Genomic DNA, 60,358 nt, shown 5'->3' on the forward strand with positions numbered 1-60,358 from the left:
AGCGGGCATTTTTATGGCAGGAACAGATTGGGACTAGGCTGTTATTAATAAAGGGTCAGGAGGTCACACACTTCCCATCCTTGGAGCAAAGAAGACACTAGACATGGGCGAAACCTTCATGGGGTCAGAAAGGTAGGGGACGCCAGCCCATAATGAGTAGTTTGTTGTTCAGTCGCTAAGTCGTGTCCAACTCTTTGCAACCCCATGCAACCCCATGCAGCACACCAGGCTTCCCGTTCTTTACTGTCTTCTGGAGTGCTCAAGTTCATGTCCATTGAGTCGGTGATGCTATCTAACCATCTCATCCTCTGCTGTCCTGTACTCCTTTTGCCCTCAATCTTTCCCAGCTTCAGGGTCTTTTCCAATTGGTCATCTCTTCTCATCAGGTGGCCAAAGTATTGGAGTCCTGTTACCCCCTCCCATGAGCCTCTGCTATGAGATCCATCTTAACTGAGGGGTGCCTGTGCACCCAGGGGAGGGTCCAGAGGCAAATTAGCCAGGGGGTCAAAACAATACAATTGGCCAAAAAGAAGACAAAGATCTGGAAAACTGCACCCTTCCCTGACTCAGTCAGTAAAGAATCTGCCTGCAATGCAGGAGACCCAGGTTCAATCCCTGGGTCAGGAAGATTCCGTGGAGGAGGAAATAGCAACCCACTCCAGTATTCTTCCCAGGGAAATCCCACGGATAGAGGAGCCTGGTGGGCTACATTCTTTAGGGTCTCAAAGAGTTGGACATGACTGAGAGATTAACACTACTCATAAAGGAATTAAATACTTCCCAAAGGAATGACTCTCTCTCTGAATTTGCCCCTGCATCTTTCCACAGGGACTTTTATTTTCAATAAACTTTGGACTTTACTCTTTACCTTTTGCATCCTGGTCAGGCAGGCAAGGACTCAGAACCCAGCCCCGCACTGCTGGCCCCTGTGGTCCAGCGGTTAGGTCTCCAGCTACTGCTCTCTGCCCTTACAGCTTCCGAGGTCCGGCATCACAAAGGGCCCATGGAATACAGGGCTGCAGTGAAATCTGAACTTCTGACAGACAACAGATCATTTTTAATATAAGTATAAACCAGACAGTGCGTGGGATATACTTATACTGAATAATTCGTGATTTTTGGAAGATCTGAAATTCCAGTGTAACTCGGAGTCCTCTGTTTTTATTTGCTAAATCTGGCCACCTTTTCCGGGGTGATCCTGAAAAAACTCTTCTTGGAAGCAAAAGGGGACAGGGACCACCATCCTGAACTGGCAAAGAGGGGGTCCGGTGGGTGCAGGACAGCCAGGTCTGCAGGGAGCCGCTGCTTTGTTCGATTAACACAGAGCCTTCCTGGCAGCCCGGAGATCTCCTCAGCCCCACTCCGGGTGGGCAGGGGGCCCAGAGTTCTGTAGGGGCCTGGAGGTGCTTTGAGGCCAGCTGGCAGCCTGCCTCCTTCATCCAGCACGTCCATCTCCATACTGCTCCCTGCGGGCTCGCTGAGCCTGCCAGTCCCAGGCCCCAGCCCTGCTGGCCGCAGGAAGGGTCCTCGGCTCCCCTCCCTCACCGCCTCCATATCAGCAAGTCCAGGCTCCTCTACCACGCCCTTCCAGCCCAGGCTCTGTCAGCTGACCACCCCGACCTCCTTCGGCCCCAGCCAGCTACCCACCATCACTCCCCCGCACAAGGCTGCCCCGAGACTCACAGCTCAGTCCTTCCCTGGCTGCTGCCCCCTCCTCATTCATGGGTCACCTCCAACATCATCACCTCCAAGAGGCCTCCTGATCCACATCACCCCATTTTTTAATTGAGATGATTCACTTACCATACAATTCACCCATTCGAGCATAAAGGGTTTTGGTACATTCAGAGTTGAGCACACTTTACCGCAATTAATTCCAGAACTATCCATCACTCCACAAGGAAGCCCCGTCCCCTCCAGCAGTCACTTCCCATCTCCTCCCCTAGCCCCTGACAACCAGGAACCTGCTCCCTGTCTGTGGATCGGCCTGTTCTGGACGTTTCCCTTCAGTGGTATCACACCCTGTGTGTCCTTCTGTGTCTGCTTCTCTTACTGAGCATCGTGTTCTCAGGGTCCCTCCACGTGGTAGCGAGTTTTCAGTTCTCCTGGGCACACACCTAGGACTGGCATTGCTGGGTTAAGTTATCACTTCATCTCCTTTTGAGGAATGGAAGCACAGTTCGTTCCACCTCCTCATCAGCCCTGCACAGGGCTCCACTTTCCCTATCTCATTATTTCCTGACCTTATAGTGGCTGTGAAGTGGTGTCTCACTGTGGTTTCCACTTGCCCGCCCCTGAGCACCTTCTCATGTGTTTATGTTGTCTATTTAGGTGTCTTTTTTTGAAAGCTGTGTTTTCAGATCCTCTATTTTGTAATTGGGTTATCTGTCTTCATTTAAACTTTTTAAAAAGTTGAGTTAAAAAAAAGTTGAGTTGTAAGTGTTCTTTATATATTCTAGGTACAAATCCCTTATCACATATATGCTTTACCAGTATTTCCTTCCATCAGGTGGATTGTCTTTTCACTTTCTACTTTGAAACAGAAAAGTTTTTAAGGGCTTTCCTGATGTGGCTCAGTGGTAAAGAATCTACCTACGGGTGCAGGAGAAATGGGTTTGACCCCTGATCCCTTATCCAGGAAAATCCCACATGTCTCAGGGCAACAAAACCCATGCACCACAACCACTGAGCCTGTGCTCTAGAGCCCAAGAGCTGCAAATACTGAAGCCAGCGTGCCCTAGAGCCCACGCACGGAGTCTTAACCACTGGACCACCAGGAAAGTCCCCCAAAGTTTTTAATTTTGATGAATTCCAATATATCTAATTTTTTGTTGTTTTTGCTCGTGCTTTTGGTGACATTCATAAGAAATTACCTAATCCAAGGCCACAAAGACTATATACTATATACCCTGTTTTTTGTGTGTGTCATTTTGCAAAGTATTTGTTGTAAAACACGGGCATCTCAGGGTATGCAGTCCAGCCAAATACAGGACGACTAGTTACGTTCAATTCGGACAAATGATGATACTTTCCTTGCAAAGCAGTGTGCATACACTGCACTGAACACCTACACTACGAAATTACTCATCCTTCACCTGGAATTTAAATGTAACTGCTGTCGGGCTATTTGTATTTGCTAAATCTGGCAATCTCACCCCAGGGGACATAGCCTACCTGTTCACAGTGATCCTCATCGCCTCCGTCGCTGCTTTTTTTAGTTTTTTGCACTGGGGCAAAGTACACAGAAATTGAGCATTTTAACTACTTGGAGCGTAAATCAAGCCAGAAAGAGGTGAGACTCCCGGCCCAGCCTGCCAGGCCCCGCCCCGTTTCTTAGCAACGTAACCACGCCCCTGGACACAGGGCGTAGCTCACCCGGGTGATTACACGGCTCCGCCTACTCGGCTTCCGTAGAACGAATGAGTCGGCCGGGCTGGAGTGTGCGTACATGCGTCCGTGCGCGTGCGCAGGTGGTAGGCGACTCACCGTGCACGCGCCCCGCCCGCAACGCTGCCTGCGTGCGCGCGCCCGGCGACTGTCGGGTTCTTATAGTGCCGCGGGCAGCGGTTGCGCGGGGACGGCTGGACGGCGGGATATGGCGGCCGGTCAGATCGCGGTGTTGGGGCTCGTGCTGCTGAGTGCCCAGGGTGGCTTCGGGGCAGGTCAGGACCTTGGGGTGGGGGCGCGAAGCCTGTCGGTGGTCCGAGCTGGCAGGGAGCAGCTCGCCTTCAGCTCAAGGGGAGATCCTGGCCTCTGCGAGAGGGGGATCCACGGCCTGGCGAGGGAGACCCCGGCCCGGGCGGGAGAGGAACCTCGGACCCGGGAGGGAGACCCCGCTTGGGGGAGGGTGGGAGACCCCAGGGGAGTAGAACCCGGCTTGTGGAGGGAGACCCAGGCCCGGGGAGGGGGGGTGGGGAGGGAGACTCCGGGCTGAAGCAGATCTGAGCGAGGCATCTTATGAAGAGCCTTTCCAGCTCGGAGAGCTGGAGCGTAGGGCGCAGGGGAACCCCTGGCGCCCAGACACTGGCTGTCATCCGGGAGGTGGGTGGGCTTTTGTCCCCAAGGGGACCCGCGGCTCCCCGGCACGTGACGGCCCCTGAGGCGGGCCGGCTTTTCGGCCGGAGGGATTGTCGCATTCTTGCCAGGATTTAGGTCCCATGTCTCACTCTGATCGTGCGCTCAACCCCTGGGGTCGCCGAAACACTTAAACCTTTGTGAGGAGGCCGACACTCCACCTCCTCCAGTTTTGTCCGATTTCAGGGCCCAGGAGGAGGTGGCGATGGTCCACCCTCCTATTTTTACCGGGATAGGAGTGGAGGCACCGGCCGGGAGGGGAGGTGTTCCAAGGTCACCGTGAGCCACCCGACTCAGAGCAGGAAGTGTGGGGGGCCCAGACGTCTGTTTTTTACAGACTCTTCAACACGAGGCTCTGTTTGCCAAGCTTCCTTAAGGTAGAGGCAGCCTGTTTGGTGGGCAGGTCGGATTTAGAGAATGCTCGCCTGAAAATACATTAAGGCATGCCTTTCCTGGAGAAAGCCCCACAGACTCTTTGCCTGAAAGACAGATTTTTTTTTTTTTTCTTGTGTGGATCGAGGCTTCACAGTTGGTTCTGGGTTAACGATTTATACTGACCGGCACACGGAGAACAAAGTGCAAACCAACAGGGTCTGGGTCTCTTCCCCAGGGGAGGCGGGAACAGGTGGGCTCTGAGCAGGGCGCCAGCTGCCTTAGGGTGTGGAAGGGCCTGCGTTTTGGGGAAGCTTCCCCTGGTTGCTCCTGACCCACTTTAAGATCCAAGATCTCAGTCCACCTCTTTCCTCTTCCTTATAATCAAAGTGGCCCTTTATTGACCACCTCTGGGTGAGGCCCTGGCAGCTAGCGCCCTCCAGGTGTAGGCCTCACTGGCCAGTGGGGCAGGAGGCCCTTTGTGGCCCTCTGTAGAGGGCCATTCCTCCGGCGGTCCATCACCCTTCCCTGTGGACTGCTCGCGCACACACACACACACACACACACACACGCGCGCGCACACACACACACACGTACTGGGTGAGGGGTGGGGTGGTCAGGACTGGTCAGTCCTGGGGCAGTGTCTGCCTCATCCTCCGTTTTCACTTTCCACCTTTTCCAGGGACTCTGGCAGAGACCGAAAAGTCTGGGTCCCATGTCCTTTTTCTGCCCGGGGTGAGGGCGTTCGTGGAAGTCTTTGCCTCTCCTGGCCAGGTCAGCCAGAAACTTGCCTCAGGGGCCTCTTCGGCCCTTCTGTCACCTGAGGCCCCAGGACAGTGTTCCTGCTGGGAGGGACCTGCCGTCCAGATGTGCAGGGTCCCCTGGTCCTGGCACAGCTGGTGGGCAGGCAGGGGCTTGCTCGCTGGTCCCTGTCTGGGTCTTGAGCGAAGGACTGGCCCCTCGCCAGCACAGTGGAGGGGTGAGCAGCCCGGGCTGGCCTTCCAGAGGTGGTCTCCTGTCTGCCTCGTCCCAGGAGCTCCCTCTGGGCTGTGTCCCAAGGCCTGCCTGGCCCTGCGCCCGGCCCGGCTGCTGAGTGGGCACGGAGGAGGGGTGGCTGTTTTTAGATGAAGGTGACTTTACTTGAGAACGTGGGTTGCAGTCACATGGCCAGGAAAGGAGGAGGGTCAGGCGCCCTCCCTTCCTGGGCTCTGCTGCTTCTTGCCGGGGTCCCTGTGAGTCCTGGGGGTGCTGCCCGGGCCTCCTGGTGCTGGGCTGGCTGGGGGTCAGGCTTGCTTTTCCCGTCAGTGCTTCCTGAGGGGCACTGGGAGGCGTCCTTCCTTGTGGCCCTGTCCTGGTGACTGTCAGTGTCGCAGGTGTCACATCCTTCGTGGTGGCCTTGGGTGGCTGCATCCACTGCACCCCACACACACACGCACAGGAGGGACCCAGCCCTGCTGATGGGCAACCGGGATGGGGCAGATCACTCGGGGTAGGATGACTCCCTTGCTGTGTGCAGCCCTCTGACCAAGCTTGGGGTGTTGGCCTGCAGGGCCTCAGCTGGGGAGACCCTCCTGGTTGATTCTGGCCCCACTGGCTCCTGTAGACGCCCTGGGTGAGGCTGGGGCCCTGCCTCTGCCCCTCTGAAAGCTGAGGCCTCACCTTGCTGCCACCTGGAGGTGGCCTAGGGCACTTCTTTTCTCACTCAGGAGGCAGGGTGGGGCCTGTATAATACCTGCCTGAGCTCCTTCCTAGCACCCTTGAGTCCGAGGGCCTTCTCTGGGAGAATGGGGACTGCCAGCCTCACTTCCTGCCTTGACTCACCTCCCAGCTCTGCACAGAGCTGCTGGTTTTGCAATCTTGGGAAATCTTGACAGAGAAACGGGTGACTGGAGGCAAGCCTTCGAAAGTGGCGCAGAGGTGGTATCCAGCCTCACACCCCTGTTCCTGTCACCACCTAGCCTGGGGGCTGAGTTGCCTGTGGGCTGCCCTGGGTGGTTAGACTTGAAGGTGGGCCTGTCCCTGGGCCTTGTGGCCTTCCAGGCACATTCTCCTACACAACCTGTGTGCGCACATGTGCAGGTGCTGCTGTGGGAGAGTCCCGGGGCAAGGGCACCCAGAGCTGCCAAGGGGCCTCCTTTGCTTCAAGCCCTGCTGGCCTGTGTTCTGAAACACCCTGTCCTCTTTTAAAGAAAGCCAGCAGGTGGTTGGAGGTGGGGCAGTGAGGACTGGCGCTCAGAAAGAGACCCCACCGGGCCGTCCAGTGTCTTGTCCACGGGCTCCCTTGGGTCTCCCTCCTCCACCTGAAGGAAGCTGGTGTCCCCCGAACCAGAACTAGAGCTGGGGTCTGGATCAGCCTGCAGCCAGCCCACCCAGGACCTAAAGCCGAAGGCAGCCCAGCTGTGAAGTCTGTCCTGGGATTCAAGCCTCAAGCCTGGACACTGGGGCGATGCCCAGCAGCCATTCCACTTCGTTCCACCCAGTCTCCTGGGTGGCTGGGAGTCAGTGTTGACAGAAGTGGGGAGTGGGGGGCTGAGCAGGTTGTGCTCTTAGGATGGCCCCTGGTTGGGGTATTGGGCATCAGTTGGAGTTTTCACCATCTCCAATCACTCCACCAGCTTCTAATGCTTTGTCTGCGCTGTCAGATGGCACTGTGACCCCATTGAGGAAGCAGGAGTCCGGATGGCGGCCTGGGCTGCTTTCTGGCTGGCTGAGCTGTCCCAGTGCAGCCCTGGGCTGTGCTTTATGCCAGAGACCCCTGGGCTGGCTTATTCTGCGCATCCACCCTAGGAGTATGGCCTTCCCCAAGGGACACCTCGGGGGTGTGTGTGTGGGTGATGGTTCCAGAGAAACAGACCTCCTGGTGGATGACCTGGCAGCCAGCTTTATTACAAAGTCCACTGTCCCCAGGCACAGTGAGAGCCCTGTTCAGCCACGGATCCCAGGGGGCTGACGGGAGTGTCCCCGGGACGCCTGCTCCCAGTGCTGGGAAAGGGCTGTGGTGTGGACATGGCTGAAGGTCAGCACCTGGAGGCACAGCCCGACCCCCAAGAGGGGTTCTCTTCTGGTCTGCCTCCTGGCTCCTCCCTGAATGCCTGGAGGTCTGGAGTGTCCTGCCTTGGTCACTGCAGAGGGACCTTCCCTAGCTCAAGCCCAGTTCCCCTCTCCAGAACCATCCACCTGCTTCTGACCATCTGGTTCTAAGTGGCTTCGCATTTTGGTTCCTAAAGAGAAGGTCGTAACAAATGGGGAGGTTTGCCTGGCTGGAAACGAAGTGGAATGGCTGCTGGGCATCGCCCCAGTGTCCAGGCAGGACACTCTGCATGGAGGCTTGGTGGCAGGTGTGGCCTCCTGGAAGGCAGGCACATCCAGCTGGGCTGCTGCAGCACCATGGCCTGAGCACACCTGACCCTCATGGTGGCCTTGCCTTGGTTGGGGGAGGGGGGAGTATACCAGGCCGCCCAGAGGGGGCAGACCCAGCACTCACTGTCCTGGTCCTTATTCTGGCATGAGGTGGGTGCTGCTGCTCCCCCCAGACCTGCGGCCCGGCCAGTGAAGACCATTCTCCCAGAGTCCCGCCCCAGATCCCAGGGGAGGACCTTCCAAAGCCCTTGTGCTTCTGGACTCTGGGGACTAGCCCTGGCCTCCCTTCCCCTGTGGAGGGGGCTGGGGCCCATGGCAGACTGACACCATGGGTTCTCCTGACGGATGGATTTTCCTGATGCCTTTCACATCTCTCCTTGGCTCCCTAGGGAGCAGGATCTGGACGAACATAGACAATGATGGCTCCAAAACACGACTCACCTGTGCCTTGAATCACAGTGCCACTGAGATTGTGGGCCACCGCTGGGTGAAGGGGGGCAAGGTGCTGAAGGAGGACGCCCTGCCTGACCTGAAGACGGAGTATGAGTAAGTGGGGCCACCATACAGATGGGTGTGGAGATGGCTGAGGCCCAGGATCCAGGGAAGTTCCCGGGCTGCCAGACTCCACCACCTTCAAGAACCTTCCTGCTTCCTGTGGATTGGGTTACCCCACTCCTGGCTCGCTGGGCCCTGCGACCCACAGGGAGCAGCTCCAGAAGCTGCCATGGGCTTGGACTGCAGCCAGGCCGGGGCTCCTGGGTGTGGTCCCTCCTCCCCGGGAACCTGCCCACTTCACCCTGCTCCCTGCATCCGCTTGCAGGGTGGACTCAGAAGACCGCTCAGGCCAGTACTCCTGCATCTTCCTTCCGGAGCACGCGGGCCGCACCGATCTGGAAGTGAAGGGTAGGCTCCAAGGGGAGTGGGGGCAGGCGCAGATCCCACCTTGGGGGCTGGGGCAGGGCAGCCCCACCACCATCTCTGGCTGGGGGTCAGGCTCCAGACTGCCCTCTTCCCCGCAGGACCCCCCAGCATCAAGGCCGTGAAGAAGTCGGAGCACGCCACGGAGGGGGAGACTGTGATCCTGGTCTGCAAATCGGACTCCTTCCCGCCAGTCACCAACTGGCTGTGGTACAAGGAAAGCGAATCTGGGGACCAGGTCATCACCAACAGCACCCAGAGCAAGTTCTTCGTGGTCTCCTCAGAGAGCCGCACAGAGCTGCACATCCCCAACGTGGACCTGAAGGAGGACCCCGGCAAGTACGTGTGCAACGGCACCAACTTGGAGGGCACCAGCCAGGCAGCCATCACGTTGCGCGTGCGCAACCGCTTTGCTGCCCTCTGGCCCTTCCTGGGCATCGTGGCCGAGGTGCTTGTGCTGGTCACCATCATCTTCATCTACGAGAAGAGGCGGAAGCCAGACGAGGTCCTGGATGGTGAGCCGGTGCCACAGTCTTCCACTCCCTCCTGGGTGGGGGACCCTGGGCCTCTCGGCGGGGATGCGCTCCCTTCCCTGGCAGGGAGTCTTCCAGCCCATGAGACCTGACCTCTCCTCTCCTCCTCACTGGGCTGCCTGGTGGGGCATCCGGGGCCAGGCACCTGCCTTGCAGGGGTGCTCCAGGGTACCAGACCCACCAAGACCCTAGACAGCCCATGTGAGGGTGCCTGTCCCAGGGGCGGCTGAGGGCAGAGTGCTGTAGGTCAGGGCCACCCAGTGAGGGGTCTGGTGTGGGGAACCCCTGACGCCTGCCCCTTCTCTTGCATGTGGCTGCCTCTGCTCTGCTCAGATGAAGACATAGGCTCTGCTCCATTGTAAGTCCCCTGCTGGGGAGTGGGTGGGTGGGGGAGGGGCTGGGACCCCGATCCACCGGGAGGGGGTGCAGGGGTGAAGGAGTGGGGACTCCCAGTCTCGTCTTCCTGAGGACTCCTCTGCCCCTAGGAAAAGCAGTGGGAACCCCTTGAATGACAAAGACAAAGACAAGAATGTTCGCCAGAGGAACTCCAGCTGAGAGGTGAAGGGGAGGGGAGGGCATGGCAGGGGGCGGCGGGGGGCTGCTCCCGGGCTTGTCTGAGTCCCCACTTCCCGGGCTGGTCTGAGTCCCCTCTTCCCGCAGGACCAGGATGAGTCTACAGGCAGCGCAGAGAACAGCCCCACGCTCTTCCCTCTCTGAAAACCCCCCAGCAAAAGCAGACCGTGTTGTACATTCAGACTACACATTTTGTCTCCTTTTTTAAAAACTGAAGTAGGATTTTCTCTGTGTAGAATTCTGTTCCTTAGGAGCTTTGCTTTTCTTGTTTAAACATCTCGTGAGCACCCCAGGCCTCATGAGGTTTGTGTAAGGCTCCTGCTGCACCTCCTACCCCACTGGTCCCCTGGGCTGTTGGTGTCCTGATGTATTCACAGGGCAGGGGTGAAGGCTCCTGCCCCAGGTCCATCTCTGAGGCTGCTGGGCTGGGCTGGGCTGGAGCCAGGTCCCTGCCCTTTGTGGAAGGTCACAGGAAGGTCCCAGGCTGTGTGCCGTGCCAAGCGTCCTGCCGTGTGGAGCCAGTGTTGTCAGGTCACTGCAGGTCTGACCACATGGAGGCCTTAAGCACATCCCCCTCACCAATGCCCCATCTGCACACACAGGAGGAAGGTAGTCTGGCCGACAGTCTCAGAGCCGCTGTGCTGGGCCTGAGCCCCACTCCCTACCATCCTGCTCACAATAAAGTCTGACCCTCATCCTCTGTCCTCTGTTGTGTGTCTTTGCTGGGCCTGGGACTCACCAGGAGAGCTCGGGAGATGGGGAGGTTTAGCTGGTGAGGCTGAGACTAGAGCATGGCAGGAATGCTGGGGGCCAGGTGAGGGGGAAAGGTGGGAAGGGATAGGAGGAGCCCTGCAGCAGAACTGAAGACACCCGCTGGCTCTTCAGGCAGCAGCCCTTCTAATAAGCCTGTTTATGTCCTTCGAAGGGAACCTGGGCAAAACCAAGGCATCCTTCCCATAGGGCCCCCAGGTCGGGCAGCTCTCACACCAGCTGCCAGGTACCCCCCTCCTGGGCAAAGCAGTTCCTGTGTCTTGGGTGGGCCTCACTCAAGCTGGAAGTCTGTCCAGGAGGCATAGCGGGTAGGGGTGGGGGACTCAAGGAAGGGCAGGGCCAATGCCCTGAGACCCTCCAAGGGAGAAGAGAGTTGCCTGCTTGCCCATCCTGTACCCCAATAGCTGGACCAAATGGGGATGGGGCCAAACCCTGGTCTTGGGGAGCCTAAGCCCCAGGGTTGTGTGGTCCCCTAGGTGCCCTCTGGAGGCCTGCAGACCCAGGTCTGGATGAGGGGCCTGGACCCCTGCTTTTCCGGAGAGGCAGGGGTCTCAGTGTTGGGCTGGCTTTTCCCATATTTCCAGAGAAGCCAGAGATCTGGTGGTAGTGGTTTAGTCGCTAAGTCGTGTCCAACTCTTGCGACCCCACAGACTAGCCTGCCAGGCTCATCTGTCAATGGGATTCTCCAGGCAAGAATACTGGAGTGGGTTGCCATTTCCTCCAGGGGATCTTCCTGACCCAGGGATTGAACCCAGGTCTCCTGCATTGCAGGTAGACTGTTTACCAACTGAGCTACAAGGGAAGCATTTTTCAACACTGGCAAAAATTCCCTACATACCATGTGGATAAATTAGGCCCGCTGGCCACCAGTTTGAGGCTTGGTAGGTTCTGAGGTAGAATGGACATGCCTCTGCTCAGCAGATCCCACTGCACCAGGCTGCTGACCAGGTGTGTCACAAAGTCACCTGCTGCTCTGGTTCCTCTGAGCGCCCATGGGGTGAGTAGGGGCACTTTACAGGTACTTTGCACCCCACAGCCTAGAGAAGATGCCCTCATTCACAGCAACTGAGGCCACTGGTTCCAGAAAACCAAGGGGCTGGGGCAGAAGGGCTGCTGCTGGCCAACCATTCCCTCCAGCCACCACCAGAGGGCACCTAGTGCACACCCCTGAGGGTACTGGTTCCCGGGAAGTCAGAGAATCGTGTCTAGAGGCTTTCGGTTGCCCTACCTGGTCCCAAGTGCCCCCTTGCTGGACACACTGGGCTCTGGGCCCCGAGCACCCACCACTTCAACTTCTCTGGACATCCCTACTGGGCAGTGTGGTCAGCACTGATGCACCTGAGGCTGGGTGTTCCTCCAGCACAGAGGAAGTGATGACAAGGCTGGACCTTCTGGGGGTGCTGCCGAGGCTGGGGCTCAATATTGGTATGGAGGGGGCATGGGTAGAGGTTCCCTTGCTTGGGGCCTGTAACCCCAGACCCCTGGGGCTCCACCCATTCTGCCAAACCCCTTTTTTGTTGTGCCTCGGGCACCCGCACAGCAGCTTGGGGTTCAGGAGGCAGTGCTGGTTTCTTCATCCAAAGTGTGCATCTTTCCCCAGGCAGCACCTTGGGGGACAGAGTGGTGGTCCATGTGGTGTGGGGAGGGGACCAGCTCCAAGATAGGCCACTGCTCGCAGGGCCGGGCCGTGGGGCACAGACACACGGCTCCGCGTGTCTCCTTCACCAAGTGTTCCTGGCTGTTCCTGGAGCACGTGTTTGGTGAGTGTGGCAGTCTGCGGCTCCTGTGCCACAGGGGCTTCCTCAGTTCCCCCCAAGGGGATGTCACAACCGTGTCCCAAGATAAAGGGAGACTGTCTGCGGCAAACGCCTGGAGGCTCACGACCTGGGTCTGTCTTGAGGTCCAGTGGCTGAGGCAGGGGCAGGACTGGGTGTGCCTTCCCTCTGGGCCACAGCCCCAGCTGCCCACCCCGTCCCTGGGCCCACCGCCCCTGGAGGCACCCCAATGTACCACGGCAGTGGGCAGTAAAAGACGGACTGAGGGGTCTCTCCCAGCAGCAAAGGGAAGAGCTGAGAAGGAACAGCCCAAGGTGTGGGGGTCCTCAGACCCCGGTCCCCCTGTGTCCTTGTGCCCTCACCAGGCAGTTCTGGGGCTCTGTAGGGAAAGGAAATTCCAGGCCAACAGAGGACCCGCCCTCGCTGTGCAGGTGCCAGGACTCAGACCTGGGCAAGGGGCATTCTGCTTAACTAAGGCCATGGGCCAGGCAGGGCCTGACAATGGCATTCATGCGGGCACCCCCGACCAAGAGTCTTCCTCCTCCTCCAAAGTCAGCGGTGCATGTGGGCGCTAGGCCGCCATGCAAGGCTGAGGAGTTGTTTGGTATTTCCCTTGAACTTAAACTCTGGGCCCCTCTCTCGCTGGTCCCCGGCCTGCCAAGACCCTGGCCTAGTCTCAGCTCCTTGGCCTAAAGCTGTTTTTCACTCAGAGGGTCCCCAGACTGTAGGCTCCATGACTTCAAACCTGGCTCTGGCCCGACTGAGCAGGAAGTGTGGGTGGTGTGCTGAGGAGGTGCTGAGAATCTGTGGCAGGGGGCTGGACAGCCAGATTTCAGGACAAAGGCTCCAGGCCCCGCCTGCTGGAGGCCCCCGGGCCCAGAACGCGATGCCAGTGAGGAAGAGGCAGAGACACAGGGTGGCAAGAACTGGGCTTTCCTTCCACACAGTGGGGGTCCAGCAGTTAGGACAACAGACTATTAAGAGTTTTATTCCATCTGCACTGTCTGGTCTCCACCCCCACCATCTCTGTGTGCTCATCTACACCTCCCACCCCCTGGGGCCTCAGTGTCCCTTCTCCTCCACCAGCCAGGCATCACGTTGCCCAAGGACCTTTGCATAGGCGGTGCTGTCTGCTGGACCCTCTTCCCACAGACATCCACAAGGCCCCATCCCTTCTGTCGGGTCCTGGCTTGGCTTCGGACACCACCCCTAACATCTCCTCATCCCCTGTCCTGGCTCAGGCTGAGCTCTGAAGGATACAACCATGTCTGCTAACATCACACCTGCCATGCTGACTGTAGCCTCCGCTCGACTGTCACCTACCAGGGTAGGGATGGCCTGTTAGGTTCACTTCTGAATCCCAGCCCCTGATCAAGTGCCTAATAAGTATTCATTGAATGAAGGAATGAATGATGCTAAGAACACTCTGGCTTGGGCAAGTGGTAAGAGTGGGAGGGAGGGACAGGGAGCCGGATGGTGGCCTGGCTCAGGGTGGAGCCCGTGGGTTGGGGAGGGGTCTGTAGGAGAGGGGTTGGGACCCTGTTCCTCTGTGACTCACAGGTCCCTGGTGGCAGGGTGCCGTTGTGCCCCTCCAATGTCCAGTGGGTCCTTGGGCTGAGCTGTGGGCCTGCCTCCTCCCTGCTCTCAGCCCAGAGCCCCAGGGCTCTGGCGGTCTGCCCAGACTGACATCTTCCCAGGGTGAGCATGAAAGATCCCCCTTCAGCCAGAACACACATCTGCCCAGGGCGGGCGGCAGCCTGGCACTGCAACTCCATGGCTGCCCAGCCCCTCTCTCACAGACTCAGGACAACGGCAGCCCAGCCCCTCTCTCACAGACTCAGGACAGACGGCAGCCCAGCCTTTCCGCCCATCTAGCTGCAGGTCTGGCTGAGGGCACAGCAGAGATGGCCCCCTGGGAGGCCCCTTGGGGCCCAGAACAGTCTAGAGGGTGCCTGAGATGGCCCAGTTCAGCCCACCCACTGTCCACATGGGCCCATCCCTCAATCAATGTTGAGTACCACCTACTGTGTGCACTGTCAGGGCCCTCTCCAACCTCACCATCCTGGTCCTGACATCCAGGTGGATGGAGGCTCCCAATATGATATCAAGTCTGAAAGCACTCAGAAGGCCCGATGGTCTTTGGAAGCCGAGGTCCCCCACCCTCCCCCACTTCTCCAGGCCCTTCCTAATCTCTGCTCTCTGTCCATCAGAAAGCTCTGGTTGAGCTGGGGTGTGGACTGGAGGCCAGGAGGAGCCCCAGGGTTGTGGCCTATGTTACCTAATGCCAGGAGTCACCCCCACCCCCAGCCTGGCTACAGCCCCCAAAGCAGAGCCTCAGGTGTTTTCCCAGATCTGGGGACCCAGAGTTGAGGGGCCGGCTGGGGCCTGAGCCCAAGAGGCAGAGAAAGGAGGCAGCCCAGTGGGGATCACATGCGACCATCTGGTGAGAAAGGGTGGCAGACCCTGGGTTCCCCTGTGATTCTGGGTAACTTCCCACTTTAAAGTCCACCTGCCTTTTGGGAGATCCCACTTCTCACTGTTTGAAAGTGGGATCCACAGCATCCTTGGGTGGTTCTTCCTCTTGGCCTCATCCTGCCCAGTTCAGCCTCAGTTTCCTCATATGCGGGAGGTGGTGGTGAGGCAGGGCGGCCACCGTGGAACCCGGAGACTCCTGGCCTGACCGCTCTTTGCCCCTCCCCCTCCACAGATTCTTAAGGGTCCTTGTGGAGGGGCTCAAGTGACAAGGCAAGGAAGGGCTCTTGTGGCCTTTTATTACGGAAATTCTCAAACCTACAGAAAGGAGGGAGGCTGTCGCGGGGGCGGGTGGGGGGGCGGCTCCATTTCTCCGAGCCCCAGCGTCAGTGGTTCCCGCCCCGCTCTGCCCTCTGGAGAGAGGAGAACCGAAGCGCCAGGAGAAGGCCCCTCGCCAAGGTCGCGCGCCAAGGCCCCAGCTCCGCGGCTGGGCTCGGTGACCTTGGACGCGTCCTTCCGTTTCGCGGGCCTCAGTTTCCCCTTCTGGGACTCAGCTTGATCGGGTCTCCGAGGTCTTGAGCCACGTGACCTTGGACTGTCCCCGACCCGGCGGCCTCAGTTTCCCGGGCGCAGGACGGGGCGGGGCGCGCCGGGAGTGGGCGCGGGCAGAGGAGGGGCTCCCACCCCCGCCCCTCCCCCGCGACCGCGGCTCCGCCCCCCGCGGCTCCGCCCCGCCCTACCCCCGCCTTCCCCCCTCCCTTGGGCTCCGGCCGGCGGCGGCGGCGGCGGCTCCGCTCCGCACTGCCCGGCGCCGCCTCGCCATGGACGCGCGCGGGGGCGGCGGGCGGCCCGGGGAGAGCCCGGGCGCGACCCCCGCGCCGGGGCCGCCGCCGCCGCCGCCGCCGCCCGCGGCCCCCCAGCAGCAGCCGCCGCCGCCGCCACCACCCGCGCCCCCTCCGGGGCTCGGACCGGCGCCCCCTCAGCAGGCGCCCCGGACCGAGGCGGCGCCCCCGGAGGCAGCAGATGAGAGCGGCCCGCGGGCCCGGCTCCGCAGCCGAGACAGCTCTTGCGGCCGCCCGGGCACCCCGGGCGCCGCGAGCACGGCCAAGGGCAGCCCGAACGGCGAGTGCGGGCGCGGCGAGCCGCAGTGCAGCCCCGCGGGGTCCGAGGGCCCGGCGCGGGGTCCCAAGGTGTCGTTCTCGTGCCGCGGGGCAGCCCCGGGGCCCGGGCCGGGCTCGGGCGCCGGGCCCGGGCCGGCGGACGAGGCGGGCAGCGAGGAGGCGGGCCCGGCGGGGGAGTCGCGCGGCAGCCAGGCCAGCTTCATGCAGCGCCAGTTCGGCGCGCTCCTGCAGCCGGGCGTCAACAAGTTCTCGTTGCGGATGTTCGGCAGTCAGAAGGCCGTGGAGCGCGAGCAGGAGCGCGTTAAGTCAGCGGGGGCCTGGATCATCCACCCTTACAGCGACTTCAGGTACTGTCGCTCGGAGGGCCAGCTGGCCTGCGCGGAGGGGCACAACGAGCGGACGCGCGCGGAGGCCGTCCTGGGAGCGCTTTGGAAGGGCGGGGCGGTGCGCCCCACGGGTGACCTCGGGCCCCCCTCAGTGACCTCGGGAGAGTCCGGGACCCGCCCCAGAAGGACCTGGGCGTCAAAGGCGCCGCCCTTGGAGGGGCGCTGGGAGTTGCACGCAGGCTCGTGCCATGACCCTGGCGCGCCCCCTCCCACGCAACCTGACATTCTCCGCCCTTCGAGTGGGCGCACGTCACGGGCCGCAGGACCAGGGTCTGAGCGCAGAGGGGCGGAGAGGACGAATAGAGGGGAACGTGGGCGCCAGGGAGGCGGAGGAGCGGAAGGAAGGAGGAAGGAAGGGCGCCCAGGAAGGACGCGCCCCATAGAGGCTGGCGGAGAAAGGGTTAAGCGGACACGCCGGATCCCACGGTCTCCACCTGCGCCCCACGCCGCAGAGAGGCGCGCCCCGGGTCCCTGGGCCTGGGTGTTGCGCGAGGAGTAGATGCTGAGCGTGCTGGTATCCCACGGCCGTGTCTTCTCAGCCTTATCAGCTCTGGAGGCCGGGTGGCGTGCCCAGGTGTCGGTGGTTGGGTTGTCGATGTGGAGCCGGCTGGTGCGTGGAAAGGCTCAGAGCGAGGCTGGAGCAGGGTCATGCCGCGTTTGTTTGCAGTTCCGTTCCTGGGCGTGCGCTGTGTGGCCTGCGAGTGAGAACGATGCCTGTCACTGCAGTCCGTGTGTGTGATCAAGAGCATGTGACTGCGGGGGACGGGGGTCCTGGGGGCGCGGGCCGAGCGCTCTGGGGGGTGTGTCTGCACGGCAGATCGCGGCTGTATGTTGGGGAGAGATGGTGTGTGTGTGTGTGTGTGTGTGTGTGTGTGTGTGTGTGTGAGATGATGTGTCCCTTACTGGAGTGTGTGAGCTAGGGTGCACAGGGTCTGTGTGCCCCACTCCGCTCGCCTACTGGCTGTGGCTCCCAGGGAGGATGCGGTTTCAGCACCACGGACAGCAGTCCGGAGGCCTGCGGGTCCTCTCCTTCCGCGGGTCTCGGGTCTCCCCTCTTCTGGAGTCGGAGGTCTTTTGCTCCTGGACCCCCAGAGCTGGGAAAGGGGGCTGCGGGACTCTCCCTTTCTCTGGACGGCTGGGGAAACGGAGGCCCAGGGACACAAGTCAGGGGTAGAGACTGGAGGAAAGTCCATGATTCCAGCTCCTCACCCTTCAGACCCTCCTGGGAGGTGAGTGCAGCCTTGACTAGAGGTTTGGGTTTGGGGAGAGGCCAGGGGCAGAGGTCTCAGGGTCACGTCCTGATGGGGTGGCGGGGGGCGGCGGGGGGGCCTCTGGATGGTCCTGACCTGCCTGGGGGCTTTGCATCCTTCTGTAGATGGTTCTGGTCTGTGAAATGGGGATGGACTTGACTTCCAGGGCTCTCTGGCCCACCTGGTCCCCCTGTGAACCGGGGGCTAACACCAGCTGGCTGGAAAGCGATATGGGGGACATGTGGGCACCGGGAGGTAGCTGCAGAAAGTAGTCATTCCCCTGTCCCCTCCAGCACGTCTGTTTGCAGCTTCCCCAGGGCAGTGGGTAGCCCAAGCTTCCTCTCAGCTGCAGAAGGGATGGTGGTGCTGGGAGAAGGAGCTGGATGTCCCCATCCTTCTGCCTGTCCCACACAGTCATTCGTGTGTCCCTGGGCAGATACATTGTAAACTGGGGGTGATCAATGGGGTGGGGGCGAGGGAAGGGGCATATGTGGCCTGTAGCTGGGACAAGGTAAGCCAGTCAAGGTAAAAACCCTAAGATCCTGCCAAGTTGGAGTGCAGCTACCCCAAATTTACACACCAGGAGAGGGGCACAAAGAGGTAAATTCACTTGCCCAAAGCCACGCAGCTAGTCCCAAGCCAGGTAGAATGGGGATTCACGCCTAGGGAGGCTAGCCTCTGAATCCACACTTTGGATTGTCAGGCACGCTGGTTTCTGGCCATGTCCCGTCCAGGCCAAGAAGAAACAAGAGGAACAAAGGCATCCTGTGTTCATGGGTGTGTGTTAGTTTTAAGAACCATTCATAGAGCAGCAGGGAGGGTCCTTGGATCTGCTTGTCCACACTTGGCTCTGTCTGTGCTGATGACCTGATGGTGCAGACACTGTCCACGCTGGTGCCCAGGTGAGCCCTGGACACGACTGAGAAGGGAAATGAGGCCAAGAGGCCAAGGCTCCCACACCAGCCCCAGGACCACTTCCTTGAGCAACAACTTTGTTCAGGTTGACCTGGCACCTGTCTGGCACGGACGACAGGACAATTCACGTTTGATGAGCTGGAACAGCTGCAGCCATGCCTCACTCCAAGGACCACGAGGGCTTCCAGGGAGAGGGAGTGTCTGCAGAGGCCTCGGGGAGGAGGGCTCTTGAGGCAGGTGACCAGACCAAGGCTTGGAGAGAGGAGTACAAAGTCTGGAACAGGCTGCGGAGGGGCTGGGGAAGTCTGCAGTGAGGCCTGAAGTCCCTGTGTATAGCCTGCAGCCCTTCCCAGGCTTCCCTGCCTCAGTTTCCCCAAATTCAAGGTGTACCCCACTTCTCTTGATCTGATTTGTGTCTGCACCACCTGTGCACTTGGAAGTGGCCTTTTCCCCCTTGATACGCTTACCGGCCTTTCACACACTCCCCCACCATGGTTTCCTGGGGCCTGGCATGCAGGGGGGCCCAGGATGATTTGGGGAGCCCATTGAGGGGCCCATGTGGGTGCCAGGTGAGGCCGAGAGTCAGGTCATGAGCCCCATTTCCTGGCAGCTTAGGACCAGCCCCAACCCTTTCTGGCATGTCTTCACTTTTTCATGGGGCTGTGGGTAACCCTAGAGCTGGCGCCTGGATACAGTCTACGAGCGTCTGTGGGGTTGGGGAGGGGAAAAGCATGTTCCAGGAACAACAGGAAGCTCTCCCACTCTGGACCATCCACTCCTTCTGCCACTTTCTTCACCTCCTCGGATGGTGATCACTTGGGGATCAAGGCAGCTGTGGTTGAGTGGGGGCCTGGGCATGTCTGGGATGGGGGGCCAGTGGCCTTATCTCCCCAGAAAGAGTATGGGCGGTGGCTTCCCAGGGCCTTTCATCCTGTTTCCAAGTCTGTAAGCTCCTCTGAGTTCTGACCTGAGTCTCTCCTGCTGCTCAATGTTCCCAAATTGTGTGCCACCAGAAGGCCTGATTTTGCAGGGAAAAGAGAAGTGGGTCCCTTTCCTGGCCCTCAGCAGAGTTCAGACAAAGCCAGGTCCTGTGGATGCTGGCCTGTATCTGTGACACCCTAGGGGACCCCAAGAGCCTGGGGTGGTAGAGGACTGGCCTGAAGATCCAATAGGACTAGAGGCCTTCTCCTGCCCCAGATGGCCCTATGGATCAGCGGGAGATCAGGATGCGTCAGCTCATGAGAATAAGCCCTGAATTATCCCAGGGGTGGTGGGGGTGGGGTGGGGTGGGGAGGGGAGGCAAGACAGGAACGGGGCTCAGAGCTTCCCTGGTTCTGAATCCAGCACTCAGAGTTGGGGGCAGTGGACATACCCATTTCCCAGGTGGAAGACCTGTGGCCCAGGCCCACCCAGCAGGGAGGAAGGGAGCTTCACTGTCCCTATAGGGGGTCGGGGCCCCTTGTCACTCTACGGGGTTCCTGCCTGAAGTTGGAGCTTCTGGTCCTTGAATTCCCTGCTTTAGATTGTCACACACCTATGCCCTGTGTCCACATCCAGGGCCTGGGCATGACCTGGGGGCTCAGGGGGAATGCTGGGAGAGTTCACTTTATATAAGCTAGCTTCCTCTGCTACTCACTTGCTCAGGAAAAACCCTGCTTCACTTCCCCCAAACACAGTGAGCACAGGCCACCCCACCTCTGCCTGAACACTACCCTCCACCCCTTCCTGGCAGGGATGTTTGTCCTTCTTACTTTAAACTCACTCTGGCCATGGCCCCCACAGCCCCACAGAGCCCGGCTCCCACACCTCTCATCGCTTTTCACCTCCCTTTATGCCCCTGCTCCAGCCCCAGACCTTCCAGCTGCCCAAAAGGCAAACTCTTTGCTGGCTGTTCCCTGGGCCCAGGGTGCAGTGCCCTGTACTTTGCCTAGCGGCCCTTCTCCATCTTCTGCCCACATGCCACTTCCTCTGAGAAGCCCTCCTGATTCATCCTGGCTAAAGCAGCCCCCCTGAAGCATCCCAGTCATTTTTCTGTCTGTGTGGAACATCCAGCTCCCCACCTGGGCTGGGGCCCCGAGGGACTGACAGGTTTGTCTGGTCACCACGTGTCCCCCTGGCCTGGCACCCAGTTGGCCCCACAGTCTGCCCTGTCTTGGGATCACCCAGGAATCCTCCCCCGGGGAGTCTCCCTTTCCAGATCACTGACACCTGCCTGGGATCTGTAACTCATGTCCAAAGGCTCAGGCCCTAATCCTCCACCACCCCACCCTCCACCCCTCCAGGCTCATCCTTAATTGCAGACCTCCAGCCCCTAATCCCCTGGGATTTGCCTGATCTGATCCATAATTCCTAGACTGCCTCCTGCCCAGTTCTTGGTTCTCCAACCTGGAACGGAGGGAGCTGCTGCCCTTGTTCACCGTGTCCATGGCCAGCAGCTTCAGGCTCCTGGGATGCCCCTACCGGCCCCTCTCCTGGTCCTGCCTGCCCGGTCCTGGAAGCACAGGCTGCTTGTCCAGTTTCCAGAGTTGAAGGGAGGGGCCTGGAGCACTGGAGATAGGAGGGTGATCACGTGGTCCCCAGCTCTGGTCCTGAGGTCTGACTGCCTGGCTTCTGTCACTTAACCGTTTCCAGCCTCGGTTTCTCCATCTGCACAAAGAAAGGCCGGAGAGCTGCTGGAGCAGGTGCTGGGCTCCCGGTGGGCCCCACTGACATCAGAACCACCTGGGAGAGGGTTCTGAGTGCTCCTGTTCACAGAGTGTTGGGGTCATTGTGCTGAGCCCCCCACTTCCTGCCCAGGAGCCCTGGCCTTGCTGTCTTTCAGGGCCCAGTTCCTATCTGGGCACAGGTGGGAACCAGGGTCTGAGTGTTTTCTCATGGGGTCTGTTTGTTCGGGAGGACTTCTCCGTACAGGGTTTAATTACCATCCCCAAAGACCCTGGGTAACTGAGGTAGCTGTGACCCCAGACCCTGAAGCCCTGACCTTGTCCTGGAAGCTCTTGGGGTCCTGGGGGGTTCCCTGGGTCCTGGTGGGAGGGGTCTCTGGGTCCCAAGGGTCCCTGGGTCCCGGGGAGTCTCTAGGTCCTGGGGGATGTCTCTGGGTCTCAGGGGTCTCTGAGTCCTGGGGATACTGGGAGGTATCTGGGTCCTGGGGGAGGTCTCTGAGTCCTGAGGAGTCTCTGGGTCCCAGGGGGGTCCATGAGTTCTGGGGAGGACACCTCTGGGTCATGGGAGGGCATCTCTGGGTCTTTGGAGGTCTCTGAGATGGCCTACTGTAGGAGGGGCTGCTGGGATTGGGCAGATAAGGCATGGAGGCTCAGAAGAGAGTGATCAGCCCTGGGGCTGCACAGCCCAAGGGGGCAGGCAGGCCCAGGAGACGTGGAGGTACAGGGGAGGGGGGCCTGGAACCTATACCCCAGGCCTCAGTCCCCTCCTCCTGCCCACCTCCAGGAGGACCGCGTTGGCTGAAAGGGATGAGGCTGAGACCCTGGGCAGCCAGGGATAGTTCTCAGTGACCAAGGGGCACTGGCCAGGGCTCAGGCCTGAAGGTGGAGTTCCTGGCAGTGTGGGCAGTAGACAGGACAGGCCCAGGGGTGGCAGGCTGGCTCTCAGGTCTCTGGCCCCGCATCCCAAGCCTGGGCCACCTCTCTGGTCTGTCAGTAGGGAAGTGTGGTGTCTGCCCACACCTGCCCCCCTACCCACACCCTGACCGCAGAACAAAAGGAGAGAATGTCTGTGATGTGTCACCTGGGGAGGAGAAGCACTTCTGCTTCTGGCCATTTAGACTTTCTGCCCCACCCTGGGGATTTCTAGGCCCCCCAATTTAGACTGTTTCTAACCCCCTCTCATGAGTTTCTGGGCTCTCTGGAGGTTTCTTCTTCACTGGCCTTTAGTTACTCTTTCCTACTTGCTTTGTCCTCAGGCATAAGCCCTTCAACCCCAAAACTGGGGCTGGGGGAGAAGGTCTCAATTCAGAAAGCGGGGGGGTTAGGAGCTTTGCTGTGGACATGCTGGGGGTGGAGGTAGGGAGCAGGCAGGTGAGGCCCCTCGGTCAGGTTGGGTCTTGGGTCCTGGGGGTCTCAAGGCTGAGTAGATGATGCAGATCAGAGGTCTGAGCCCTACATCTGCTCTAGATTTATGTAAAGAAGGCTTTGAACTTGGAGCAGTCCTTTGTTCTGCCCTTATCACTCACCCCAGATCATGTTGACACTTTCATCTCTAAAGGTCTCCATCTATCTCCACCCCAAGGTGGGTTTCCCAGCTGGAGTCCCCATGGCCACTGGGAGAAGCCCTCAGCATGTGTGGGTGGACAGGGCCAGGGGACCCTCAAAGCCTGCCTTTCCCTGGGCTCCTCCCAAACAGATAGAAGAAGAGACTGAGGTTCCCAGGGGCTGGAGGGACTTGCCAAGGTCACACTTGCCAGTGGGCAGAAGCCCAGACCTGGCTGTTGTCACCACCGTCTTGGACTTTGAGTCCTTTCCAGGCTTGGCTCTCACAGACCAGGCTGCTGTGAACATCTTGTTACAAATCACTTTTTAATTTTTTTCTCTTCCTCTTGGATGATTTCCTTGGGATCAGTTCCCCGAAGTGGAAGGCCTGGGTTACTGGGCAGGTGAGGTGCTATGCTGCTGCTGCTGCTGCTAAGTCGCTTCAGTCGTGTCCAACTCTGTGCGACCCCATAGACAGCAGCCCACCAGGCTTCCTCTTCCCTAACAGGGCTGCTCCCAAGAGAACCAACCCACAGTGTCTCCCAAATCAGGGTGCTCACTGTAGTCAGGTCAGCACTGCTGTTTATACCTTTCTGTTAGTTTTTGCTAATTTGGGGGAGTCCCTCCAGCCCCTGGGAACCTCAGTCTCTTTCTGTCTGAGGGAGGTCCAGGAAGTGGCAGGCTTTGAGGGTTCCCTAGCCCTGTCCTGCCTGCATACACTAGAATCTTCTCCAAGAGGACTTGGGGACTCTGGCCATCATGGGGAGGGCGCCTGGCCTACCAGATGGCCCAGGACACCCACCTCAGGGTGGGCGTCTCTCCCTGCACTGTGAGAGGCAAAATCAAACAAAGGACTCTGTTCTGAATTTTAGACCATCCTTTGTCTGAATCTTGACAGGGAATGTGGCCTCAGACCCCGATCTGGGGCATCCCTTCATCGCTAAGATCCTGGTCCTCGGTGTTCTCTTGTATACATGTGTTAACATAAATACAACATAGCATTTGGCCTTTAACCATTTAAAAGCATACAGTCAAGTGACATTAAGTACATTCACAATGTTGCTCAATCACCACCTTTCATCCTTGCCAGAACATTTTCATCTTCCCAAACAGAAACTCCCTAGCCTCTGACAACCAGGAACCCACTCTCTGTGTCTGTGTATCTGCCTGTTCTGGACGTTTCCCATCAGTGGAATCACACCCCACGTGTCCTCCTGTGTCTGCTTCTCTCACTGAGTACCATGTTCTCAGGGTCCATCCACGTGGTAGCGAGTATCAGGGCTTCTCCCCTTTTTGTGGCTGAGTGATGCTCCCATGTGTGGAGGGAACACATTATGTTTATGTGTTCATCCACTGATGGATGCATGGATTGTTTCCAATTCTGGCCACTGTAAGTCGTGCCATGGTGGACACTGGTGTACAACAGTCTGTTTGAATACCTGCTTTCCATCCTTGGGTGTAGGTCCAGGACCCATGTGGAATTGCCAGGCCACATGGTAACTTTAACTTTCTGCAGCGCCGGACAGTTTTGCCTTGAGTAGTTTTGATTCCTGTTTGTTGCAGGGCTGGGCATCTTTCCATGTGGCCTTTGCTGCGTCCATCTGTCCTCACGGGTGAATGTTGAACTCAGGACACGGTGCCCGGCTGTTGATAGATTTATTCCTCAAATGACAGGCCGTTTCGAAAGAGCATAGCATTCCCAGGTGGAATTCTGGAATTGACCTCAGGCACACATTATCAGTCCTGGGTGTGTGGGTCTGGCAGCAGAAGCAACCAGTCATCCCACTTTTAGGCATATTTATCACATGAAACATCCAAGCCTGGCCAAGTTGGGTCACTCAGGTTCCTCTGTCGCCTGGCCCTATGCTCTGCCTGCCAGGCCTTCCTCTTCCTTTCTCCCTGCCCCTGGGGCACCCCAGCCTCTTCCCTGTCTCCAGCGCCTCCCCCCCCCGCCCCCCACCCTGTACCCTGAGCGCTTTCAGAAATGGAGGGATAGCCAGTGACCCCTGCTCAACCTTCCGGTGCCCTACAGGGAAACCCAGTGGGGGTGGGGGTCCTGCACTCTGTCTGGCACCCATCCCATACCTGCAGCCACCACCCAGCCACCCAACACTCCTGGAGCCAATCCCCACCCCACCCCTCCAGCTTCTCCCTTGTCTCCTCCCTCCCTGCTCAGCCTTACTTCCTTTGGCATGCCAACCTTATGCCAGGCACATCGGACCTTTTTGGTCCCAGGAAACATTTAGTCAATTTTTGAGTGGCTATTCTAGGTCTCTGACTTCTTCAAAGAAAGACGGTCAGGCTGGGCCTGTGAGAGGAACTGGGCTGGAGGAGTCCAGGCAGCAGTAGAGTGCAATCTGGGACGTGGGAGGGCTTCCTGGAGGCAAGGTCCACACTAGCCCTGCGTGCTAAGTCACTTTAGCCATTTCCGACTCTTTGCAACCCCACGGACTATAACCCTCCAGGCTCCTCGGTCCATGAGATTCTCCAGGCAAGAATACTGCCCTCCTCCAGGGGATCTTCCCAATCTAGGGATCGAACCTGTGTCTCTTACATCCCCTGCATTGGCAGGAAGGTTCTTTACCACTAGCGCCATCTGGGAAGCCCTCACCAACTATGACCCGGGGTGGGGGCAAATTGTCAGCTTCGCTGGAGTATGCGAGTTCTGGGCTGGTCTTCAATGGTACCTGCGTGCACAATGGGGCAGGCAGAAGCGCTCAGAGGAGGGCCCCACACAAAGGCAGAGTCGTGACCCACTGCACCTCGCCCCCAGGTTCTACTGGGACTTCACCATGCTGCTCTTCATGGTGGGAAACCTCATCATCATCCCCGTGGGCATCACCTTCTTCAAGGACGAGACCACGGCCCCATGGATTGTGTTCAATGTTGTCTCGGACACATTCTTCCTCATGGACCTGGTGCTGAACTTCCGCACGGGCATTGTGATCGAGGACAACACGGAGATCATCCTGGACCCCGAGAAGATCAAGAAGAAGTACCTGCGCACGTGGTTCGTGGTGGACTTCGTATCCTCCATCCCCGTGGACTACATCTTCCTCATCGTGGAGAAAGGCATCGACTCTGAGGTCTACAAGACGGCCCGCGCCCTGCGCATCGTGCGCTTCACCAAGATCCTCAGCCTGCTGCGCCTGCTCCGCTTGTCGCGCCTCATCCGCTACATCCATCAGTGGGAGGAGGTGAGTGGCTCTGCGTGGGCTCAGGGGTGGGGCCAAGGCCATGGGCGGGGTTTTGCGGGGCTGGTGGGCAGGGGCTGTGGGGCTGGGGCACAGAGGCAAGGGTGGGGTCAGTGGGGTCGTAATGGGCTGGAACTGGGCTGGGATGTAGGGGCAGGGTTGTGATGGGCGAGGGGGTGGTGATGGGTGAGGATGCCGTTGTGATGGGACCAGGCGATGGCTACAGGAGGCACCGGCAACAAAAAGGCCGGGCCATGATGGGAGACCCTTGGCGGGGGGTGCTGCAGGGTCCAGGGGCGTACTACAATGAGAAGACAGGCGGGATTAGACACACAAGAGTAGCGGTGTCATTGAGTACACCGAGCGGAGTTACAGGAGCTGCCGAGACGGGCCTGGGAAACACGGGTGGAACCTGGGCGGATTGGGGGCGGGGAGCTAGGGGCGTGGTCACAGGAGCCCCTACCTGCTGGGGAGTGGGTTCACAGAAAGCACTGCATGAATCCTTGACACATCTGCAGCCCTTCCTTCGTTCTGCCCTGTGAGAGGCAGACTTCACAGCCCTGTTGGCAATGGGGAAACTGAGGCCCCAAGAAGTGAAGTCATGACCCTCTCTCCCAAGTTCAGACCCACTTCTGGACTTAGTGTGACCTGACTTCTGCAACCCTCGGCCACCATACGGGCTCAGTCACCAGCACTTGCCAGGACGGCGACAGGCTGCCGGGGGGGTGTGGGTGGGGACTGGGTCACTGGAAGAGGCAGTGGTCCTCAGAGAGGACACTGGGTGGCTGGCCAGGCAGAGATTTGGTGCCTGGGTGGCAGGCTGGTAAGGGGCCATGTTCTCTAGTCTAGGGCACTTCATTACCTTGAGAGGCCTATGGGGAGTGGGGGCTACAAGGAGGCAAGGGCTGCCCCTCGTTGGGGACTGCGTCTTCCCACTGCTGGAGCATGAGTAACCATGGGTCTGCCGGACACTCACGTGAGCTGCCCTGCCTCGCCCCTAGATCTTCCACATGACCTACGACCTGGCGAGCGCCGTCATGCGCATCTGCAACCTCATCAGCATGATGCTGCTCCTCTGCCACTGGGATGGCTGCCTGCAGTTCCTGGTGCCCATGCTTCAGGACTTCCCACGCAACTGCTGGGTCTCCATCAACGGCATGGTGGTGAGCCCGGCGCTCGTGTCCCTCCTGCGTGCCTGGAGCACAGGGCACCTGAAACCCCCTCTGGTGGTGAGCGCTCCTCTGGGCTGCTGTCCCAGTTGGAGCCTTGCAGGTCCGGAACTATGGAGATCCTTCGCCGTTTGAGGGCAGTAGAGCTGCTTTTGTCCCCCTCTCCCCTCTAGAAATCACGTCATCTGCTTATTGTTTTGTGATCCATTCCACTCTTTTATTTGCACGCATGTGTGTGCATGCTGTTGCTTAGTCATGTCTCTTTTCGACCCCCTGGAGTGCAGCCCACCAGGCTTCTCTGTCTGTGAGATTCTCCAGGCAAGAATACTGGAATGGGTTGCCATTTCCTCAAGGGGATTTTCCAAACCCAAGGATCGAACCCGCATCTCCTGCATTGGCAGGCGGACTCTTTCCCACTGAACCACCTGGGAAGCCCATTTTATTTGCACCCATGTGTTTAAATGACAATTTTATCATAGTCCTCAAATGGGAAAGTGGTATCATCGGTCTTGAGAAGTAATAAATTGGGAGATTCAGGAGCACCTATTGCTTTCTGGCTGAGACTGTTAACAAGCCTTTCTCCCGCTGGGGTGCATTTGGGGCACAGGGCAGGTGGGCATTGATGGGCGGGAGCAGTGGAGGGAAAACCCTTGGGCGCCCAGCCCAGCGCCTGGCACAGCTGCCTGGCTGAGGCAGCTCATTGTCTGGCCGGACACCCGGGCATGTGGTCCTATTTCCTGAACGGGGCCTGCTGCCCCTCCCCTAGCTGGTTCAACTGAGGACTGGCAGGGGGTGGTGGGTTTCTTCCTGGTCCTGTCTGATGCCTCTTCCTCCCTGCCCCTCTGATCAGTTCAGTGTCCTCAGCTCACTGTCCCCAGGACTTCCCCATTCTTTGGCCTCAAAGACACTCATCAGAAGTTGTAAAGTGGTGAGGGCTCTTGAACACCCAGAGCTGGACTCTAGCTGCTCGGAGCCTGTTTCCCCAGGAATGAAGTGGGGAGGTGGCTTCATGCCGGCCCTCTGCTGAGTTGCTGTAACATGTGTACACATCACGTTGGCTGCCTGAATCTAGTTTCCCTTGGTTGACTCTGGACACAGGGAGCTGGATGCCTGGGGAAGGGTGGGCAGGCAGGGCCCTGCGGGGGGTGGTTGTCGAGAGGCTCCCTGGGGACTTCGAGCCCCTGCCCACCACCCACCCTTGGACTTGCAGAACCACTCATGGAGCGAGCTCTACTCCTTCGCGCTGTTCAAGGCCATGAGCCACATGCTGTGCATCGGGTACGGGCGGCAGGCGCCAGAAAGCATGACGGACATCTGGCTGACCATGCTGAGCATGATCGTGGGTGCCACCTGCTACGCCATGTTCATTGGCCACGCCACCGCCCTCATCCAGTCGCTGGACTCCTCAAGGCGCCAGTACCAGGAGAAGGTCTGAGGGGGGAGGAACCCCCGAGGGTCTGGGGTCCACCCCATGTCCCTCCAGCTCCATGCATTGTGCTCAGGATGGAGGCCAGAGGGGTAGAGGGGATGGGGACCTAAAAAGGGTCTGTGGCTGTGATCAGGACTGAACATCCCCCCCAACTCCTTGGTGGGGGGAGCAGCTCACAGAAGGACAGTGAGAAAGCTCAGAGCCCTGAGGAAGAAGTCTAGAGGGGACACAGGGGCCAATGACGGGGAAAGGACAGGGCCAGGAGACCCCTTGGTGAGGGGTGTCTCTGGGCTGTCCCAGGAAGGGTGGGGGTGGTAGGGTTGCTCAAGGACACAAGGGAGGCCTCTGGGAAGCAAGGATGTCCTGGAACTTGGCCTCCCTGGGGCGAGGCCAATGTGGCCCCATAGACCAGCACTTCCTGGAGGTCAGCATCAGTCTTCTGCCTCAGTTTCCCCTCCCTCGGGCCAAGGATGGCCCAGTTCCCCAAACCCTGCCCCACCTGTCCCTGTACTGCTACCCCAGGGCTGGCCTTGGCCCAGCAGCTGCCGCACCCCCAGCAGTGGCCCAGCAGTCAGGTCGGCTGGGTCAGCTGGGCCTGGTGCCAGGCGCCCCGGCTGTCCGGAAGCCACCAGCCTCCCACCCAAACACGAGCTGGTGCCGCCACCCGCCCGCCGTCACGGGTTCCGCTGAGCTCAGGACAGCTGTGGCTGGGCGGGGCTAGGGCGGAAGCGGGGCCCGAGCTCCCCTAGGGGTGCCACCCTGGGGACAGTAGGGCCTGGCACCCCTGACTGGTGCCCTTGCCCCCAGCCCTGTTCAGGAGGGGCTGGGCTGGCGATTTCTAAAAAGATCATCGAGGAGGGGACCACCAAAGGGTCAGGGGTGGTGGGAGGGGTTGCCAGAAGATATTCAGGACACAGGAGTTAACTTTTACTGCCAGGGTTAAAATTATCAGGGGCATTTTAGCCATTCATCTGAAATTCAGATTCCCTGAGTGTCCCATGTTGTCGTGGTCATAAGCTGAGGCCCGCTCAGGCTGGGGCTCTGGAGCAGACACTGCTGACCCAGGCCCCCCCATCCTGTTACAGTACAAGCAAGTGGAGCAGTACATGTCCTTCCACAAGCTGCCAGCCGACTTCCGCCAGAAGATCCACGACTACTACGAGCACCGCTACCAGGGCAAGATGTTCGACGAGGACAGCATCCTCGGCGAGCTCAACGGGCCCCTGCGGGAGGTAGGGGGTTCTGAGAGAAGTGAGCTCCTGGTGATCTGTATTTGATCTTTACTTAGACATTTACATCAAGTTAAACTGGCAAAACTGGATATTGGCAGAAGATAGCCATCTTCTGTCCTGTCCCTCCACCGGGTTCCTCCGGCTCTCCATCCGTTTTCTTACAAAACCATGGACGCCTGTGGGCCTCCAGGTGTCGGCACTCCCAGCGCCCCCTCTCTGAGCCCATCCTTCGCATTGAGGGAGGAGCTCGTGGCGCCCAGAGAGGCGAGGGAGGGGCACACCCTTCAATCCCTGAGGGTGACACAAGGGATGCCCTGGGAGCTGGTTCCCAAATGCTCAGTGAGAGGTGAGCCCCAAGGAGCTACACTCAGGTGCATTCTCTTCTTTTGGGAGAGTTTCCCTGTGATCAAGGGCTTGTGTTTCTGTGAATTGTCCGTAACTTTTGTTTTCCTTTGGAACTTTTGGCCTTTTTTAGAAAATTTTATTTTTAATTGAAGTATAGTTGATCCTCTGGGAAGATCCCCTGGAGGAGGTCACAGCAACCCACTCCAGTATACCTGCCTAGAGAATCCACAGAGGAGCCTGGTGGGCTACAGTCCATGGGGCTGCAAAGAGTCAGACACTACTGAAGCAACTTAGCACAGCACACAGTTGATTTATAATGCTGTGTCAGTTTCTGGTGTACAGCAATGACTCATCTATCTATACACACTCTTATAGATTCTTTTCCATTATGGTTTATTACAGGTTAAGAGCTTTCTGTGCTACATAGTAGGACCTTATCTATTTTACATATAATATCTGCTAATCCCAAACTCTGCAATTACCTACCCCTTTCCCCTCTGGTAACTGTTTTGTTTTTGGCCAAACCATGAGGCTGCCAGATGGTTCCTCAACTAAGAATCAACCCAAATCTGGGCCCTTGGCAGTGACAGCATCGAGTCCTAGTCACTGGACCTGCCAGGGAATTCCCTAAAAACCTGGAGGACTTTACCTCTTGGTGATGTAGATTTCCACCCCGTGACCATTTGTCTTTTTTGAGATTTTTTTCTGACATGGACCATTTTTAGTCATCCTTGAATTTATTACACTATTGCTTCTGTGTTACGTTTTGGTTTTCTGGCCAAAAGGTGTGTGGGATCTTGGCTTCCTAACCAGGGATTGAATCTGCTGCAGCCCTGCATCAGAAGGTGAAATCTTAACCACTGGACTGCCAGGGAAGTCCCACCATTTGTCTTTAAACCTTGCTGATTGTGGTTTCTCCCCCATGTGGAATTTTTATGCTGTATACATCAGGTGCTTTGTGTATGCTTGCTGTGTACAGCAGGTATTCCATGTACGCTTGCTGCATACTGCAGGTGCTCAAACCTGACTGCTGCACACAAGTCTTCAATATCTCCTCTCTGTGTATAGCAGGCATGCAGTACATGCTCACTCTACAAAGCAGGTACCTACCACCTGCCTGCTCTACACCTAGGTTTTAGAGAAATTCTCCTGTGTCTTCTTCCGATATGTGTGGTCCCGTTTTGCATGTGGACCCGATGCCTTTGGAACCTGTCCTGGAACTGGTGTGAGGAAGGGTCCAGGCTCTCCTGCTGTGGGGCTGCACCCTCAGGCTCTGGGTGAACCGCCCTCGTGCCTGGTCTGTTTCTGGACTTTTCATCTGGCCCACAGGCCTGTCTGCTTTGTGTGCACCAAACCCACACTGTTTGTGTCGCAAGTTTTCAGTGTGTTTTGGTGCCTTGGAGGCTGAGTCCTCTGCTCTTTCTTATTTTGGGCTAAGCTGGGTCTTTGTTGCTACACAGGCTTTTCTCTAGTTGCGGTGTGCAGGCTTCTCATTGTGGTAGCTTCTCTTGTTTCAGAGCACAGGCTCTACGGTGTGTAGGCTTCTCATTGCAGTGTCTTGTTTCCTGGACACAGGATCTAGAGTGTGCGGGCTTCAGTAGTTGCGGCACACAGGCTCAGTAGCTGCGGTTCCCGAGCTCTAGAGCACAGGCTCAGCAGTTGCGGTGCACTGGCTTAGCTGCTCCATGGCATGTGGGATCTTCCCCATCAGGGATCCAAGCTGTGGCTCCTGCATTGGCAGGCGGATTCTTTACCAACTGAGTCACCAGGAAAGCCCCCTCCTCTTCTTTGTCATGGGTTTCCTGATGTTTCTGCTTGTGTATTCTGAGTGAACAGCCCCGGTTGTTAAGAAGCGAGCCAGGCAGCATTTCCACAGGCTGTGCACTGTGGCCCTACCCAGGGAGAAAGGGTGTCTCCTGTGTCAAAGATGGTAAGTGGCACGTGTTCATGGCTCTTCTGTGCCTTTGGGGGGTTTCAGTGCATCTTCATGTAGGGTTGGACGTGTCTTGTTAAACTCATGCCACGCCACCTCATATAGCTCTTTATCTGGGTGGATACAGGGTCTTCTCACGCATTGCATCTTCTTTGGAGTGGCTTTGTTTGTACATAAAGCTGGGTTTTTCTCTTTATGCTAAGCACTCCTTCTTACTGAAATGTACCTTAGAGAAAAGTACCCCTCCTGTCATCAGGGCTCACCTGATGGACATTCTATCAAGTAAAATCTGCACGTAATCCCTACACAGATCAAACATGGAATCTTCCCATCCCCTGAAGCTTCTCCACCAAAGATAAATGGTACCCTGTCTTCTACACCATGCGTTTACTTTAAGGCTCTTGGTTTTCATGTTGTTTTTTAAAAATCACTTGCTATTTTGACTAACTTCCCTTGTTATAGTTTTCCATTGACTCTTTTGGGTTTTTCAGGCAGTCCTATTAATAGAAAGAGTAAAGAGATAATTTTACTTTTTCCTTTCCAGTTCTTATAATGCTGGAATGCTTTCCCATGTCTAACAGCATCGACCAGTGTTGCCAACACAGAGTTAAACAGTAGGGAATCTTTCCCTGATCCTGTCCTTGGCAAAACCTCCAGTGACTGCCTATTAAGACGCTGGTCTTTGGGCTGAAGTGTACAACTGCTTTCACAGACCTAGGAGAGTTTGAGGTGCAACCTCCAAAAGGAGGATAAGATGGGGAAGCCTGACACTGTCCCCCTCCCACCCCCACAGGAGATCGTCAACTTCAACTGCCGGAAGCTGGTGGCCTCCATGCCACTGTTCGCCAATGCTGACCCCAACTTCGTCACGGCCATGCTGACCAAGCTCAAGTTTGAGGTCTTCCAGCCAGGCGACTACATCATCCGTGAGGGCACCATTGGCAAGAAGATGTACTTCATCCAACACGGCGTGGTCAGTGTGCTTACCAAGGGCAACAAGGAGATGAAGTTGTCTGATGGCTCCTACTTTGGGGGTGAGTGTTGGTGGGGAGCCAGAGGCCAGGGTGGCGAGCTTAGGGGCACAGGTGCAGCAGGAAGGACCCCAGATTGGGTGAGGGGAGCTGGGGTGCTCCGCTGGCTGGAAGGGCCCTGGGGGATGGCCCAGCAGTGAGGCCGCCGCCCCTGGCCACACGCAGAGATCTGCCTGCTGACGCGGGGCCGGCGCACGGCGAGCGTGCGGGCCGACACCTACTGCCGCCTCTACTCGCTGAGTGTGGACAACTTCAATGAGGTGCTGGAGGAGTACCCCATGATGAGGCGGGCCTTTGAGACAGTCGCCATTGACCGCCTGGATCGCATTGGTGAGTCAACACAGCGGTCAGCCTTAGTGGCCGCCCAGCAGGGACAGTCTGGGGGGTGGTGGTGCTATGGCCTAGCTGACCCTCAGGGCCTCTTCTCTGGTCTTGGGACCAGATTCCCCAACCCATTTTCTCCCTTGACTAAATACAGCCTGGGTTTCCCAAGGAAGAGGAAATTTCTGCTCAGCAGGCAAGTATTTGAGAACCTGCTGTGTGCCAGGAGGTGACAATGTGGCCCCTGAGGAGGATGTGGCAGCCACCCTCAGGCTTGTCACGGAGGAGAGGTGTGGGGGCAGGGAGCTTCCATGTGATTCCAAGCAGAGACCCAGATGAGTAGGTGTTACCAGTAGAAAGACAGAGGGCATGACCTGGAAGTGGACACAGCATGTGCCAAGGCCCTGAGGTGGGAAAGGGGCCTGGATTACCGGGAGTCAGGGAAGCTGGGAGGAGGGAGGCTTGAGAGGGGTGGGCAGGCACAAGAGCCCTAGCTAGTGGTAGAAGGCATTTGGACTCAGAAGCAATAGGGAGCTATGGATGATTCCAGGCAGGGGAGGACCTGATCAGATGTGTATCCTATGAGGCTGTGTATATACAGGAGGACTCTGGGAGCCTGCCTGTGTGTGTGTTGGGGGGTGTCCTGGGGAACCGGGGAGAGGCAGTGGAAGGGGTAATCTCAGAAATGGCTGAGCACTAGCTGAAGACTAGATGCAGGAGTCAGGGAGGCCCTTGATACCGTGTTTGGGAACAGACACAATGAATGGCTGCAGGACCGAGAGAGGGTGTGGGGGGAGGAGAGCCAACAGAAAGAGGACTTCCCAGGATACAGAAAAAACACTCAGTATGTTTATAGACAACAAGCACATACAATGTAGCTCTATACAATAGGTGCTTAACATATGTACTATGTACAGTAAGTGCTCAACAGCAGCTTGCTACATATACCATAGACCTTCAGCATGCTGAAGGCAGCGCACAAGGCACGCCACGGGAATTCCTGACTGTGTACAAGCAGGAATTCCACATGTTAGCTACACATAAAGGTGCCTGCTTCCTGCTTTCTGTATACAGTAGGTGCACAATTTCAGCTTTCTATATGCAGCAGATACTGGAATCTGTTCACGCTGGCTGTGCAATCAGGGTCCAATACCTGCTTGCTGTGCACACCAGGCACTGGGACACTGGCCTATTGGTTGGACGAGGCGCCCAGGCATGCCTGCTGTGCAGAGGCTGGCACCTCTGACACTTCCCTCCGCCTCGCCCCCAGGCAAGAAGAACTCGATCCTGCTACACAAGGTGCAGCACGACCTCAACTCTGGCGTGTTTAACAACCAGGAGAACGCCATCATCCAGGAGATTGTCAAGTATGACCGCGAGATGGTGCAGCAGGCTGAGCTGGGCCAGCGTGTCGGCCTCTTCCCGCCACCACCGCCACCTCCACAGGGCACCTCAGCCATTGCCACGCTGCAGCAGGCCGTGGCCATGAGCTTCTGTCCACAAGTCGCACGCCCGCTTGTTGGGCCCCTGGCACTCGGCTCGCCGCGCCTCGTGCGCCGCCTGCCCCCGGGGCCTGCGCCCACTGTCGCCACTGCTGCCGCCTCACCCGGACCCGCCCCTGCAGCCAGTCCCCCTGGCGCGCCTGCCAGCCCCAGGGCACCGCGGACCTCGCCCTTCGGTGGCGCACCCGGCTCCCCTGCTGCGCCCCGCGCTGGGCCTGCGCTACCTGCGCGGCGCCTAAGCCGCGCCTCGCGCCCGCTGTCTGCCTCGCAGCCCTCGCTGCCCCACGGCGCACCCGGCCCTGCGGCCACGGCGCGACCGGCCAGCAGCTCCACGCCGCGCCTGGGGCCCACGCCCGCCACCCGGGTCGCGGCGCCCAGCCCGGACCGTAGGGACTCAGCCTCGCCCTCACCGGGCACCGCCGGCGGACCCGACCCGCTGGACTCCGCGCGCTCACGCCTTTCGTCCAACTTGTGACCCTCGCGCGCCGCCCCGAAATGGGGCGGGGCCGTCACCCAAACCAAAGCCATGCCATTGCGCAGCCCGGGCCGCCTGCCCCAGAAGCCATAGAGGAGATGTAGGTAGTTGTAGTCGGACGGGCGGCCCGGGCAGGTGGGAACAGCCCCCCGTGCCCCACCCCCCCATCGCCCTGCGCCCACCCACATCGCCCCTGCCCCCGGCAGCCGCGCACGGGCGAGGGGGCTCCCTTCACCTCGGTGCCTCAGTTCCCCCAACTGTTAAGGGGGGACGGGCTGGCCGCGGCCGAGGGGAGAGGGCCGGGGAGGCTGCCCGCGCCCGCCCTCTGACGAGGATTGGTTTTTAAGTGCAATACTTGACCTGCCGGCTTCCCGCTGCCTCCGTTGCGCTCATGCAATAACCAGCCTAGTCCCTGTCCAGGCGCATCCACGGTGACCTCCCCGGAGCGGGCACACCCTTCTCCCTCCAGCGCCCCGGCGTGGGGGTGAGGCCGGGGGTCCCCGCCGTCGTGATGAATGTACTGACGAGCTGAGGCAGCAGCGCCCACCGCACCCCCCACGCCCCACTAACTCCCACACCCCCATTCCGCGCAATAAACGACAGCATTGGCGCCCAGCCTGCCGCGTCTGATTGCTTGGTGGGGACACAGAACGTAGCCCCCCCTCCCCAGGCAGCAGCCCCCATGTGGCGACAGACCTTTATTCACACTAGAGTACAGGGCGGCCCGGCAGTCAGCTGAAAAAGAACGTGGAACGCTTCACCTGGTCCAGGTCAAAGGTCCCTGCAGAGCGGAGGGAGACTGTGGGTGGGCTCTGGGGGCCCTGCCCCCAGCCCACAGGGGTGGCCACCCCGCCGGGGGTCCCACCTGTCGGAGGCACAGACAGCAGAGTGTCCTTTAGTCTGGAGACCCACATGCTCTTGGAGGTTCTGAAGGCAAAGACAGGGTGGGGGTGAGGCCAGGGCAGCCTGGAGAGAGGACAGTAGCAGTGCGGGTGGGAGGGGGGCCCTTACCTAGAATCAGAGCAGAACCGCTTGATGAGGAACCTGGACAGGTCATGGAGGATGGGCTGGCTATGCAGTCGGACGAATTGCTCCCGGCAGACCTGGGGACCGGAAGCAGGGGCAGAGGGCATCAGCAGCCAGAAACCAGACCCAAGCAGCGTGGAGAGTGGGGTCCCTGGTTAGGCAGGGTGGGGAGGAGGCTGGGGATGCGAAGCCGCTAGTGGGCGCAGGGCCGCACCTGGTTCATGACCCCGACATCAGCCGCATGCGTCCAGAAGCAGTCATGCACCGAGACGAAGGTCAGGCCCTTCCTGCAGCCAGAATGAGGGGTTCCTATAGAGGCACTGCACCTCGAGGTCCCCTCCTCACAATCCACACCTCCCCCAACCCCCACCATTGACCCAGTTCTCACCTCAAGCCCCTTCCCGCCACTCAGTGATGCCCACCCTCCTCCTGCCTGCACCCCTGCGCGCTCCAGCGGCTGTCTGTGTGCACGCCCCGCTCAGCGGGTAGGTGACGAGTTCTCTCAGGAAGATGCCTCTTTGCCACCAACCCCCAGCTGCTGCCTGATTCTCAGCTCCCTGTAGGGGGCTGCTGATGCTGGGCCCTGGTCCACCACAGGGCTCCATCCCAGGGTAGCCACCCAAGGGGAGGGGAGGTCAGTAACACAAAACTCCAGTGAACAGCAGGCTCAGAACAGCCACACACACCACCCCCCACCATGTGAGCAGCTGTTCCTAACAACCATCAATACTTCCCACCAGGTCCGAGGAGCTCAGGATAAACCAGACACCTTTGCCCAAACCTAGAATGTCCATGCACGTTGGGGTACCCTCAGAGGGCCAGCTTCATACTCAGAGCCCCTCCCCTACACCCCCACACGAGGACCCTGACCAGCACACCTGTAACAGTACAGGGCGGTGAGCATCATGTGTGTGGAGTCCAGTGAGTGGATGAAGTTGGGTGGGAAGCCGTTCTTCTGCTTCAGTGTGTTGGGCTTCCTGGGGGCGAGCAGGGTACACAGTCAGGACTCAGAGCCTGGCCACAGCCTGGGCCCCGCCCATCCCTACCCGGGTGGCCTCCTGCATGTCTGCCCGTGCCCACACTCACTGGTTGGTGTCCACGCTGCTGCTGAACGTGAGGCTCTGGAGCCCGCCTTTTATCTGCAGGGTGGGCATGGGGGACACAGAAGTGAGTCCTGCCCTGCTCAGTGGAGGTGGGCATGGGGGACGGCACGTACCATGACCTTGGAGTCTCGGTGGTAGGGCTGGATGATGGGGACACCCAGGGGCGTGATCCACTCCACAGCCGAGCCCGTGAGTGAGATGAGCCGGGCACTCTCAGTCAGCCAGCGCTGCGGGGATGAGCACCAGGTCAGCAGGGCTGGGTCTGGGGCCACAGCCCGGGGCAGGGGGAGGATGAGGCCTCACCTGGATGGACCGGGTGCCAGAGAACATCTCCTGGAGGCTGTTGAACACCTGGCGCACAAGGTAGTGAGATGCCTCCCACACGAACTCCTGGAGAAGAGTAGGGTGGATAGGGTTCAGGGTCCCTCGCAGGAAGTCCCCCCGCACGCAGGGGGTGGGCTTGCTCTGGGGACCCCGCAAGTGGCAGAGCCAAGCCCCTCCGTCAGGACTACCTACTGCCGGATGCGCACCTGGGGGAAGTCCTCGAGCTCCCGGAGGCGCTTCTCGATCTGCAGGCGGCCGCCGTAGCGGGTGACGCCGTACACCACGGTCATCACTGTCTGCTTGACCACCTTGCGGCTAATGAAGCCCTCCAGCACCTGGGCCACCCGCACTCCCTGCTTGGCATCCTGCCTGCGGAATACCTCCACCTGCAGAGGCAGTGGGCGGGGCCACCCACCCAGAGGTGGAAGTTTCCTCTCCTCTTGTGGGTTACCCCCTCTGCCTCCCGGGAACCCTGCTCACGGCCTGGTATGGTGACAGCTGGTGGCCATGGGGTCCAGCATCCAGACCCTGGTGGGTTTGGGGGATCAGGGCACACGGGGGTAGGGGGGGCCATGGTGCCTACCTGTGCAGCTACCTCACTGTACACGTCCTGCGGCAGGTCAGAGGGCGACAGGTTGACAGAGGTGGCCCCCGTGCTGTCCCGGCCCAGGGCGGCATAGTGCTGGAGGCCGTTACAGGAGCCGTCCTGGGCAGGGGGTGGACAGTGACGGACTGGGTGAGGTGGGCCAATGTCCGCGGTGGGGGGCTGGGGCTCCTGTTTCCCCAGCTCTGCTTAGGCAAGACCGCCCTGGACCCGCACACTGACAGGCAGCCAGGAACCTCTGCAACAGGGAACTGAGGCACAGAGAAGCCCTACCCGGGAACACCAGCCAGTGCAGAGTGGACACCATGCCATCCCTCAGCTCCTTAGCCTGAGGAAACTTTGGCTGAGCCCATGAGGGCTGGGCATGCTCCACAGCAGGGTCCCCCAGCTCACCTGGTGAACCGGAAAGTGGGAGATGTAGGTGGTAGGGTCGGGGGAATGCACCACCTGGGCAATCTCCATGCAGCAGGCCAGGGTTTGCCAGGGCTCATCTGCCTCCATCCACCACTTCCGGCCCTGTGGGAGGCAGTGGGCAGGGTGAGGCCAGACCCACGGTCTCCAGGCCCCACCTAGTGGGGTCAGAGCCAGCCTGGGAGTACTTCCTGGGCACAAGCAGCAGCTGGTTGGGCCCAGGTGGTAGAAGACATAAGGAGGCCCTGGAGGCATGGAGAGGACCAGAGCAATGGACCAGGGAGGGGACCGGCCTGGAGAGAGGGCCACAGTGGTATGAGAGGTGACAGTGCTGTCCACAGCCCGAGACAGAGAAAAGGCCAGCAGGAGAGTGCCAGGAAAGCAGCAGGGCTGGGGGTTGCCTGCAGGGTTCTGAGGTGGGTGCGGGGGCGGCGGGGCACACCCGATGGTGAGGGGTCAGAGCCCACCGTCATAGGTCGTTCAGCTGAGTCCAGGATGTCCTCCATCACCGCGTCTGCGTAGTCGCGGCGCGTCTGTAGTGACTCGCGCTTCTTGAGCCCTGTGAGGTTGATCAGGTGGATCTTGAGCCAGTCGAGGCCATGGGGGCCAAGTGGGCGGCCCTGGGCAAACTCCAGCAGCGCGCGGGCCAGGTCACTGCCGAGGTGGTTGAAGTGTGGTGAACAGGGGTAGGTACGGCCTCGGAAGTCCATGTTATGCGGCAGCCAGAAGACGTGGTTCCGCAGATGCTGGGCCAGCGACAGGCGGTAGAGTGCATCTGCGCGCAGGCTCTGCATCTCCCGTGCCACCTTCAGCCGCCGTGCCAGCTCCCGCCGCATCTCCGCCTTGTCAGCGGGTGAGGCCTCGGGCAGCAGGCAGCCCTTGGGGGTCTGGCGGCCCTCGGGGGGCCGGGGGGCCTCAGTGGGTGGGGCGGGCACGCCCAGGCGGGGGCAGCCCTTGTCCCTGAAGAGGTCAAGCACCAGGTCAAGCACGCGCCCATTGACGCGCCAAGCACAGTTGCCCAGCTGAGTGAGGGCATCCAGAGCGCCATGCAGCTCAGCGGGTGGGCAGCGCTCCAACAGGAGCTGGTGCTGCTGGGTGCCCTCCAAGGACCGCATCATCTTGGTGGGGCTCAGCAGGAAGGCGCCCGAGTGTGGTGACGTCCAGGGGAGGGGCGGGCACAGCATGGGCACCTCCGTGGACTCGAAGATCAGCGTGCGCTCCGCCGCTGTCTCCTGCAGCTGCGTGAAGGCTGGGTGCGGCTTCAGGATCCCGATCTGGAGGCAGGACAGGCCAAGAGGTCAGGGTACACTGTGAGGCAGCGGAGGAAGACACCAGGGTCCCCTCAGACGCCAGGACCCTGAGTCCAGGTCCTCAGGGTCTGGAGCCACAGCAGGATCCCAGAGCCCCACAGCCCCTAGGGTGCCCCCTCCCCCTTCCAGCGCAGAGGAGCACCATCAGAGAAGCACCTGGCGGAAACTGCGGAAAGAATACACGTGGTAGAGCACAGGGATGAGTGTGCTGGGGCCCCGGGGCGCTGCCAGGCTGCTGGGCATCTGCACGGCTCGCACCAGCACCTCTGCCAGCTGCTTGCCCAGCTGCACTAGCACAGACACAGGCCAGGGCTGCTCCGGGGGGGCCTCAGGCACGCCCAGCGCTTCCCAGCGCTGGCGAGGCAGGCAGGGCTCTGCTACCTGCGGGTGGGAGGGTGGTTCAGAGACCTGAGAGTCCAGGTGTAGACCTGAAGACCCCGGCTCAACCCTGGCAATGAGCAGGGTTAGGTGAGGAAACTGAGGAGGAGTCTGGGGGCCAATCTGGCCACCCCAGGCACGGAGGGGGAGGGGGAGGGGACCTCTGCTTGAGGCCTGGGGCACCCGGCCTGGGCCCCGGGCTCCCCCTGTTCAGGCTCCCTGGCCTCACCTGGGTGTCCGAGGCCAGCAGGTGCAGGTACTCGAAGTAGCGCTGCTCCAGCTCTTCTACCTGGTTCCTGAGCCGCTTCCTCTTCAACACACGCACGCCCAGCTCGTGCGCCAGGAAGAAGAGCGACTCGCCATGTGAGGGCAGCGCCTGCAGGGTCTGCGGGGCAGCCCCAGAGGACAGCACCGTAAGCCCCATGCTCCATCGGGACCACCTGACCCACCCCCTGGCCCGTGAAGCAGCACTCCTCCCACAGCCCCCCAGCCTACAGCAGTGGCCCCGCCCCCTCCTGGTGTGCACACCTGCAGCAGCAAGCCCACTAATTCCTTCTCACTGAGCAGGCACAGGTAGGGGAAGAGGGATGGGCGGCCTTCTGCAGCAGCGCGGGCCTCACTCTCCTTGGTCTCCTGCAGCTCCAGGGACAGCACCGACTCCCATTCGGCACGCAAGGCCGCCAGGGTCTTCCGCTGGCAATTGGAGGGGACAGGGCAGGGTTGCACAAGGAGTCACTACTGTGCCCAGGCAACCTGGCCCAGCCTGGTGGTAGAGGTCCTGGCTCAGAGAGAGGACCTAGTGGGACGGGTGCTGGGATGAACCCTGCCCAGCGGACACCCAGCTCAGCAGGCAGAAGCACCGCCAGCCCCTTACCGCCTGCAGGACCTCCTCGGTCAGGAGCGGGGCCTTCTCCACGGACTCCACGGTGACAGTGGTGGCCATCTCCACGCCAAGCTGCTGTCGGAAGAGGCCCTGCAGCTCCTTCAGGGACAAGTGCAGCTTCGGGTAGGACACAGAGGGGTCCTGCTGGGGCAACAGGCTGCCAGTGAGGCCCCGCTGCTGACCTCTCCACCCACCAGAGTAGCGCAGCGTCTCCCTGGCCTGGGGTGGGGGTGGGGGAGGTGCTAGAGACAGTGCGAGGCCCCGAATGCTGCTGTTTTCTCTTCCAACTTGCAACTGTGTGACCCTTCTAAAGATAGGTACACTATAGAAAACCCAAAATATACATCCACACAAAGACTGGTCCACAGACAGCCACAGGAGCCTGGTTTATGGTGGTCGAGTGTCCACCAAGGGATGATGGATAAACACCACGTGGTCCCTCCACACATGGGCATCCCTCAGCTGTGAAAAAAGAAGCTCAGACACTCGCTACCACCTGACGCTGAGAACATGATGCTCAGTGAGAGAAACAGACACAGGACACACGGGGTGTGATTCCACAGATGGGAAACGTTCAGAACAGGCCGATCCACACAGGGAGTGGGTTCCATGTTGGCAGGGGAGAAGGTAGGAGGTGACCACTGATGGGGATGGGCTTCCTTTCAGGGTTATGGAATGTTCTGGAGGTAGAGATCAATGTACTAAAAACAACCCACTGGATTATACTTTAAAAGGTGAACTGCAGGTCAGGAGAAGTCTGTCCCAGTAAAAAAAGAAAACTCCTTGCGTCGCCCCAGGGATCTGGGTGTTACACTCTCCTCCACCCTGGGAGGTGGCTTTACCTCATGCGCCCTGTGCCGCCTGCAGCATTAGCTGTGCAGTTTCAGGTGGGTACCCTGGCCCTGCAATACCCCCATGCTGTGCCTAGGGTGCGCCTCCATGTGGAAACCAAATATGGCAGGGTGTGGGCCCCCCAGGACAGAGCAGCCTCCCATCCACCAGCATGGGGTTGGGGGGCCAGTGCTGCCAGGAGAGACAAGGGGAGGGGTCGAGGCGCCCAGTGACCACCCGCCCCCTTCAGGTTCCCAGATGCAGGCCAGCTCACCTTGGCGTAGATCTCCTGGAGCAGTGGCGAGGTGTTGACCTGGGGTGGGGGCGGGGGTGGCGGCTGGGGGCTGAAGGCAGGTCTGGCCTTGCGCACAGCACGCAGGAGCTCTTCCCGCTCCTCCGTGCTCAGGGGCACGGCTGAGAAGAGCCCCTGCAGCGACAGCCCGTCCTGCTCCATCTGCTTCAGGCACCTGAGAGCACGCGCACCCAGCTGTTAGCACCAGCGGGGAGCCCCTGGGGTCCCACCCCAGCTCCACCACCGCCCCCCGCCCACCTTCGGATGGTGCCGGCATCCTGGTCCAGGCGCCCCATGCACTGCAGGGCGGCTGCGTAGGACAGCAGGTCCGGGGCCAGGCCGGCATCTTTCAGCATGAAGAACACATACATCAGCTCTTTGAAGGAGCCCTGGGGGGACCAAGCCGGGTGAGAGCCTGCAAGGGGGGTAAGGGGGTGGGGGTGGGGGGGCACGCCTGCTCCTTCCCCCAATTACCCCACCACAGGCTTCCCAGACAACTCAGCCAGCACCTTCCCCTTGGCCCTGAGGATCTAGGAGAAGTGCCACAGAGATGGGCATTGCCTGTGCCCTGCCCTGGGGCCTGCTCACTGTCTGAGAGCTGGGTCTACACCCAGGACAGATGGGCCGGGGGCTGCCCAGTGTGGTGGTCACTGGGCACGCTGACCAGAGCTCAGTTTCATACCCAGTTTGGCAGCAGCAGGAGGCTGGTGCAGCTGAAGGAGATTGGCAAGGTCACAGAGAGCTCCATTAGACACACTGGTCTAGAAGCAGCCCATCTCTCCTGCCTTTCTAAACTCACAGGACCGTCACCACCACCAGGAAAACAAGCACAGACCTTGCACAGCATCCCCCCACCCCCAGTGCCAAAGCCCTGGGCAACAGCCTTCACGGCTCCCAAAACCCAGCAGGGCTCCCCGTTCTGCAGATAGGAAAGCCAAGGCCCAGAGGGGAGGGGGGAAGGGTGTGGATCGAGGGGAGCTCGTGGCAGAAACAGGAGGGCCACCTGACACATCCACCTGGAGCCTGAGCAAAGGGCCTTGTCTGGAACAGGTACTGTATACACGCTGGACGCTGTATGGCACTCAAGGCAGAGGTCAGGGGGACACAGACACGCCTAAGGGACATCGCTGCCCAGGAGCCGGCAGAGGCAGGAAGGAAGGATGGGATGCGGGGAGGGGGGCCTGCCTCGCCCTGACCTTGAACGTCAGGCCTCTGGGACTAACAGAAAACTAGCATCTACTGCTGGAAGCCTCCCAGATGGTTCAGGTGTTCTGGGGCCCCAGGAAGCTCATCTAATCAGAAACCTGCTGCCCTGACAGAACTCTCCGCAGGCAGATGCCAGAGGGCCGGCACCGCAGGAAAGGAGACTGACGCCTGGAACTGAGCAGGCCTCCCACAAAGACAACGCAGGAAACCCCCTGTGACTGTTGCCGTGGAGACCTGGTGCCTCCCAGTGCTGCCAGGCTGCTCTGGGCCCCATTCTATGGTGAGTCAGCACAGCTGAGGCCCTGTTGAGAACCTGCCTCCCCAGAGCTGCACCCGCACTCGCCTCCCTCCTTCACCGCGCTAAGACTTTCTCCGATGCTCCTCAGATGAGGGTGCAGACGCACAACAGGGAGGGTGCTGGGGAAGTTGTCTCCACAAGGGTGCTTAGGCAACTCTCCTCAGCAGTCACAGGTCAGAAAAGTCACAAGTGAAAAGAGCACTTCCCTTGAGGGAAGTGGCTAAAGCTGCACCCAGCGGGAAATTTACAGCTGGGGATGGCTACACCATAAGGTTCTCGTCCCAGACAGGAGCATCGAGGAGGCTGCCCTGAGAAGGCCTACAGTGCCCCGTGCACCAGAGCCCTGGCTGAGTAACCACACAGGAATGCTGTCTTCTGGCCGTTTTGTCGTTTTCACATTTTCCATCGAGGGCCACGTGTGACTTATAATTAACAAGTCTCAAGAATTGTTAAATGGCCACTTAAGAAAAGATGCTCAACATCACTATTAAAGAATGCAAATCAAAACTACAAGGAGGTATCACCTCACACCAGTCAGAATGCCATCATCAAAAACTCTCTACAAATAATAAATGCTGGCAAGAATGTGGAGAAAAGGGAACCCTCTCAACCTGTTGGTGAAAATGAAAATTGATACAGCCACTGTGGAGAATGGTATGGAGATTCCTTAAAAAACTAGGAATAAACTACCATATAACCCAACAATCCCACTACGGGGCATATACCCCAAGAGAGCCACAATTCTAAAAGACACATGTAACTCAATGTTCGCTGCATTCTAAGTCACTTCAGTTGTGTCAGACACTTTGAGACCCCACAGACTGTAGCCCGCCATGGGAGCAAAGAATACTGGAGTGGGTTGCCATTTCCTCCTCCAGGGAATCTTCCTGACCCAGTGATCGAACCCACGTCTCTTATGTCTCCTGCACTGGCAGGCGGGTTCTTTACCACTAGTGCCACCTGGGAAGCACCCAAGATGTAGTACATATATACAATGGAATTTGACTCAGTCTTAAAAAAAGAACAAACTTTGAAATGTAAGTCCAAATGAGGTGAATGAACCTAGAGCCTGTTATACAGAGTGAAGTGAGTCAGAAAGTGAAAAACAAATATCGATATTAATGCATACATATGGAATCTAGAAAAATGGTGCTCATGAACCTAACTGTGGGGAACGAATGAAGACGCAGATACAGAGAACAGACTTGCGGACACGGGGTTGGGGGAAGGTAAGGGCTGGACGAAGGGAGAAAGCAGCAGTGACATATATACACGATCGTGTGTGAAACAGACACTGGCAATAAGTTGCTATGTGATGCAAGCAGCCGAACTGTGCGCTCTGTGATGACTGAGAGGGGTGGAGGGAGGGGGAGGTTCACAAGCGAGGGGTATTTGTATAATTATAGCTGATTTGTGTTGTTGTACAAAAGAAACCAAGACAGCATTGTAAAGCAATTTCCCTCCAATTAAAAAATAAATCAATGAAGAAAGAAATGACAACCCACTTTAGTATTCTTGCCTGGAAAATCCCATGGACAGAGGAGTCAATGGGCTACAGTCCACGAGGTCACAAAGAATCGGATAGGACTTAGTGACTAAACAACAACAAAAAGAGTAGATATAACTGATTTGCTGTGCTACCTAACACAACACTGTAAATCAACTATACTCCAATAAATTTAAAAAAAAATCTAAAAAAAAAAAAAAAAAGCTGTCAGAATAATAAAAACTGAAGGCCTGACTCCTGGGGCTGAGAGACCAGAGTTGGGATCTAGGTGCCCCGGGTTGGCTCCCGCCTCCGACCCCAGCCCCTCACCTGGCGAGCCCAGCCAAGCATGACGGTGTTGTACATGGGGAGTGTGAGCAGCTGCTGCTGTGGGGCCCGGCTGTGCTGTGCAACCAGCACGTGGTGGGCCAGGGGCAGGTGGCCTGTGAGCAGGCAGCACTCCAGGAAGGCCAGGAGCTTCTGGCGCTGGCCCTCCAGCCGGGATTCGGAGCCCTCATCTGCCTCCCGGCTCAGCTTCTTCGGGGCCTCCTGCAGCAGCCGGGCCAGCTGCTCCTCCCAGGGGCTCTGCGGCCTCTTGCGCTCCCACTGCTGCAGCTGGCCCGCCAGCTTCCTGCTCAGCAGCCGAGGCTCCATGCGCAGACGCTTCTCCCAGGTCGACTTCTCCACGATCTTCGGCAGCTTCCCCTCCAGCTGCTGCAAGCGCTTCTCTATCAGCTGCTGATCCTTGTCCAGCTTCTGTACCCAGTGGCTGCTGAGCACGGGGGCAGCCCCTTCAGCCCCCACTGGGGCCTGCCTGGGGGGCCAGATGCCACCAGCCTCCGGGGCCTGAGCCATGGCCACCCTCTTCACCATCACCTCCTCTGCCGTGCCCTCAGCCTGCAGTTGCCGCACCCGTGCCTCGAGCACTGTGGGGAGAGAGATGTCAGGGGACCCCGCTGTCAGGAGTGGGGATCAGTCCTGGGTGTGTGTCTGCTTACAACCAAACGCACAGGTCTGCCTGGGCTGCTCAAACCCAGCCCCGAAGGAGCTCCTGGAGTTGCCCACCACCTGCTCCTCGACATCCTCCCGCCCCAGCAGCTCTGTCCTTCCCAGGGCTCTCTCCCTCCAGGTCCAGCCAGTCAGCGCCTCCTTGGGGCTCTGCCTTCAAAATCTACCCACAGCCCCTGCCTTCTTGAATCCCTGCCTCCCTTCCCTGTCGCCACTCCAGCTGTAATGCACATGCACAAGCATTCACAGCCACAGCCCACCCCTGCCCTGTGCTGCTTCACAGCCAGCTCTCATGACTCTATGGGGTTTGGGGCCACTGAGTTGGTGAACAAGAATCGACCTCACCCAGGGAACACAGGGTTCCTGAATGCCCAAGCCCACACTCCCACTAGCAGATCCATGCATCACCCTGTTGTGAGTTTTCCCATCTGATACACCTTATTTCGTACACATATTCGTGATATATACATATACAATGGCCAATACTGGAACTCACTCCTGAACAGACTTTGCCAATCCGACAAATTTTCTCCAAAAGGCACATTACAGACCCCTGGAGCTGAGGGGCTCAAGATGGTCCTGCAGCACCATGCCCAGGGCCATTTTAAACTGCTAAACCACCAACACACAGCACAAAATGCAAACACAGGGCACTAGATATACCCTGAAAAGGACGCCTACTGACAGAGTGTCACCCAGCTCCACCTCAGCTGAGAAGGTGTGCACTGACTGGGGTTTCAGGTAAAGTTCAGCTGGTAGGAGATTCTGCAAACACAGAATCCGCAGATGTGAGGACCAATGGTACTTGTCTCCTGCCCGTGCCTCTCTCACTGTAACATCAGCCCAGACACAGGAGGGCTGGTCTGGAGCAGAAACACAGCAACAAGAAAGGCACAGCCCCCGCCTCAGTGGATGGAAAGTCAGCAGACACTTTCTGAACGTGCAGATGGTCAGTGGCAAAGTGCCACAAAGGGCACGAGGTGGCCACATCTGAACCCCCTGGGGGGTGACCGGGGACAAGTAGGTGCATTGATCCCGCTGGCAGAAGCCAAGGACGCTGGCAGAGGCCACAGGGCTCTGAGGCCCTCAATGGGGGTGGAGACGGAATTCTGCCAGAAAGGATACAGCTGGAGGGTCGAGACTAGGGAGTGACACGAAGTGATCACATTTTCAGACCCTGGGCTTTGCCTTAAAATAATGAGGTGGGTGAGAAATCAAAGAAGGTTGCTCTTAAAGCTGGTAGGACCTGTGGCTTCACTTCTGCACGTTTGGGATTTTCTGAAATCAGACTTTTCTTTTTAAAGGTTCCCCCATCCCACTCCTGGCTGCTGGCCACTCACTGGATGCGGGGCAGGAGGGAAGCAGGAGGCATTGGACACCTGAGAGGGAGGGGACAGGGAGGCCCCCAGCTCACTCTGGAGATGCCAGGACCTGGCTGTCCATCCCCAGTGACAAAGACCACCAGCAGACTCTATCAGGTGCCAAGTCCAGGAAGTTGAGCCAGGACCACTGAAGTCTGGCATGTCACAGGGCAAAACCCAGCTCTGCACACAGCAGGCCAGTCTCTCCAGCCACAATTTAGGCTTCAAGTCTCTCATCTATTAGGACTTCCTTGAGAGTTCAGTTGGTAAAGAATCTGCCTGTAATGCAGGAGACCCCGGTTTGATTCCTGGGTCAGGAAGATTCCTCAGAGAAGAGATAGTTTACCCACTCCAGTATTCTTGGGCTTCCCTTGTGGCTCAGCTGGTAAAGAATCTGCCTGCAATGTGGGAGACCTGGGTTCGATGATACCCTGGAGAAGGGAAAGGCTACCCACTCCAGTATTCTGGCCTGGAGAATTCCATGGACTGCATAGTCCATGGGGTCTCAAAGAGTCCAACCCAACTGAGCAACTTTCACTTCATTCTCTCATCTGGAAAGTGGGAGCCCCTGGTGGGTTTGGGAAGACAAGGGAACTATAAGAGCTCACTGCACACAGCATTCACTTCACAGTGGCAAAAAGGGGGCCCGTGGACCACTAGAGAGCAGGACCCAGTGAGTTACCCTATCTTGCAGACTGACAACCCTTCTCAATGGGGTGGAACCAAGGAACCTTGGAGGAACGAAGGAGGTGGCTCCCAGGAGTGTGGTCGGCGGGGTGACAGTGAGAAAGGAGCATCAGGACCAGTGCCCTGGGATCAGGCTCACCCTCCAGCAGTTCCGCGTGGCCGCAGCCCTTCCGGCGGTCCTGCTCACAAGCGCTGGCAGACAAGCTCCTCTTCCGGCCCCAGACGCCACCAAGGGTCCCTGCGGGAGAGACCAGGGAGGCTGAGGCGGGTGGATGTCAGGGCTGGGGCGGGGAGGGCCGTCGCAGGGTCAGGAATCGCAGGATCCGGGGCAAAGGAACCCTGAAGACCGTACAACTGTCAGTGGTCACCCGTCTCAAAGGAAACACCACAGGGTAAGGGAAAAAGGAAACTGGGGCCTGAGTTCGAAGATAAATGGTTCCGCGAACTAAGGCACAGACAATTCAAAGGTTAAAAACTCTAATTCGTAAATAGTGGGTCATGGGACTCCAAAAGAACCCAGGAATCAAAGGTCAAAGTGCACCGACGACCCCGGTCGGTAGAGTGGCCCAAGGGGCCACTGAAAGCGGGATACAGTCACTCGGTTCGGCAGAATCGCCAAAGCAAGTTAGCTGGATCCCTGGGGTCGAGAAGCCAAAGGTCACGGCGGCGGGTGAGGGGGCAGAGCAGCGGTCCCGGCGTCATCCCCGGGCCTCCCCTGCGTTACCTTCTTCGGCAAGGAAGCAGGGGTGGCCCTTCGGCCACAGGGCCCTCCGAAGCCCCGCAGCCCGGCGGCCACAGCGCAGCGCCGACATGCCGCCTGCACGCGGGACCACCGCGCCACGGCAACGCGCCTGCGCCGCCTACGCCCGCCGGGACTCGTAGTTCCGCTGCCTACGGCGGCCGCGAAGAGACCACGAACCGGGAGGGCACCAGGAGAACCACAACTCCCAGGAGGCAGCGGGCCCTGAAAGGGCGGGGGGGGGAAATGAGCCGGTAGTGCACGCTGATTGGCTGTTCCCTGTCCAGGAGGGGCGGGACAGATCCGTTGCTTGGGCAACACTCTAAGCCATCTTTGAGAGGACCCGGAACCTGAGTTTTGTTTATTTCTGTTTAAAGCGGTGGTTTCCAACGTTTTTGGCACCAGGGACCGGTTTCGAAGACATTTTTTCCATTGGGGCGGGGGAGGAGGAAGATGGGTTGGGTTTTCCTCACCACTGACCTCCTTCTGTGTAGCTGGGTTCCCAACAGACCACAAAGGGCACGAGTAGTGGCCCAGGGGGTTGGGGACCCCTGGTTTAAGGAATAATCCCCGAATAATTGGGCTTCTTAGGTGGCTCAGTAGTAAAGACTCCACCTGCCAATGCAGGAGACACAGGAGACACGGGTTCCATCCCCGGGTGGGGACGTTCCCCTGGAGGAGGAAATGGCCACCCACTCCAGTATTCTTACCTGGAAAATTTCATGGACAGAGGAGTCTGGGGGCCTTACAGTCCACGGAGTCGCAAAGAGTCAGGCATGACTGAGCACTCACGCATGCCAAATAATTAGGACAGCATTCCGCAATTTACAAATTCCTGTCCATCTTCATTGATCCAATGATAGCTTTGGGGAGGTAACTATTACTATTGCCCAAAGACACATCACGAATATCAGAGACACTGGAATGAAGGCCCAGGCCCATCTGACTCCAAGTCCCAAAGCCAAGGGTGAGCTGCATCAAGGTGTTTCCTAAACTTTACCCTTATACACTCTTTCTGGCCTCTGTTTACCCACTAGTTTCCAAGTTTCCAAGGCCGGAAGTGGAGTGGGGTGGGGAGAGCAATGATAATTGGAATAAAATACTCCCTGGAGCCTGAAACGTCTCCGCCCTAGTCTCCAGACAGATCCCACTCAGGGGTGAGCAAGCCAGAGCTTTAGAATCAGACCTGAAAGGTATGCCCCACCTTATCATTCGGGTGGAGAAACTGAGGTCAGGGGAGGGAGTGTCTGTTCTGGGATCAGCTGGTATGTGAAGGATGATAATAGGAATAAGTGGTGTAACTTCCCTTCAAGCTGCAATCCTATCTAATGCAAAAGCCTTGAGGTGAGAACAATTGTGGATAAACTGTTGGAATTGGAGCAGTGTTTGGGAGAGAGGTGGTTGTTCAGTTGCTGTGTTGTGTCCCACTCTTTCTGACATGGACTGCATCACACCAGCCTCCCCTGTGATGCTATCTAACCAACTCATTCTCTGTCACTCCCTCCTGTCTCCAATCTTTCCCAGCATCAGGGTCTTTTCCAATGTCACCTCTTTGCATCAGGCGTCTGAGGTGTCGGAGCTTCAGCTTCAGCATCAGTGCTTCCAATAAATACTCAGGGTTGATTCCCTTTGGAATTGACTGGTTTGATCTCCTTGCAGTCCAAGAGACTCAGTGGTGTCTCCTTCAGCACCACAGTGCAAAAGCATCAGTTCTTCAGCACTCAGCCTTCTTTATGGTCCCACTCTCGCATCCATACGTGACTACTGGAAAAACCAAAGGTTTGACTAGACAGACCTTTGTTGGCAAAGTGATTTCCCTGCTTTTTTAATAATCTAGGCTTGTCATAGCTTTCCTTCCAAGGAGCAAGTGTCTTTTAATTTCATGGCTGCAGTCACTGTCCACAGTGATTTGGGAGCCCAAGAAAAGAAAATGTGTCACTGCTTCTACTTTTTCCCCTATTTGTCATGAAGAGATGCGACCAGATGTCATGATCTTAGTTTTTTTAATGTTGAATTTTAAGCCAGCTTTTTCACTCTGCTCTTTCACCCTCATCAAGAGGCTCTTTAGTTCCTCTTCGCTTTCTGCCATTAGAGGGGTATCATCTGCATATCTGAGGTTATTTATATTTCTCCTGACAATCTTGATTCCAGCTTGTGATTCATCCAGCCTGGCATTTTGCATGATGTACTCTACATAGAAGTTAAATAAGTAGGGTGACAATATGTAGCCTTGACATACTACTTTCCCAGTCCGTTGTTCCATGTCTGGTTCTAACTGTTGCTTCTTGATCCACCTATAGGTTTCTCAGGAGACAAGTAAGATGGTCTGGTATTCCTGTCTCTTTAAGAATTTTCCACAGTTTTCGTAATCCACACAAAGCTTCCCTTGTAGCTCAGTAAAGAGTCTGCCTGCAATGCAGGAGACCCAGTTCGATCCCTGGGTCGGGAAGATTCCCCTGGAGAAGGAAATGGCAACTCACTCCAGTATTCTTGCTTGGAGAATCCCACGGACAGAGGAGCCTGGCAGGCTATAGTCTATGGAGTCACAAGAGTTGGACACGATTGAGCGACTAAGCACACACACAGTCAAAGGCTTTAGTGTAGTCAATGAAGCAGAAGTAGATGTTTTTCTGGAATTTCCTTGCTTTCTCTATGAGCCATGAATGTTGACGATTTGATTTCTGGTTTCTCTGCCTTTTCTAAACCTAGCTTGTACAGCAACTTGTATATCTGGAAGTTCTTGGTTCACATACTGCTGAAGCCTAGCTTGAAGGATTTTAAGCATTACCTTACTAGCATGTGAAATGTGTACAATTGTACAGCACTTTGAACATTCTTCGGCATTGCTCTTCTTTGGGATTAGAATGAAAACTGACCTTTTCCAGTCCTGTGGCCACTGCTGAGTTTTCCAAATGTGCTGATGTATTGAGTGCAGCACTTTAACGGCATCATCTTTTAGGATTTTAAATAGCTTAGCTGAGTTCCATCACCTCCACTAGCTGGTTCATAGTAATGCTTCCTAAGGTCCACTTGACTTCACACTCCAGGATGTCTGGCTCTAGGTAAGTGACCACACCATCGTGGCTATCCAAACCATTAAGACCTTTTTTGTATAGTTCTCTGTGGCATAAGTAGTTGGGTCATAGACTTGGGTTACCATGATGTTGAATGGTTTGCCTTGGAAACAAACTGAAATCATTCTGTCATTTTTGAGATTGCACCCAAGTACTGCATTTCGAACTATTTTGTTGACTATGAGGGCTAATCCATTTCTTCTAAGGGATTCTTGCCCACAGTCGTAGATTAATGGTCATCCAAGTTAAATGCACCCATTCCCGTCCATTTTAGTTCACTGATTGCTGAAACATCGATGTTCACTCTTGCCGTCTCTGGCTTGACCACTTCCAATTTACCTTGATTCAGGGAACTAACATTCCAGGTTCCTGTGCAATATTGTTCCTTACAGCATTGGACTTTACTTTCATCACCATACACATCCACAGTTAAGCATCATTTCCAGTTTGGCCCAGCTGCTTCATTCTTTCTGGAGCTTAGTAATTGCCCTCCCCTCTTCCCCAGTAGCATATTGGACACCTTCCAACCTGGGGTGTTGGGACTCATCTTCTGGTATCATATCTTTTTGCCTTTTTTGTTGATGGGGTTCTCGAGAATACTGAAGTGAGCTGCCGTTTCCTCCTCCAGTGGACTGCATTTTGTCAGAACTCTCCATCCTGACCCATCCATCTTGAGTGGCACGGCACAGCACGGCTCACAGCTTCACTGAGTTGTGCAAGCCCCTTCGCCATGACAAGGCTGTGATCTGTGAATCAGTGGGAGAGAGAGACAAACCTGGAAGGGTGTTCAGGGGTCACACTACAGCTGGCCTTGGGGCCTCAGCTCAAGCCGACACCTATCCCCAGATGCTCAGACCTCAGTCTCCCCAGTGTCAGTGTCGAGAGTGGAGGCTGAACCTGAACTTTAAAGGGGCCTTACTCCCAGGTCTGGGAGCTCTCAACAGCACATTCCAGACGCAGCTGCCCACGCGGGCCTGTGCGACGTGATGCCACCGGCTGGGAATGTTTTCAACAGATGGCAGCGTCCTCTGGAACCCACCCATTCCACCCCAATATGCCCTGGGGGGCCGTGACCTCAGAAGTGACTCACACCTGGGGTTGCCTTCCTGGTCTTGAGCGGGGTATGCTGAGTCAGCTGGACCCCCCCACTCCCTGAGACCTAAAGACAGCCGCTTACATCCCCACAGGCTGGCAGTACAAGGAGCCTGGGCTGGAAGCCAAGACTTCTGAATTCTTTTGCCTCAGTTTTCTCTTCTGTTCACTGGGACATCACATGCCCTAAAGCAGTGTCTCCTCACAAGCCAGCTCTTCTCTCAGTTTCTGCCTCTCAGTTGCACTCAGGTTCTGAGTGGGGTGGTCTCTCTTGGTGCCACCTGTGTGTCATCATATCATGGCTCGCAGGCTGGGGTCCTGCTGCTCTGAGACCTTGTCACGTGGTCTCTTCTCTTTGTATTTCTTCTTCAGCTGTCAGTGAGTCAGTGTGTGGCTCTGGTTTTCCACTCCTGATGGGGATATCACGTTTCCTTGTAAAACTGAAGCAAGAAAATATGAATAACCCATGAGACAGGTGGAGACAGATGCCCTTAAGAGAGGGACGTGGTGTCCAGATGTTGTGGCTTAGGCAAGACTACATTTCAGAAGCTGTTCATGTATGCCAGCGAACATACTAAAGAGATGCCAAAACATCTCACCCAGATCAAACAGAGAGATGCTCAGATGAGTTTAGGCTGTGGCACTCTCTATGAGACTTCAGAAGTGTTGAAAGGAAGGAGAGGGATAACTTGGGAGATTAGAATTGACATATACACACTGCTATATATAAAATAGATAACTGAGAGGTCCCTGGTGGTCCCAGAAATCTTCCTGCCAGTGTAGGGGACATGGATTTGATTCCTGGTTGGGGAAGATCCCTTGAGCAACTAAGCCCATCTGCCACTTTGGGCTATTGAGCCTCTGCTCTGTAGCCTGTGCTCTGCACCAAGAGAAGCTACCATGATGAGAAGCCCGCACGCCACCACAGAGTAGCTCCACTTCCAGCAACAAAGAGCCAGCAGAGTTAAAAAAGAAAAAAAAAAGGGGGATAACTAATGGGACTTCTCTGGAGGTTTAGAGGTTAACGTTTCAAGTTTCCACTGCAGGAGGCATGTGTTCGATCCCCAATAGGGGAATAAGATCCACATGCTGCACAGCATGGCCAAAAAGGTAAAAATAGTTTTAAAATAAATAATGAATAACTAAAATAGATAACTAATAAGGACCTACTGCATAGCTCAGGGAACTCTACTCAATACTCTGTAATGACCTATACGGGAAAAGAATGTAAAAAAGAGTGGATGTGTGTATACGTATAACCAATTCACTTTGCTGTACAATAGAAACTAACACAATATTGTAAATCAACTACACTTCAATAAACAATTAATTAAAAAATGAAGACGTGTTGAGAAAGGCAAGGGCAACTCTCTAGATGGAAGGGTATGGCATCACATTCTCTGGGCCACTGTAACAAATGACCACAAACTTGGTATTTCAAACAACAGATATGTCTTTTCTCATATTTCTGAAGACAAGACATTCAGAACTAGCATCACTGGGATGAAATGAGGGTGTGGGCAAAGCCGTGACTTGTTCGGAGGTGCCCGGGGAAGGTCCTTCCTGCTTCTTCCAGCTTCTGGGGCCCCAGGCATCCTGAGCTGGTGGCCGCCTCCCTCCAGCCTCTGCCTTTTTTGTCACTGGCCTCTGCTCTGAGTCTGTGTCTCTCATAAGGATACTTGCAGCTGCATTTAGGGCCCCTGAGGACGATCTCCTTGTCTGAAGACCTTAATTTAATGGCAGCTGCCAAGACTCTTTCCAAATAAGGTCAAATCCACAGCTTCCGGGGGTTAGAATGTAGACGCGTCTTTGTGGATCTTTATTCATTCAGTCACAGAGACAAAGGGGAAGGGAGGGCCCTGCATGTGCCCCACCTGGATTTGGGATGAGAAAAAAAGGTGCTGGAGGATGTCACAGTGACAAGAGGGGACACTGGAGCATAGATGAGGGATGACGTTGCAGCCTGGCTTCTGTGGAGGACCTCAGGATTCAAGGCTCATTTGGGAATTCCCTGGTGGTCCAGTGGTTAGGACTTGGCTCTTTCACTGCAGAGGGCCCAGGTTCAATCCCTGGTCAGGGAACTAAAATCTCACAAGCTGTGCAGCCTGACCAAAAGGAAAAAAAAAAAGCAAAACAATTGAACCAATAGACTTAAGGGTGAAGCAGCCAAATGTCGGAGGCTGCCTCTTGAACAGCCATGTACATAAACAGACCACAGGTGTATATTTTTCCTGGTAAAGCATGGAACACTGCACACATCAAAAATACAGTTCAATTAATTTTCCAGAACACAGGGTGTTCCAGAGAAGACCCAACCCCTGAAATCCTCTCACACCCCCCATCACTGCCCTCAAGGATGACACCCTTTGGACAGTTCTCACGGTGGGTGGGTTGCTTTTCCAGACTGTCCCACAGACAGACCTCTGCTGTGTCCAACTGCTTCTTGTTCTGAAAGTCATCCACGTTGTTGTGTGTTCAGGGCGTTACTCTTTTTTCATGGCTGCATAGTGTGATTTTGCTGCAGTGTATATACCCATCCTCCAGCTGATGGAAATAAATAATATGAAAGAATTGAGAACTCCCAAAACAGGGCGTTCATTGTGCTGCTCTCGTAACTTGTCCATAGGCTTGACGTCTTCCAGAAAAGCACAGCAACACACCACTGTACCCTGCTGGGATGGCTGCAGTCAAAACCATGGCCCATAACAGCTGCCAGTGAAGAGGTGGGGACACTGGAGCCCTTGTGCACAGCTGGTGAGACTGTAAGATGGGGCAGCTGCTGTGGAATAAGGCCCTCAAAAAGCCAACCAGGGACTTTGTTGGTGGTCCAGTGGTTGAGAATCTGCCTTCCAATGCAGGGGATATGGGTTTGATCCCTGCTTAGGGAACTAAGACCTCACATGCTGCAGGGCAACAAGGCCTGTGTGCCACCACTAGAGAAGCCTGCCTGCCACAACTAAGACCCTAGGTAGGCAAATAAATTAATAATTTAATTTTTAAAAAAGAAGCCAACCACAGAATCACCATATGACCCAGCAGCTCCACTCCTGGGTACCTGCATGAGAGAAATGGAGACTTGTGTTCACACATAAACTTGTACATGAATGTCCACAGCAGCACAATTCACAACAGCCAAAATGTGGAAACAACCTCAAATCCATTTATAGATGATCGACAGAATATGGTCCCTTCACACAGGGAGCATCACTTGGTCATGAAAAGAAGAGATGCCCTGACACTCACTACCACATGGATGGACTTTGAGAACATGATGCTCAGTGAGAGAAGCGGACATAGAAGGACACACAGGGTGTGATTCCACTCATGGGAAATGTCCGGAACAGGTAGATCCACAGACAGAGAAATTGGGTTGTCAGGGGCTGCGAGAGGGGGTGGGAGTGCTGCTGATGAGGACAGGGCTTCTCTTTGGGAGATGGAATGTTCTGGAATTAGAGCTAAGCATTGACAACTCTGTGCTAAAAGCACTAATTGCAGTTTCCTGGGTGATGTGTGAACTCTATCTCAGTGATGCTGTTGTTAGAAGCACCTGGAGCACAGCTGTCTTTCCAGGCATGTTCCCCCCAACCCTGGTCACACAGAATCCTGGATCTTGTCCTCCTGGCAGGTTGGGGTTGGGACAGTCTAGGAAGGGAAGACCAAACTCCTGGTGGGCCGGGACTGAAGGTGTCATTCGGAGGACCAGCAAGGTCATGGACTATCTCATCCATCCTTCTGGCCTGCCTCTCCTGCCCTATCTTCCAGAGGAGGAGCCAAGACTTGGGAGGGTGATGCCCGTGGGCAAATCCCTCTGAGTATGAGGATACGGGCTGAGCGGGACCCCCATCTCAGTCCTGGGTGTCTGTCACACCCCCGCATGATCCTACTAGGCAGGATGAGAAGTGGGGGAGCCCCAGAGCCACCAGGGAGGCATGTTGGCCATGCATCTGGCTGGACTGGTTGCCCCCCAGAAGTCCATTAGGGCAGGCTTGTGCTACTTAAATGTGCCTTCTGTAGCTGTGGCCGTAGGAATGAGGCACCGGAAGCTGAAAGGCAGGGCTCTGAGCCCAGGCATGTGTCCTGTGTGGGGCTTGGGGGAAGGCCCTGCCCTGCTTGGGCCTCAGTTTCCCTGCTTGGCAATGTTGCTGTTTGGCTGAGTCTGTGAAGCTTTACTGCACTCACCTCATGGGGCCCAAGGCTCCAGGTGTGTCTGTACATGACAAGCAGGTGTGGGTATAATTGAGGTAGCCCCATTCCTACCCCCTTGGATGGGCAAAGCCAGATGCTAGGGATGGGCGCTGGCCTTGGTCAGCATCCCTGTTCCCATTGGCTGGCCTTGGACACACCTACCTCTCCATCCTCCTGTCAGCCACTTTCCTGCCCAAATACCTCTGCTCACAGTATCCTTCAAATAGTTCACCTGCTCCTCACATTTCCCAGGGCCAACCTCTCAGTGGAACTCCAGCCACCAGCCTGGCTCTCAGGAAGCTCCAGTTGGAAGGGTAGACTGACCCCCGCTCCTGTACTTCTGGGCATGGCCACCCAGTCCAGGGGTCTGGGTAACATGGACAGACATTTGGGCCAGAACTTCCATCCCAACCTTCGGCCCCTGGGCAGCTCTCTGTCTCCTGTTTTTCTGCCCAATTTTTCCATCTCTCTGTCTCTCTCATACTGTCTCTGTCTTACCCATTTCTATCCCAACTGACTCTGTCTCTCCTTGTAGCTTTATCTCTTGTCTCTCTGTCTCTCCCTCTCAGTCTCATGTCTCTGACTGTCTCTCTGTCTGTCTCTCTCTGTTTCTGGCTCTCTCTCTCTTTTCTAACCTTTTTTTTGACAAATTGAAGTGTAGTTAATTTACAATGTTGTGGACTTCCCTAGTCAAGAGAGGACACCAGTTCAATTCCTGGTAGGGGAAGAATCCACATGCCATGGGGCAACTAAGCCCATGCACCTCACCGCAACTCCAGAGTACCCCTCACTCGCTGCAACTAGAGAAAGTCTGTGTGCAGCAACAAAGACCCAGCACAGCCCAAAAGAAATATATGAATTTTTTTACAACGTTGTGTTAGTTTCACATGTATAGCAAAGTGATTTGGTTATACATACATATTCCTTTTCAGATTATTTTCCCTTATGCTGCTCCTTCTTAGTCGCTCTGTGTTCGACTCTTTGTGACCCCATGGACGCCTGGCGCCCTCCAGGCTCCTCTATTCATAGGGATTCTCCAGGCAAGAATACTGGATGGGTTGCCATGCCCTCCTCCAGGGCATCTTCCGAACCCAGGTTTCCCGCATTGCAGGTGGATTCTTCACCGTCTGAGCCACCAGGGAAGTCCAAGAATACTGGAGTGGGTAGGTTATTATTCAGATCAGATCAGTCGCTCAGTCGTGTCCGACTCTTTGCAACCCCATGAATCGCAGCACGCCAGGCCTCCCTGTCCATCACCAACTCCCGGAGTTCACTCAGACTCACGTCCATCGAGTCAGTGATGCCATCCAGCCATCTCATCCTCTGTCGTCCCCTTCTCCTCCTGCCCCCAATCCCTCCCAGCATCAGAGTCTTTTCCAATGAGTCAACTCTTCGCATGAGATGGCCAAAATACTGGAGTTTCAGCTTTAGCATCATTCCTTCCAAAGAAATCCCAGGGCTGATCTCCTTCAGAATGGACTGGTTGGATCTCCTTGCAGTCCAAGGGACTCTCAAGAGTCTTCTCCAACACCACAGTTCAAAAGCATCAATTCTTCAGCGCTCAGCCTTCTTCACAGTCCAACTCTCAGATCCATACATGACCACAGGAAAAACCATAGCCTTGACTAGACGAACCTTTGTCAGCAAAGTAATGTCTCTGCTTTTGAAAATGCTATCTAGGTTGGTCATAACTTTCCTTCCAAGGAGTAAGCGTCTTTTAATTTCATGGCTGCAGTCACCATCTGCAGTGATTTTGGAGCCCCAAAAAATAAAGTCTGACACTGTTTCCACTGTTTCCCCATCTATTTCCCATGAAGTGGTGGGACTGGATGCCATGATCTTTGTTTTTTGAATGTTGAGCTTTAAGCCAACTTTTCCACTTTCACCTTCATCAAGAGGCTTTTGAGTTCCTCTTCACTTTCTGCCATAAGGGTGCTGTCATCTGCATATCTGAGGTTATTGATATTTCTCCCCGCAATCTTGATTCCAGCTTGTGTTTCTTCCAGTCCAGCGTTTCTCATGATGTACTCTGCATATAAGTTAAATAAACAGGGTGAAAATATACAGCCTTGATGAATTCCTTTTCCTATTTGGAACCAGTCTGTTGTTCCATGTCCAGTTTTAACTGTTGCTTCCTGACCTGCATACAAATTTCTCAAGAGGCAGATCATGTGTTCTGGTATTTCCATCTCTTTCAGAATTTTTCACAGTTTATTGTGATCCACACAGTCAAAGGCTTTGGCATAGTCAATAAAGCAGAAATAGATGTTTTTCTGGAACTCTCTTGCTTTTTCCATGATCCAGCGGATGTTGGTAATTTGATCTCTGTTCCTCTGCCTTTTCTAAAACCAGCTTGAACATCAGGAAGTTCACGGTTCACATATTGCTGAAGCCTGGCTTGGAGAATTTTGAGCATTACTTTACTAGCATGTGAGATGAGTGCAATTCTGCGGTAGTTTGAGCATTCTTTGGCATTGCCTTTCTTTGGGATTGGAATGAAAACTGACCTTTTCCAGTCCTGTGGCCACTGCTGAGTTTTCCAAATTTGCTGGCATGTTGAGTGCAGAACTTTCACAGCATGATCTTTCAGGATTTGGAATAGCTCAACTGGAATTCCATCACCTCCACTAGCTTTGTTCGTAGTGATGCTTTCTAAGGCCCACTTAACTTCACATTCCAGGATATTTATTAGTACAAGATAATG

At 56.9% G+C, this 60,358-nt stretch overlaps 3 protein-coding genes, 2 long non-coding RNA genes and 1 other non-coding gene across 8 annotated transcripts; 4 read left to right on the forward strand and 2 right to left on the reverse strand.

Annotated features, from left to right (window-relative positions):
• The first annotated feature begins 3,547 nt into the window (after positions 1-3,547).
• On the forward strand, positions 3,548-10,525 carry BSG (basigin). Its single transcript, NM_001075371.2, has 7 exons — positions 3,548-3,662; positions 8,196-8,352; positions 8,627-8,709; positions 8,826-9,239; positions 9,591-9,615; positions 9,743-9,815; positions 9,918-10,525. The coding sequence occupies exons 1-6, from the start codon at positions 3,596-3,598 to the stop codon at positions 9,810-9,812; spliced, it is 816 nt and encodes a 271-aa protein (NP_001068839.1). The 5' UTR covers positions 3,548-3,595; the 3' UTR covers positions 9,813-9,815; positions 9,918-10,525.
• A 5,141-nt stretch (positions 10,526-15,666) lies between these two features.
• On the forward strand, positions 15,667-35,971 carry HCN2 (hyperpolarization activated cyclic nucleotide gated potassium and sodium channel 2). The gene is made up of 8 exons (XM_024995092.2): positions 15,667-16,316; positions 25,499-25,922; positions 26,921-27,082; positions 28,299-28,517; positions 29,603-29,749; positions 32,821-33,061; positions 33,224-33,388; positions 34,650-35,971. The coding sequence occupies exons 1-8, from the start codon at positions 15,670-15,672 to the stop codon at positions 35,354-35,356; spliced, it is 2,712 nt and encodes a 903-aa protein (XP_024850860.1). The 5' UTR covers positions 15,667-15,669; the 3' UTR covers positions 35,357-35,971.
• LOC132345739 (uncharacterized) lies at positions 18,371-21,210 on the reverse strand. The gene is made up of 2 exons (XR_009495245.1): positions 20,906-21,210; positions 18,371-18,772 (listed from the first exon to the last, which is right to left on the reverse strand). It is a non-coding gene; the product is annotated as an uncharacterized lncRNA (long non-coding RNA).
• POLRMT (RNA polymerase mitochondrial) lies at positions 35,916-49,419 on the reverse strand. Of its 3 annotated transcripts, none has more exons than NM_001205551.3 (21): positions 49,289-49,386; positions 48,704-48,802; positions 45,839-46,434; positions 42,777-42,907; positions 42,501-42,693; positions 41,387-41,536; positions 41,041-41,205; positions 40,742-40,897; positions 40,291-40,515; positions 39,292-40,098; positions 38,807-38,929; positions 38,393-38,515; positions 38,016-38,195; positions 37,789-37,875; positions 37,590-37,712; positions 37,469-37,521; positions 37,261-37,359; positions 36,597-36,669; positions 36,368-36,459; positions 36,222-36,283; positions 35,916-36,137 (listed from the first exon to the last, which is right to left on the reverse strand). In NM_001205551.3, the coding sequence occupies exons 1-21, from the start codon at positions 49,374-49,376 to the stop codon at positions 36,088-36,090; spliced, it is 3,675 nt and encodes a 1,224-aa protein (NP_001192480.3). In that variant the 5' UTR covers positions 49,377-49,386; the 3' UTR covers positions 35,916-36,087. The 3 variants fall into 3 exon arrangements, with proteins under 3 accessions (NP_001192480.3, XP_005209315.2, XP_010805524.2); XM_005209258.5 differs by having other exon boundaries at positions 36,042-36,137; positions 37,599-37,712; positions 49,289-49,419; XM_010807222.4 differs by having other exon boundaries at positions 36,042-36,137; positions 37,599-37,712; positions 41,387-41,539; positions 49,289-49,419.
• Positions 41,586-45,883, forward strand: LOC132345738 (uncharacterized). The gene is made up of 4 exons (XR_009495244.1): positions 41,586-42,282; positions 42,690-42,925; positions 43,569-44,004; positions 44,308-45,883. It is a non-coding gene; the product is annotated as an uncharacterized lncRNA (long non-coding RNA).
• A 6,058-nt stretch (positions 49,420-55,477) lies between the features above and the next one.
• Positions 55,478-55,550, forward strand: TRNAE-UUC (transfer RNA glutamic acid (anticodon UUC)). Its single transcript has one exon. It is a non-coding gene; the product is annotated as a tRNA-Glu (tRNA).
• The last annotated feature ends 4,808 nt before the right edge of the window (positions 55,551-60,358 follow it).

Source organism: Bos taurus, chromosome 7 (assembly GCF_002263795.3).
Source record: "Bos taurus isolate L1 Dominette 01449 registration number 42190680 breed Hereford chromosome 7, ARS-UCD2.0, whole genome shotgun sequence".
Classification (NCBI taxonomy): domain Eukaryota; kingdom Metazoa; phylum Chordata; class Mammalia; order Artiodactyla; family Bovidae; genus Bos; species Bos taurus.

Coding starts and splice junctions, on each gene's coding strand:
- BSG (NM_001075371.2), top strand. CDS start 3,596: ATGGCGGCCGGTCAGATCGCGGTGTTGGGGCTCGTGCTGCTGAGTGCC. Junction 3,663..8,195: donor CCAGGGTGGCTTCGGGGCAG/GTCAGGACCTTG, acceptor TTGGCTCCCTAG/GGAGCAGGATCTGGACGAAC. Junction 8,353..8,626: donor GACCTGAAGACGGAGTATGA/GTAAGTGGGGCC, acceptor ATCCGCTTGCAG/GGTGGACTCAGAAGACCGCT.
- HCN2 (XM_024995092.2), top strand. CDS start 15,670: ATGGACGCGCGCGGGGGCGGCGGGCGGCCCGGGGAGAGCCCGGGCGCG. Junction 27,083..28,298: donor TCTCCATCAACGGCATGGTG/GTGAGCCCGGCG, acceptor TTGGACTTGCAG/AACCACTCATGGAGCGAGCT. Junction 33,062..33,223: donor TGATGGCTCCTACTTTGGGG/GTGAGTGTTGGT, acceptor GGCCACACGCAG/AGATCTGCCTGCTGACGCGG.
- POLRMT (NM_001205551.3), bottom strand. CDS start 49,376: ATGTCGGCGCTGCGCTGTGGCCGCCGGGCTGCGGGGCTTCGGAGGGCC. Junction 42,908..45,838: donor TGCTTGGCTGGGCTCGCCAG/GTGAGGGGCTGG, acceptor TGGTCCCCCCAG/GGCTCCTTCAAAGAGCTGAT. Junction 36,460..36,596: donor ATGTCGGGGTCATGAACCAG/GTGCGGCCCTGC, acceptor TCCGGTCCCCAG/GTCTGCCGGGAGCAATTCGT.